Genomic DNA, 72,089 nt, shown 5'->3' on the forward strand with positions numbered 1-72,089 from the left:
CATTCCGGAACCCGAACGCTGAAAACCCAGAAGTAAATGCTTCCATTTTCAAACGCACCTTGGAAGTTGAATGGCTTCCGCTGCATCTTTTTCAATTTTCTCAATTGCATTTGCAGCCAGCCCTTTGTGTTTCAATTTTCGAACATTTTGGAACTCCAATGGTTTTCTGGAACGGATTACGTTTGAGAACCAAGGTACCACTATATTTCACTTTTAGTTCAAAGGTCTTGGGAGTAATGTCTAGCCTTGCCATGAAACTATAGCTTCTGCCAAATGACCTGCTATCCTGTTGCTGTCTGACTGCTGACTGATGAGTATCATCTGTGAATAGCCGGACTTTTACAGTAGAGTTCAGAATTCCTGCCCAGATTGTAACTCAACTTATACCGACAACACTTTTATGTTGGCACCTAAAACAAACAAACAAACAAAAAACTTAGAGAATCTTTGCAGGGCAAAAATGATTTCTTCTCCATTTTCAATTAGAGAAAACTACTGTTTAACAGCAAACATGAAGGACTTAGCTCTACAGTAGCAAATAAAACGTTAAAATGTGTTTTAAGTGAAATAGAAAATGTGACACTAGATGGCCAGGGTAAGCCTTATGGAAAATTCAATGAATTTTTTTAAATGCATTTTAAAAAAAGCATTTTCAAAACAGTTTTTATATCTGTGTAGATTCCACCTAAACATGATATGACACATTGGAATCTAAACCCAAACATGTTACACATAACTAACTTGCCTAATGCAAACTTCTCTTTGCAAAATGCAAACCTTTCAGTTATTTTTTTAACTAACTTCAATACATACAAACATTACATTTTATGCATATTTAATATATATTTAACAGAGTAGAGCCAGTTGCTCCAGGACTTAAGATGGAGGGGGTCAGAGGTTAGGGAGGAGTCAAAAAAGGAAGACATGGAGAGGCTTAGGAAAGAGGTTGAAATACCAAAAGAAAGAGATGGGCCTTGTAATGTGGACTAGACTACTGGAAAAAGATTATGGAGGCCAATGCAAGTTGAGTACAGGCCAAAAGCAGTGTGTGGAGACGGAATTGTAACTTTGCTGGGAGTTGCAGGTGAAACAAGACACCATAGAGTTATGAGAGATCTGGGTTTATATGGCATAGGACATAAGAAACCAACTTAGCTTCAAAGCATTTGAAATATTCCAGTCCCAAATAAATATTTGTTGGAATTTCTGTAATATCTGGGTCTGCTTGTCTGGATAGGAGGTTAGGATGAAACCCTGCAGTGTAGCAGTTTCTCCAGCTAGCTCTAGGACAAGAGATGTCAGGCTGTCAGGATAGCCCTGCTGACCGTTGCCTGGTCCTATAAATCAGAAGCTGGCATGAGACTTGACAGCAATTAACTTTTGTTGCTTAACACCCAGGACACAAACATGATTCAGATGATTGAGTTGCAGAAGCTGGGTCTCCGGCCCTTCCTTCCCTCATTTAAGATTCCCTGACAGCCATCTTCCACCATGACCCAGCCCTCCTTAATTGCTTTGCTCTTTTTTCTGCCCTCCGTTCTTGAGCTGAGAAAGGGGGAGGGGGAGGACCCAGAACAGGATTGTCTTGCAGAGCAGGAGACACAGCCCCTACTCTTTCCCTATCATAGTCTGTGCCCACATTGAGCCTCTCCCCTTCACCCCCACCCTCTGGCTTCAATGCTTCCCTGATTGTTCCCTTTATTGATGGTGCCTTCCTGCCCCACCAGTCCGAATCAGGTTCAAAATCTTCTTCCCCAGTGTCACCCTCTGGTACCTCCTGGGCAACTGGCTGCCACCATTCCTCCTTGCCCAGCCAGTCCCTGTCAAGAGTACAAAATCTCTTAAGTGGACCTGTACTTGGGAATATTTGTTTTCCAGCTAAAGCTTCAAATCAGTCCACCTGCCTTGGGTAAAAAAATCTAGCCAAATTATCCATGGGCAGGGCTGTGTTAAAATTTTAGAAAGAATAATGTTAAAATGCTAGAGTATTCCTAATTTATTGGTTCAGCTTCAAAAGAAATGCTGGATAATTTGGGACTCCAAAATCCGTGGAGATATTTAGATGAAGAGATGTTTGGAAACATCAGGAAAGGTCACACATTGCTAGGTCAAAAAGATATACAGTCATGATGTAAAGGGTCTTGCACTTTGCAGAAGACATGAACAGAATTTAATTGTGCTACATTGGACTTCTTGTCTCTACACCTCCAAATGGAGTCATAGTTGGAAAAGTCAGTCAACTCTATAATGAGACAGCAGCAGAATAACAAGTCACTTGGATAAACTGCTGGCTCCAGCGAAGTCTGTGGCAAACCTCCCATTGGCTCAAGAGGCTTCAGTGTGCTTGACAGCTCTGTTTCCTGATTATTGTATGGATGAGGAGCTCTCATAGTACTGCTGCCATTTATCTTTGGCTGGCCTTTTCATACACTGCCTCCACTATTTATCATCTGGTTTAGCTTACAAAGACAGCTATCAGAAAGGTGATGTTTGGGTCTGCCTCTTAGACTACTTAGATCTATCACTTCCCTGATAAAAGCTTTCCATTTGTTCCATTAGAAGTGATCTGATTTTTATTTTACAGAAAGTTGCGCAGTGAATACAGTCGTACTGAAAAAGCCTAGTATATCTGGCTGGCTGTGAGCTCTGGGTTTGCACAAACCCTAAAATGCTTAGGTTTCTCCGGAGCTGGTGCCCCTGCTTCTGTTCCCCTTAATACAAACTCAATTGCTCCATCCCACTGATTTGCTGAGGGAAATATTTTTAATGGACTTGTTCCTGGTCCACAGGATGTAGCCCTTCTATTAGGTTCAGTAATAGATCTTGGAGATCTCGTAGAGGAATATTGCCACATGACCCTTGTGACATCCATTTGGCAGCAAAAGGGAATGCAGCATTTAACACAGCACCACTTAGATTGTGGGATTCATTGCCTTTATATCTTTGGCAGGCATCTTCTGTGTTTAGTTTTCTATGCTGGCTTAAAGTGTTTCTATTTACACAAGCTTACCCTTTGGATCTTTGCCTCTTTTTTAACATTTGATTTTATATACACCCCTTTGAAAATATTCTTCTTCTTCTAGGTTTAGCAGTATATTTTCCTTCTAGGTTTAGCAGCCATGATTGAGCTTCAAGTATTTATGCTAACACTTTGCAATCATAAGGATATCATTCTCTTGCTTTCAGCAGCAGTTGTCTTCCGAGGCCCTTCTTTGTGTGGCCTTCTCAGTGGTAAATCCCTCTTCTTAGAGCACTTTCCCCATGGAGATATATCACTTCTTTTGTTTTTATTCACCCAGGTCTCCGGAGCTTAGTTTACTGCATACTTGTTTTAAGTGGAGGTGGGTCTAAGCTGGATTTTCTCTTTTATGCATATTGCTGCATTTTAGGTGTTTTTACTTTAAAAAAAACTATTTTAAATGTTTATAAGTTGCTTTGTTCATTTTTTGAAGAAAAAATAACTATAAATAAATTTAGTAATAATAACCACGAGGTCTTTGCCTGAACACACAATATGCAGAGCTGGAAGCAGGACCCGTCCAATGTCCCCAAGTACAGCAGCTGCTCTTGAGATGTTTTTCTGAATAGGGTTTTCAGGGTTCCATTGAACATACTGACAAATTTTCCCACATGATCAGAAATCCTGTTAAATCCAGATAACTGCCCTTGGGGACCTTCTTACCATGTGCTCAATCAAATATGCTTAAAAACCATATTCAGAGCTTTGCTCTAATTGTGCAAAATTCTAAAGAGCTGCCCATGGACCCATGGGTGTGTGTGCATACTCCTTCCCCATGTGATTAGGGAACCACCTAGGGCAGCTGTAGTCTTATAATTGGGTCAGAAGTTATTTCGAAAGGCATTGCATTTGTGTGGCATTTCTGCATCATGCTGCCTCAAAGAAACCTGATTGGTGATCCTATTTGCAATAATATTTCAGCGCTTGGTTACTAAAGTATGCAGTGATGAATGGGCTGTCAAAGATTTAGCACCACCTCAGATGTGGTGTTTTTCAATGCAGTCCTGGCACACGTTCAGCTGTAAAAGACAAAGTATATAATAATCAATTGTGGAGAAATTAAGCGAAGTAAATAATATGGGAACTGTCCTAAGAAAAAGAGAGAACTGCATCAAATACAAAATTACCAGATTAAAGTATTTGGGGGAAATGAATGAGTAACTTTAAGATTTTGTTTGAGATATGGTGTAAAGGTCTTTAGAACTTAAAGAGAGTGACATGAGGTGGGTTTGATATCTGGGGTTTTCAGGCAGAATGGCAGCTGAATCATAGGAGTTATTTTAAGCATTTTCTAGTGAGAAACTCCTCTTTCTTTGGTGATTGTAAGAAGCAGGATTTTTTCCCCCAGCTAGAACTCACTGGAACTCAGTTCTGGCACCTCTCTGATGGGCACCATTGCCATTATAAGAGAACAAGAGAAGACTTCGTGGTGATTTCTGGCACCCTTTTTTCCTAGAAAAATAGCATTGATAAGAGAGGAGTCTCCTGGAACATCATCCCTTGTGATCAGTAGAGGCTTTCACATTAGAGAGAATGGGGCACTGCCCCACAAAGCTCAGTGTGCACTTAACCAGCCCCCTACCTTCCCGTGTTCTTATTTAAAACCAGCCCAGGATGTGGTCACAGTTGTTGATTTTCTCCTCCTTTTCTCAGTTGTGTCTTCATAGAAGTAAGATCAGTTGGTTCTGCTGTCATTGGCTGTGGCTCCACATGTATTCCACCCTATCAGTCCCAATGGGTACCAACCACCACTGCTTGGGATGCCAGTTCAGGCATGCAGATGGAGATCTGAAAACTCCTGCCTTACCATCTCCATGTTGAGGTCTGTGTGTAACAATTGTGGTTATTTCGACCCAGCAGCATAGATTACTATTTCATTTCAGATTTAGCAAGGACAACACTTTCCTTGGTGGAAATTATTATTTCCTACTGGCGGAGAGCACCTTGCCCGTGAAGAAACATAGTTTAATAGAGGTTTACTGGATTAATTTTTGTGGAGGGGAGTGTTCTTTGTGGCATGCAGGTACTAAAATGGACACATAAATCATGCTTTGAGCTAGCAAGAGCAAGGGCCAATAACCAATAGATTGTGAAAGCTGTGTAGAATTGAATTTGTTGTACAGCTAGCCTGGCTGCAGGCAAGGAGCCTGGCTGCAGGATTGGCCAGGTAGCAATTCCCCCTATCAATCAATTTTTCAACCATGTCAGAGAAAAGCAGTCATTACCAGGGTACACTTGAAAAAACATCTCCTTCACAAAACAGCCTAACACTGATATGATTCTTTGGGAGGTTCTGGTTTATACTCCTTTTGTGTGAAACATTTACCCGGTGATTTCAAAAGAAAACAGTCCTTTCTGATATTATTTCTGGCGGGAATACAGCAACACCATGCAGAGTTATTGTGAAAAGCCAAAGAGAAGGAAAATATGTTACAATGACAAGCCTATGCATTTTTTTAAATTAACAAAAAACCTTGCTACTATAAGCTACAGAATCACTACATTCTTGTCACTCTGTCATTTTGAATAGTAATACATTGTCATCACTTTAGCATATGAAATGAAAGGGTTTTTTCTGCTGAAGAAATGCACTCTTAAAACTGCAGACTTTACCAACTTGCTTATTCACTGACTACTTAACAGTTAGTCAGTTATACTGACTAACTGCATTGTATAACTGCATTGCTATATAGGAAAAGTGGATGGATTTTTAAAAAAATTCTTATCATATCTCAAGTTGGGGTGATTAACAGTCCAACTCACAAGTCAATTAAGCTAAAGCTTCTGGATCCAAGATGATGCATCTGTAAGTGCATGGTCTAGCAGTACTGCTGTTCATCTCACTGGCGAGTACTTCCAACTAATATATATATAAAGTATCAGGGGAATAAAGTCCCCTACAAGGCAAACTCATCAGATTCCACTGGAATGTAAGTTAAGGATGATGGCCTCATGGAGGTGATCTTTCAAGTCCTAATAATGTAATCCTATACATGTCTATTCAGAAATATGTTCCAATGAGTCCAATAGGTCTTATTCATAGGAAAGTATTACATAATAAAAGGTTTGATTACAATCAGTGAGCATTACTTACAGGTATAGGCAAAGATAGTTAGGATGACATCAATATCCATGATCTCATGGTATCATCTGTAAACTCCACTCTGTTATATTTCTGGGTTTTCCCTTGACTCTGGCTATGCACACGTTATAGCTTCAAGGAACATTCAGAGCACCTTTCCCTCCTTAGAAAATTCTGGGCACTAGTTTGTTAAGGGCTATATAAACTACGGTGCCCATAATTTTGTGGGGGGGAGGGATGTGCATAGCTCTCACATGGCAGCTTGCAGAACAAAACATAAAATGCACTAAATTCACCAAACAGATTTTAAAGCAAATACAAAAACAGTGGTGTAAGAACATATTGAAACACATTCTAACATGTAAGCATAATCCATGTTGTGAAATCGCCTTCCCATAATGTAGCTCCAAACTTTTTGAGTCCCAATACTTCAGAATGACTGAACTTTGAATCACTTTTAAAAAGAATGTAATGCTAGCCCAAGTACTTAAAAGGAGTTTTCTTAAGAAAACAAATATTCAAAGATTATCATTTCTTAAGATGAAGAGGAAATATTTCTTAATTTGGGAGATGTGATCAAGGCAACTTGCTGTCTTCAAAAGGGCCATGTACTTGCATGTGTATCTACCTTAAACCAACAGTGTTTTCTTAGGAAATCAGTTCCCCAGCCATTGTGCTATGTTGTAAGATGATGCGGGGTCTGTGCTGATCCAAATGTTATAGCCTAACTGTTTTAGCCACACATATGAGCACTTGTCCTCACAAATGTTATTTTTAAAATGCTGTCCTATCAAAATGTAGCTGTCACATTGCTTCACACCTACCACATATGGCATAAAGTCCAACTTTAGAATAGGTTTCCTGTTAAGCATTTCTCCCCGAGCAAATATTGGCAAAGCTCTTACACATATGAAGCCATAAGCCTCCAACGGTGTACATATTTTACTGGAGAAGAGATGCAGAGAGAGACAACCCATGGATAACCAATGATAATTCATATACATTTTGTGTGTGCCAGATCTGCCCTTTCTACAGCTGCTGACTAAAGGCCCTTGAGTCATTGCCAGCCATCTGCAAAATACTGTGTGTACCTAGTTTTACAGTTTTTCTTTTTCCCCTCCTCTCTTTACACAATTTGCTAGTGCTCTTGCAATTAAACTGTATGTTAAAATCTATATTGCCATAGCTTTACATCTGCTCCTTTTGAATGCATCACACACTTATATGCACAGATATACTGCATTTTGTTTTCCTTTTTTCAGGCTCTATAAAATCACAGAACCTATTAAATTGTTTTGTACCAGTGTTTATCTATAATTCATGCTGTGGCACAATGTGCAACTGATTAGGCAGCTACATTTGCTTTTTTAAATATGCAATTTATTTCCAACGGGAAAGACAGAGCTACAAACAGCAGAAGGTTGGTTTGTAACTCAACACTCTGGCTGGAGTAAATGGTAGGCAACAGTGACAGCAAAGAATCATAGAGCCATGGGCTGGAGGGACTAGAATTCTTCAGTTCAGCTCCATATTGCAACACAGTGCCATCCATAGATCAAGCCATAGATTACCCTTTTGAAAATTAACCTGCTATATGCTGCAATTGGTATTCACAAGCATTACACAAATATTCCTACTGTGTACGCATAGGTAAAGGAACATAGTTGCATGTCAGAACAGATGACAACCCACTTCTACAACCACAAAATCACCAGCTAGTTTTGTCCTGTCGAGGTTGCCATATTTTGAAGAGCAAAAAAAGAGGACACATTTGCTGACTTCTACTTTAAACTATGGATCGCTGTGATGCCTCTACCCATGAAAAAGAGAACATGCAATGTGCACTCAGAAGTGGTAATAGTAAACAAACATGATGTTTTTTTTTTTAAAAAAGCAGTGGTTTCTTTTAGAGGTATTGTGTAAATCCAGGGAGTGGTTAGACACAGAGTAATGGTGGAAGCAACCAGCTGGGAAACCCCCAAGGAAAGAAGGCTCAGAGCCTGGGAGAAGAGGGGGCAGACTAGGAAGAGGAGGTGATGGAATCTGAAGAGGAAGGAAGGTTTATTTTGAAGGATCTGTCTGTGGCAGAGAGAAGTCCAGAATCTAAACCTGATTCTCCTATATTGAACATTTCCACTTCAGATACATTTCCCCCCCTCCTCTGAGATGTGGCAGTCATTGTGTGTTATGCAGCACATCCACAGCAGCCATTTTGTGACTGCTGCCCATAGCACTTTTTAAAAAATTCAAATGTGGCACTGGTCCAAAAAAGTTGGTGATCCTGCTGAACTTAAACATAATAAGGATATTATAGTGCATCAGGGATACCCTTAAATAAAGGGAAAAAATATTTAAATATGGTCACTCCTTAACAACAATGTTAATACCACACCAATGCTTGCATTTGGTATGGTTCCTTTTCTGAATTGAGAGTTCCCTTTACATATCTATTTTAGTCAATCATGATACATCAGAGCACCATTTTTTAATAGCAAAGATAATCCCTCTTTAGTTTCAGCATAGGTCACTTTGTCCAGGTTTAACTAGCTAAAATATGCAAGGGTGATGTTCCAGTTGACAAGACAGCCGTTATTATTTTTTCTTATTTATTGTACAAGGCTTAAAGTTTCAGTTTAGTTGGATAGCTTTCTGCATAATTGGGATGCAAATTAAACACAAATGCATAATTAGCCCAAGAACACTTACCACTGAAAGGTCACTGCATTATTCAGAGCATAATACATAAGGGGGGGGGACCATTAGTTCTATGGGGTAGCTCAAACCAACACCCTAATCTCATCCTTGACCTATCAGAAAATAGGAGTTAATAAGCAGAGCATTAAGCTCGTTTGCATATTTATTTGGTATGGGATGCCAGGCTGCTTGCTGTCACCATAGTTTTAAGCTTTATTGCACATCTATTCAAATACTAGGACTCATATTTATTACATACCAAAGTTGCATTCTGAAATTAAGATATATGCATTTGTGAAAATCAGGATAACTTTTGGAGTCCCCTCCTCAGGTGAGGAGCTCTGTGAACATCAGTATGGAAGGCATAGAATAATCCATGCAGCCCACAGCTCCTCTTATGGGTTCTTTTGACACATTTGGGAGGTAGTCTGAACAAGGAATGGATGAATCTGCCAATTTCAGCTTCCTTCAGTTTCCAATTTTTCTAATGTTAAGTTCAGTTCTCCACCATTCCACATCAGTTAGTGCTTTTTTGTTTTAATGTCCTCATGAACATTCATCAGCATTTTCATGTGAATTTTTCTTAACTATATATTTTTGTATGGCATTCTCACAAATATATGCATTTATTTACCCTATTATACTCTCTGTATTTTCCTGTAGATGATTTGGCTAGAGAACTGCATTACAAAATCAAAAAGTGTGCATTTTGAACGATAGCTGCACATTGGGCCACAGGTTGTTTCAGATATTATAAAATAGGTGAGTTGGTCTTTGAATGAAAAATAAATTAAATATATCCCCCATGCCTAGTCCGAACCCTCCTTTTATCATTGTCCAATGGAGTATATTAAGAAGCTGGCCATTACAAACATTATTTTAAACTAGGGCAAAGAAACTGATCTGGCCAAAGTCCAGACCCCAAGATGAATGACCTTCTGATGTATCAGGCTTCATCACTTCAGAGGAAAAGTTGCAGGAAAATAAGAACAGTCCCTGAAAAACATCACAAACTATACAGAATGTGGCATTCAGGAATATTTATTTTCAGTTAGCCATAAAGCTGAGTAGAAAATGCATTTCTTTTGCAATTCTAAAGAGAAAGATAGATGTTGAAATGGAACACATTCACAAACGATAGATATATTCAGGTAGATTTAAATCCGAATTCATATTTGCCAGAGTTGTTGTTATTTTCAGATGGTTCTTTGGATCCTGGTCACTATCTTCCATGAGGAAAACCATTGTGAAATAAATGAATTTCAAAGGGATTACTTCATTATTTGAGTGACACATTAAGGAACATAAAAGAAGCTTGTTGCTGGGGAACAGCAGATTAGAGAGTCAAATATGGTGGGGGTTGTCCAGCCCAGCAAATGAAAATGACCATTTACTACTTCAAAGCTCCTTTAAGGTGTTACGTTCATATTTCCCACTCTTTTAAAACTGAGAAATTGTGTTCTTATTCTACTAATGTTTACATATCAAAAAGAATTTTTGTCATTGTATTTTCTTTCCTATTCATTTTCATCCTTGTATTATTGGTGATATTTTGCTTTCACTGAAAAAAATATTATTCCTTAATACAGTGCACATTTCTCCCCCTCAGAATCATCTGCCTAAAAAAAATATCTCTGCCATCTTCCCCACTCCCCAAGCATTGATTTATCCTCTTGTATATTTAATGAACTGAAAATGCAACCACAATTTATTGGTTTGATAGTCACTGAAAATAATTTCACCAGAAAGAGCAACTTGATAATGAAACAAGCAATACTTTTGTTATTTGTATGTAGTTGTGTAAACTAATTTTCTTTAATACATAGTTTTTAATTAAGATTCTGCTTTAATGCAAATAAGATTTGTTTGGAGTAGTAGTTAATCCAAAGCAATTGGGAAACAATCATCTTGATATGAATTGTGCAGGTATGAAATGTTCTATTTAAAACATTTCATTAAAAAATGTTCCATTTTTGAAGTTTTTAAAACTTCAAAAATTCCAAGCAGTTGAAAGAACAGTCTATTCCAGTGAACTTTTGAAGCATCATATATTTCATATTAGCTTTTTAAAAATGTTAGTTATGGGGGTTGAGGGTGGGTGCTGCAGCTAGCTGCGCTTCTGGGGGTGGGGTGGGGGGAGAGACTGTCTGTATCATGCAATTTTTAAATAAAGATCTTAATGTGAAAATGTCCCCTCCCCCATCAGTGATACTAGTGTAGAATAGGATGTCCCTATTTTCATCTGAGGGAAGTTGGAGGGTATGACATCAGCTATTGCTAGCTATAGCAGAAGGCAAGGAGGAAATAAGAGAAACTATTCATAAGTCAGGAGGTCCATTTAGCTTTTTGGGCCTAGGTACATTAACCCATTCATAATTCCTTATCTCTCTCATTACAGTGGGTATTAGTCCAACATAAGCATATTACCCTACTGAGCCAACTGTGAGATGGATGTCTGAGGCACTGTATTTCAGTATGTCCAATCTTGCTTGCAAGGGCAATTTTAGAGAAACGTATTGGGAGACTACTTGTTGGTCTCCTGGCACATGTGATATGGGGTATCACAAGAAACTATTTTGTTTCCAGTGGGAGAGAACATTAGGGGATTTGGATTTTGATGACAACCAGTCATTCTCTGTAACATCTAAATCAGGAGTGGCTGTGCAAGCCATGGATTTGTGTCTGGGTGCAGTGCTGCAGTTTCTCTCTCGGTTTTTCCTGTTTTAAGTTCATTTTGTGAACTTCCTTAAAATGTTCCTTGTGAAAATTCCCCAGATTTTTGGTGTGCATTTCATTTATAACAGTTTTGTATTCAATTTCCCTTAAATATACACATTTTCTGTATGCAATTTTCCTTATTATGGTGCGTTCTTGAAGCCCCGTTCCGTGCCTAATAAGCACAGGATGCCTTTGCCCGGTGGCACTGTGGCCCATAGATTGCAACAAAATACTGGGCAAGGTTTTGCCCACTGTCTTCTCTGTGTGATGCGCTCATGGAGAAAAGCTGTCCCATGAGCCCTTGCTGAAGAGGGGAGAGGAAAGCCTATATAGGGCAGCTTTCCTTGGAACTCACAGGCATTTTGCTTTGAAAGCAAAAATTTCACTATCTTCACTGAAATATGCATTTTATGCACATTACTTGGCTGGACAAAAGCATTGCAAAGTTCAGAAAAGTGCAACTTTTGAAGGATGACAGTTCCTGTCTTGGTTAGGGAAATGCAGTTTTGGTAGGTTCACTATTAAATGTGAACTGAATTGAAATTTTCTCCTATCCCAACTTGAATATTCTAAATGTGGTAGGGCACAGAAGGGCTTATTCAGATTTATGGAATCTACGTTATGTTTTACTAAAGAGCCATAGGGCCCAGCACAAATACATATACTTAGAATTAAAGACTGTGGTGCTTCTGAGAAGCTACTGAACATAGGGATTTGTTCTGAGTACCAGAACTGAGCCGAATTAGCAATCCTTCCAAACAGAAATCCATTCTTGGTTACCTAAGCTTTCTTTCTTAAACTCAGCTGCTTAATAGATGTGTGTGATTTTTTGAGGGGAGGGACATTATTTTGCTCCTTCTATTTTTAAACAAATGGGAAGACAAATTGTGAATTGAAAACTGAGAACTTTTAGCTCCTTCATCTAGAGTATCCCTTTAAAGCCAATTGCTGGATCCATATTTAGAAACCATGCTATTGTTGAATGGCCACTTTAAAATGTGAAGGTTAATTATTATTTCACAAGCTGTGTATGTCTTTAAGAGCCAGGGCCAAGGCAGATAACAAGGCAGTGCAACACAGTCTTGCAGCTGTGAAACATAGCAGGTGCTGCTGAGTTGCATTGATTAAGCTGTGTCAGCAATTGGGTGTAGTATATAAGGAGCAGCACCTAGCTCTCCCATTACCCTGGGGGATGGGTTGGTGGTTGGGTCTGGTTTGTTGTTGATGTATTTAGTGTATAAGGAGTTTTTGTTTTTGTTATTAAAACCTTGTTTAAGTTATTTTTGAGTCCCTTTTTAATTCATGGTCTCCCCAGCAAGCTCTCTGCAGTTCTACTAAACTGCAAATAGCCAACATCTTTGCCATAAACTCAAATGACATGAGAGAACTTATACCATTGCTGTTGTCAGAAAGCTTAGAATCCAAAATGTGTCAGGCATCCTGCTTGCGATAACATAATCTGCAGATGCTCCAGTTATTCATCCTAACACAATTGGCTTCCTTGTCTCTTTGTAGGAGCTAAATGTGCTGAGGCTTGAGTTGGCTCTCTCTTTTTAATCTAATACTTCTATTCATACTATTCAAACAGTAGAGGATTATGTATTTTGGTCTAGATAGTAGCAGCCTGTTCCCTGCAGACTCCTGCAAGGAAGTTTGTCATTGTCAGCTTCTGTGCTTTTAGAGTTAATACCCATGACCAGAAAACAGGTAAAATAAGCTTTCTGTGGTACATCATGACAACCTCATAGTTACCTCATACTGAAAGTCAAAACTGTCTATAAGGACTTTGAAAACAAGTTGAATATATTTAATTTTTAAGAACAGTTGAATCATCAATTTCAAAAGTAGTGCATTCTCTGAGTGGTTGCTTGAACATGTTTTCTGTGCCCCATGACTGCTATGGTGCCTCTGCATTGTCCCAGGAAACTGACAGAATTCTACCAGGGCACATGTAAGATATCTTCATCTATCTATCATCTATCTATCTATCTATCTATCTATCTATCTATCTATCTATCTATCTAATCGATCACCTTTCTGTCTATCTACAATATACGATATACGATATCTTTATTGCCATTGTCCCATGCAGAACAATGAAATTGAAAAACTACATAAAACTACTACAAAACTACATAAAACATTCAAAAACCCCTAAAAACTCTGAAACCCCATTTTAAAATACACTATACTATAGAGACCCCCTTATGCTGCATTTAGAACCAGAATTGCATTTGCGTAGAAACTGTTTCTCAGGCAGCTAGTCCTGGCCTATCTAATCTATCACGCATTTATCTATCATCTATCTATTATCTATCTATCTATCTAATCTATCACCTATCATCTATCTATCTATCTATCTATCTCTATCATCTATCAGCTTTCTCATCTAAGAAAGCCCTTCTGCTGTATGAACAGGGTGATGCACATCACTTCTTTTTTGCCTCTTCACATGTTGTTTTAAACTCCCTTTGTGGAGCTAAACAACTGCACACTACCAGTGCCCACTTGGCTGGTGGGCAAGAAATAGCTGAGCAAATGGGGTGATTTCCATCCCTCTGTCCCCTCCCACACACATTTTGCAGAGAAAGCTCCTCCTCAGAGTTAGCAATTGCTTGCTGCCAGCTCCACATTTCTGTTGGGCGAGAAATGGCTGAGCAAAAAGGGTGGTCTTACTTCTTCCTCCACCTTCCCCATCAAAAATTGTTGCACCATGGGACAAAGCAAGAAGAAGCAACTTGATTGGCAGGTGCAGCTGGTTGTCTGAGGGATGCTAAGAAGCACAGGTTTTATGTGGGTCCACTGTAGATGGACCTTCTGCATGAGACCTGTGTGACTTTGTTGTTGGCAGGCGGGCCTAAACAAGGCAGGTACAGCATGAGTTGAAATGGGGATGGGGATGTTACTTAGATGAGTGCCTTGAGACATCCTCAAGCTCAATGGTGGCATCGCTGGTGGAGGAAATAGGGACATTCCCAGATCAAATCAGAAGCCAGTGTGGCTTTTGTAATTCTGTGACTACCCCTGGAAAATCAGGACACTTTAAGGGTATAGTGTATATAATTATATATCTGGGTAAATTTGCTCGGAAGGGGCGGTTTTATCAGGTGTCTAAAACAGTATACTTAAGTATGACACATACTTATGCATGTGCCGTATATATTAGACATAACAGTTATTTAAGTTGTAGCCTGTAGTTAAATCTGTTTGATATGACTCATGCCTTAATTTTGGGGTGGTAGGGGCAAAATTTGCCACAGAAGGAGGCTCACCTCTCCTGTCTCAGTATAGATACTGTTAATTGTAATGCTAAATACAAGAACGACCAAGAATACTATTATGTAAGGAAAGCATTTTTACTCTGTCTTTACCTTATCACTGGGGTCCACTTTTGCCCCAAACAATTTACAGTTTAATTGCAAAGTATTTGTTAAATATAAATCAGAATATATATGACTTGTATTTGCAATTAAGTAGAAAGCTCTATTCTTGATCTCTGCAAATGTCTTATACACATAGACATAATTAGGATTCAGAAAGAATCCAGATGTATTTTCTGTTCACATTAAGTAGGCACCTTGTGTAGGTTTATTTATATCAATTAAATATATGCTGAAAGAATCTGTAGAATTATAGCAATAAAACCTTCTGTTTGACAGCAAAGAAACCTTTGGGTACTGTGCATGTTTATTTAGAGTGACCTTTTAATGGCTAAGCAAATTAAATAAAATGACTCATTTAAAATGATTTAGAAGCTAAAGTGGTTTAAAACAGCCAAAAGGGCATTTATGTCTCATTTCTGGGAAATTACCAAATACCATGAGAGCAAATAGTATGATAAGGCAACAAGCATACATCAACCTGATTGTTTAAGGGAAGTAAGGAAAAAATGCCAGTATTTTTATATCCAAGATGTGTTTCAATGCCTATTGTTATAAAACAAAATTAGAACTGCAATATTATGCACGCTTACTTGGGCATAATATTGTCCTACTGAGCACAGTGAGATATACACAGATAGTCTGAAATGCTGTTTTGTTGGATAAATATTTTATCTGTTGGGCAGGATGCTGTGTTTCTATACAGCAGCCTGCTCCATCCTGGTGCCCTTCAGGATGTGGCTGATGGGAGTCAAGAAAACACCAGACTGGGAGAAGCTACCATGTGTTATGCCTTGAATAATATCATTCACATCAACGATAACATTATTGCATTGTAAATGTGTTCATGGGAGGGGATTACTGCTGGTTGTTGTTACAATATGTATTTTGTGTTTTCATTTTTCATTTTGATGTTGTAAAGTGTCCTGTGATCTTTGGCTAAAGGGTAGTTTACTATTACTACTACTACTACTACTACTACTACTACTACTACTATTAAAGTTTCCCAGCTCTGAATATGGAGAAAGTTGCAATTCTTTTTCAAGTTATTGTTATGTATTGAAACATATTAAATCTCACATTTCAGTTCACTTTAGGGCCTCCAAGGCAGCCCATAGTCTAGATAATACCATAAAAGCCAAGGTAATGGGCAATAAACATAAAGAGGCCATATGCTATGGCCCACAACTTAGTGGCAGAGCACATTTTTTGTATGGAGAATGTCCCAAGTTCCATTCCTGAAATTTCCAGTTACAAGGAAATCTCTTGGCCTGAGACTCTGTAGGCTTACTACCATTTGAAGCAGACAAGGCCGCTCCACTTCTGGGTGGCGTGGTCCTGTGGTCAGGCCACGTAGCCTCCACACACAGCGGGGCTGGGCGGAGCCCAACATCATCAGGGAGTCCCTGGCCATGTCACAGCCCCTGTCCGGCCAATCCAGTTGGCACGGCTTACCCCTTTTTAAACAGCCGCGTGGCCAGAGGATCTCCCTTCTTGTTTGTTCTTATTCAACATAAGGGGGAGGCCTCGGGGTCTTGACACGCAACAGTGACCCAGATTTCATTTTCCAACACTGTATGCACTCCAGATTTGTGTTCCAAATTTGGCTGAAATTTGAAATTCCTAAAGAAACCTCATTCCTTTTACGCAAGAGCACTTTTGATGGACACCACCCACTCCTTTCCTCTCTTCTGCCCTCTCCTATATTTCATTCTGGTGCTGAAGCTCATCCATATTGAACTCCAGCCTCACAAAAAGGACAAAATAAAAAAATTCCTTCCAGTAGCACCTTAGAGACCAACTAAGTTAATTATTGGTATGAGCTTTTGTGTGCATGCACACTTCTTCAGATACACATGCACACGGAATCTCATACCAATAACAAATTTAGTTGGTCTCTAAAGTGCTACTGGAAGGAATTTTATTACTTTGTTTCAACTATGGCAGACCAACACGGCTACCTACCTGTAACTAGAAAAAAGGACAGGTATTATACAACCCTTCCCTCATTTCTGGAAAGCCCATTTGCTTGCCAGTTCCATTTCCTGCTTTGCCCCACCCTGCAATACTTCCTCCAAAGATGTCCTGCTCCCTTCCTTATAGGTCTTTCCACCTGGTCTGGAATTAGGGTTGCTATATTTTGAATACACACACACACACACACACAATCACAGTCTCTCTGAAACTCTGCCAGTCATTTCCACCTTCCCCAATCAAACTTTGAGATGGATGAATCTGTCAATTTTAGTTTCTCTTAGTTTCTCATTTCCCGCCCCCAATCTTAAGTTCAGTTCTACACCTTTCCTTATCAGTTGTCATGATTTAAAAAAAAAATCTTGTGTTTAATGCACCAGCATTTGAGTGCAAATGTGTCCTCATATATATTTATGTATGTGATTTTGCCTCTTTTGCAAAAAAATAATAATTGTCCTATATAATGCATTTTTGGATGCTATTTTCACTACTAAAGTACATGCACATTTTACCCCAATACATTTCTGTACACATTACTTGTCTGGAGAGCTGCACTACAAATTCAGGAAAGTGACCTTTTTGAAGGGTGGGTGTGTTTTGGTTTGCATATTGTTCTGGAAAGTGTGAATTATGTGAGTTAACCTTTAAATGAGAACTGAATTGAATTTTTCATCCATTCTTATTCAATCTCTGTCACGTCCTTCTGTCTTGGGATGATCTGCTCTTTCTATTCCATTGTTCTGCCCTGTCCCTTCCCATACTGCCTATAATCCCCTACTGCAGAAACTAAACTCTTACTCTCAGTCCCTATTCCCCAACTTTCAGTTTTCTCCTGAGAACAAAATCACTATCCAAACTACCATCTTCCTCGGACCACCTCTCCTTTTTATAAAGCAAATGACTCTAGTCATGATCCAAATTTCTTCTGTTAGCACCTCCACACTTCAGCCAAATCAGCATTTTCTCCTCATTTCAGTCACCATCCTCTTTCTTACCCTAAGCAATGTCACTGCATCCTAGTTTTAATTCCTATATTAGTTTTAAATTCTTTCAAACTTAGCATATAATTAGTGTGTTTTTATGAAAGTCTCTGTCAATTGATTCTGTTTAACATACTTAATAAATATGCTAATTTCCTTTTGATGCAATAAAATGACTTTGTTGTGTTTGTTAACCCCTGGGGTGCCAAATTCTGGAGGGTATTCAGGTTTCAGTGTTGAACTATCCGAGAAGGAGATGTCATGCAAACTGTACGCTTCATACCAGTTGAGTGGGGATTTGTACCCTGATGGTCATGGGGCTGGTCTAACACTCTAACCCCCACATCACACTGGCAAGAGAGTGTATGTATATGCGCTGTTGAGAGAAGACATGCTCCTTTTGTGAAGCAGAGTTCTTTAAAATTTCCTTTTCGCTATGTTCAATAAAAAGGGCATAAATGTCTTTTCCAGAAGGTTGGACACATCATGCAATGATTGTTGAACCTGCTACCAGCTGTGCTTCAGTCATCCATTAAAAACAAACCCTGTTGTGGGGTAACTGGTGCATTCAACTATATGGAAGAAATATCTCTATGGACAGACCAGCCAATTTCAATACCCAGGTAAAGTCAGACAGGTCAGCCATTTTTCTTATTGTTCAAAGAGAATAAAATCTGTAATGCCTAAGCAGTAAAATAATTGTCCACGTTTCTATAAATGAGACATTTCCATGCATATTGGACATTTTTGTCATTATACCTTTTGACCTTTCAAAAATAAGGCTGTCATCTGATTATGGGGAAAATGTGGAGAAGTGAAATCTTACAATTCTAAAAAGGCAGGGAGGCAGCATCAAAGGCAGATGAAGGCAACAGATGCTGGATCTCTCTAAGGGCAGACCTCTGTTCACCTACATAAAGGGAGAACTGATGTGTTCTATGGCCTCTGTGATGCCTTCTTAGGGACCATAGGATTACAGTTAGCTGGATTTGATAACCCATCTAATTAAATTCACACAAAATGCATATGGGTTAAAACAATATGGTGGGATTCAATGTGATACTATTATGAATATTTGCCCAGGCAGGCAGATTATGTGACCCATGAGAGCAGCAAAATAACCAGACTGAACAACAGTAATGGGATAAAATCAGGCCAAATCTGTATTGACAGCAGCAGGCAGGACAAGGGTTGGCATGGCATTGGGTCCCAGGATCAGTTCATAATTCCACAAACCCCATGTTGATGGAATGAATCTGCTGGGTTTGGATCGTTCCAAACCTGTACAATGGGAGTTGGCCAGTGTTGAACCTTGCTGTGGTGGAAGCCAAGCAAGCAGGGTCTCACTGGTGGACCAAACTGCAGATTCCAACCAGGCAGATACCGAACCCACACTTGGATTTGCCATGGTCAATCCTCCCCTCGGGACCCTTATGGAGGCCCCCCATACTATGTTAATCCTGACAAATGCCATTTCCACCTACATATAAACAATGTTTTTCTGCCTAGCAAAGGAAAGACATAATTTCACTGATGGAAAGGGGGGGGGACCCCCACCAAAGTGCCAATCCGGCTGAGAAAGAAATATTCATTTCCAGCCATGTTAACCAGTGACCCAAAATTGATCAGTTAAGGGTCTAACACAAGGGACGTTGACCGGGAAGCTCTCAAAGCAAAATGGCTGTGAGATCCATGGAAAGCAGCCTTATATAGGCTTTTCCCTCCCCTCTTCAGCATGGGCTCATGGGACAGCTTTTTCCCATGAGCCCACCACACAGAGAAGATACTGGGTAAAACCTTGCCCAGTATTTTGCCACCATCTATGGGCCACAGCGCTGTGAGCAAAGTCATCCTGTGCTTATTGGGCATGGAACGGGCTTCATTTGCACAAGCATTTCAACTTGCCAGGATGAATGCTCCCTCTCCCCCCACCACGTGTGCTGACTTGGGGGTTCTTGCACCCATACCCTAAGACAGTTTCAGGGGTGTGGGAGGAGAAGGAGAGGGAGGAAAGTCCCATTGTGCACAGGGCTTTTGCTGATGGGTTTGTTGCACATCATTCTTGACAAGGAGTGTACTTCCTTTGCTTTTCTATTATAAGGATAGCAGAGATCTTGGAAGAGACATACAGTATGTGTTTCAAATACAGTGGTACCTCGGGATGCGAATGGGATCTGTTCCGTATCCCCGTTCGCATCCCAAATGGAATGTAAGACTCAATGGCGTGTCTGAGTGCGCGCGGGTTGCGTTTTGTCGCTTCCGCGCATGCGCGTGACGTCATTTTGAGCGTCTGGGCATGCGTGAGCAGCGAAACTCGGAAGTAAAGCGCTCTGTTACATCTGGGTTGCCGCGGAGAGCAACTTGAACGCGCTCAACCCGAAGCACATTCAACTCAAGGTATGACTGTAACATGTTTCCGAAGGAAGGAAGGAAGGAAGGAAGGAAGGAAGGAAGGAAGGGAAAGCTGCTTCATGATTCAGGTGAACCTTTTCCATTTTCAATAGTTTTTTAATTGATTAATTGATTAAAACTGATTAAAGTTGGCAAACACATTTGTAAATCTATAGGTTGTGTTCATAGAGGATAAAACCGTTTGCTTTTATTGCAGTTCCTGTAAGGTCAACAGGGATCATTATGCATAGGAGATCACAATTTCAGCTATTATGTAAGTACAACAGAAACGATTACATTTGCAGTCTGATCTCATCAATCAGCTCTCTGACCCCGAAGCACCTAAACCAGGGCAAAATGTTCCATCTGCCAGTGAAGAAAGCCAACTTGTGCCACTATGTGCACGCCAGTAGGATAACCCTGCAGTAGCTGCAAGCAGGCAACTGTCAACTTGTTACACAACACACCAGCAACTTTTCAGCCTCACTGAAGTCAAGGGAACTAGTACAATTCATCTATACATGGAAAAGAGGTTCTGCAGTATCTGGATTATTACTGGAAGAATCCAAAGCTATGTTGTTCTTCACGCACTTTCTGAGTTCATGATATCACTTGTTATGGCGATGTTGCAAGCTACTGATTCCCTAAGCAATATATAGGATTGGGATGCTCTTCACAATGTGCTTAGGAGATGTTTCAGTTATGGAACGTTAAAATGTTATTCCACATAGCAGATTGGTTTGACCTAAAATGTTCTACTTTCCAGTGGGATGAAAAAAGAATGAAAGCACAATTAATGAAACATATCCTCTGGAGAGAAGCTGCAAAATAATCCTATGGATCTTAATGAGATATTAATGCAGTCTGAGTGTTTGGAATGAGAGTGGCTGCTTAGACGGTGAACCCCTTGCTACACACACAGACACGGGTAAGGGGATGAAACTGATGGAAGGTCTCCCTGTGAGAGGTATTGATGAAATCAGTTCTCAGACAGAGATAAGCCCTCTTTAGGTGTATGTTAGCAACTAAACTGAATGTGCAAGTAGAGAAGGTTATGTAAAGCCATGCTAGGACGCTCTCACCCCATGCTGCAACCACAGAATACAGAGAAGTTTTCATGGGCTCAAGAGGTTTTCCCATTGCAGTCATCATGGACAATGTAGAGGATGAGGAGCGGAGGGCAGAACTGAACATTCTGGCCTCTCCTTGAGCGTTCATTTATGTCCTATGATAAATGCTTGAATAGGGCTTGTACTCAGAAATGCAGAGAGAGAGAGCGGAAGGTTTGAAGCATTTTGGCTACGAACCTCTGGGGATTTGATTTGAGGTAGTAAATCAGGCAGCAGCCTGCTTGGTGTTTTATGCTGCTTAATTCCATGTATGCTCTACTTGTATATTTGTACATAAGACAAGTGTATATTTATTTTAAAACAGAGTAAGTGAGTCACCCTCCAGTGGAAATCAAATCCCCAAACAACACTACCCCTGGAACAGCCCACCATTCAAGGAAGTGTTGGGGTATGAGGACTGTAACAACACAGGTAAAGGTAAAGGAAGTATGCTTTTCCCACCCAACCCACAAAAATGCAAAATATAACATTTAACGAGCCGTGAAGCATAACCTATTAAAACAAACATAAATGGCATAAAGTGAACACACACACACACACACACACACACACACAAAGTATGCTTGTTCTACAAATTTAAAAATATATTTGAAAGGCACTCATTTGTATATGAATATAACTGAGCAACAGGACAATGACTCATAGTGAAGAATATGTTGAGGTACAGTGGTGCCTCGCAAGACGAAAAACTCGCAAGACGAAAAACTCGCAAGACGAAAGAGTTTTTCGTTTTTTGAGTTGCTTCGCAAGACGAATTTCCCTATGGGCTTGCTTCGCAAGACGAAAACGTCTTGCAAGTTTGTTTCCTTTTTCTTAAAACCGTTAATACCCAGGGTGCATTGCTTGAAGAGGTGCAGTTGCGACTTGACTTCGAGGAGCAACTCATAGCACGCGGTGTGGTAGCCTTTTTTGAGGTTTTTGAAGACTTTGGTGATTTTTGAAGCTTTTCCAAAACTTCTTTTGCAGCCATTTGGTAAGTTAAACTTTTAAAACTTTTTTTTGGGGGGGGGTTGGATTTTGGGTTGGGGTGTTTGGAATTCAAGGACTTGGTGTTGGGGAGGGGTTTGCAAGAATCTGGAAGCTTGTGTGTTTTTTTCTGCATTTTTATGATTTTTTTGTGACCATTGGGGCACTCTGCTGTTGTTAAAACAAAAAAAGATTTCTGGGTTTGGATTTCTGTGTGGTGGGTGGCTGGGGGGGGGGTCAGGGAATTGTTGAGAAGGGGTTTGCAAGAATCTGGAAGCTTGTGTGTTTTCTGGCCCTGCTGTCAAACATTACCTGCTGGACAACGACCTGCCGCTGAAGGCTTTGCTTCTGATGGACAATGCTCCTGCTCATCCTAAAGGCCTCGAGGAGGACTTCTTGGAGGAGTTCAGCTTCATCAACATCATGTTCCTGCCGCCTAACACCACGCCACTGCTCCAGCCGATGGATCAGCAGCTCATCGCCAATTTCAAAAAACTCTACACCAAGGAGCTTTTCAGGCGATGCTTCGAGGTGACTGATTGCACCAACATCACCCTGCGGGAATTTTAGAAAAATGCAGCAGCAACACCCTCAATATCTCAATATTTTCAAGCAGGGTTTGCTTCTTTCACCTCACATTTTTCAGGAATTATTAGTCTTATTGCTTTCCTGTTCTCTTGGCTTTCAACCTTTAAAAAAATAAAAATAATGATGAATGATAGATTTTATGCATTCGTCTTTTTCTGGCCTGATAGAAGCTAGGTGTTTTCTTTTTATTAAAAAAAATCAAATCCAATTATTTGATTATCATCTAATTATGCAGAAGCCAACATACAAACATGGTCTTGACAGTTTTGCAAAATACTATTTCTATAATTGGACATTTTCTCATCATTATTAATGATACCTCTTTTTTTGGCCACACAGAATAATGAATATAAAACAATAATATTTACAACAGGAGACACTGGAAAACATTTACAGCAGGAAACACTGGAAAACATTGCAGCACATGTACGGAGCAGTCCTAAGCATGTCTACTCAGAAGAAAGTCCCACAGAGTTCAATGTATAAGCACCCCAGTCCAAATCTATGTGCATTCAGCAACTGTGTAGACATTACCATAAGCACTTCAAATCAAAATTCAGAAAGGAACCTTGCACTATGCATTACCACAGGTTGTTACAGGCCACCTTCCCTCAATGAATATCTAGAGAGTGATTACCTGGGTTGGCAAATTCACTTCTTTAACCAGCAGTGTTATAATATTCAAGCACCAGCACTACTTGGGATGCAAAGTAATCAGCAATCTTTTTCATTGTCTTTTTACAAAAATACATCTTCCCACCAGATGGAAACCAAAGTACTCTAAATTAATGGTTAGGAGACACAAGAAAGAAAAAGAGTTTTGAATTGCTTATTTGCAACCTGAGCTTTGACAAAAAGAAAGTGTAAGGAACAGGTAGAGAGAAATGTAAGCCATAAAGAAAATGTGTGTGGGTTTTTTTTTAAAAAATGAACTGCTCCATAAAATAAAATAAAATATATTCTAATGTATCCACTAAGTATTCAGATATGAATAGCACCACATTAAAATTCAAGTTGTTTGTCAATATCCCCCAAACTTCAAAAGGATAGTATAATTTAAATTATGTACAGTTTGTGGCTGTGTTAATATTTAATGAAACATAGACAATTTGTGCACGACCTATTCTGCTATTGCTCTCTACAGATTTCTCACTGAGCAAGGCAGTGATCATTTTATGCATGAGGGATTGAGAACAAACAATGCAAGGAACAATAAATAACCAAAATGCAGTGCGGATGCTCCACAACAGAAATTAAATAGGGTGGAGGAAACAAACTGTTCAGCCCCTTGCCTGTAAAATGAGGAACCATAAAGCATCTATAGTGCACGAAACTCTGTTGCATGGCATCTTGAAGTGTGTAATGTAATGGTCAACATCCATAGCCAAAATTCTTTTATCCTGTTTTGTAATTTGCTTGCTCCAAAGAGAAAGCATCACAGATTCATAATATGCAATAAATATGTAGTCAAATAAATATGGAGGTAATGCTCAAGTGTGAATCTTACCAAAATGCCCTCTAACACGGCTGAGGGATTGTGAATATTTATGTATCTACATACACCATACATGTTTCCATAAGCTTTTAAAGAAAGGTCAATTTAAATGGGAGAGGGGTTCCCTACTAATCTTGGAGCTCCTGGAAAAGGTGCTCTGCTTTCTTCTGTGGCAAAGTCACTTTTAAAGCTCTGCCTTATTGTATGGGTCCATAGTGTGTCCCTGTGTCAGACGGGCACATTGTGTGGCATAATGTTATGGTTTCTAGTGAGAATTTCTGATCTTATCCCACTAGATAAAGGAGCTAGTGGGAAAGAGGGAAGAACCAAGAAGCCCAAGAAAACTGTGACATGGTCACAAGCTGCCGCAATTAAATAAAGCAGAAAGCAAAAGTTAAATTAAATGGCAGGGTCTGTTAATGAAATGGCAGCAATACCTCAAACATGGGCCAAAATGCAGTAACGGGGGCAGGGGAATGGATCAGATGGCAGCACTGAGGTGAAGAGTGGCAAAGTTAATTAATGGCAGCCAAACATGCAGAGAGAGAGAGAGGAGAGAAAATGGCCAAAATGAATTAAACATTGGCAATGTTTGTCATTAGATTAGCTGCAGAGAAGAAGTGTGGGCAGGATCCAGAATCTGTATATGCTCTGTGAACCACTTTTTTAGAAGCCAAAAAACCACTTTCTCCCTTGGCAAGTACAGCTGAGAGTTGTGTGTATTCAGTGGTGAGTCACACAGTGATGTTATAAGTACTCAGATATTGCTCAATGGATTATGCTATTTGGAAATAAAGCTTTGTTCAAGAAGGAATGGGTGAGATTCAGGTGTTTTTCACTTGTGAAAGATCCAAGGCAAGTGAGAAAAAATCCAGCAAATCAGCATCCCAAAGGTGGAATCCATTCCCAATGTGAATGTCAGAAGAGACCTTTAAACCTGAAAGCAGATGCTAAATTGAAAAAGAACCCTGGGATCAACACACGTGAATATAAATAAGCCAGTAGCTTCCTATACTTGGGATTGCTCTGCTAGTGAGTAATAAAACATTTGTGATTTCACACCATTATTGTAGCTTGTACTCTGTTAACCCTATTCAATATTTCCATAGTGCCAGCTGGGCCCTAAGCTGCTCACTTACCAGGCTTGTTGTAGGCAATGCATCATTACAAAGAGAAGAAGAAAAGCAACAATAGCATCTGAAATCCGGGCAATAAAAGTGCTAGCCTGAACTCCAGCAAGGATTATTATATTCTTTTTTCACAGAAAAATAATAATCAGGCCAGTTGATTTTTTTGTTTTTGTAAGTAAAAATGAGATTTTATGTAAATGATATTCTTAACTTGGAGTGCTAATGTATTAACATCATTCAGTATAAAATAAGGTTAGCTATGAAAATGTGACAAAATGTACAATATGACCTTCTAATTGTAGATGGCTGCTTTTAGTGTTCATTGTGGAAATGATTTCTCCCTTACCAAAATCTTCGTTACAAGGGCATCTTTCCCCTATAACGTAGCCACCATAGCAAGAATGGGCTGGGAGGGCAAAGTGCTGCTGTACTATGACATTGTCCAACTATTGTGGGGCTTCAGAACAAGAAGTGGGTGTCCCAATGACAGCTGGGAAAACTGAGGGGCCCCCCACAAAGCTATCCTATTTGGGCATAGAACTCAACACAGTGGCACACACCTCCATTCTCCTGGAGTCTGTGGCACTGAGAGCCCTGATATCTCAGATACTTCTGCTGAATAAGGGCACTTTGTGCCAGGTGAAGTCCCTTTTGAGCCATCTTTAACAACAAGCAACAAGGTGTCCAATGAAAATGCCAGAATTTAGTTTAATGTGCACATTAGAGTTGGTGAGAGTAATTGTAGTGGTGTGCTCAATGAAATTTGGGTCATGATGATTTTGTTGTTGTTGTTTAGTCGTTTAGTCATGTCCGACTCTTCGTGACCCCATGGACCAGAGCACGCCAGGCACTCCTGTCTTCCACTGCCTCCATTCCTTCAGAATGGATCGGTTTGATCTTCTTGCAGTCCACGGGACTCTCAAGAGTCTCCTCCAGCACCATAATTCAAAAGCATCAATTCTTCGGCGATCAGCCTTCTTTATGGTCCAGCTCTCACTTCCATACATCACTACTGGGAAAACCATGTCATGATGATTTAATGTTTTAAAAACCCTACAATCCCTTCATTTAGTTCTGGGGGGGGGGGTATTAGCATTGATCTAGGATCTAATCCCTTCTTTTTAAGTATCTGCCTGTTTCCGAACATATTTGCTTTAGTTATTGATACCTTTTTGCTCCTTACCTAACATATCCTTACCACAGTAGCTCTTGTGGGTGGTGGTACTTAGATATGTAATATCCTTTATTTGTTTTCAAAACTTGTTCTGTGTTTTTAATATTAAAATGTACAGTTTGGGACTTATAGAATGAAGAATGATTATTTTTCACACCACCTAAATTCCAAATAATTTTTTGCCTCAAATTATGAGCATTAACTCTCAAGCTGTATATTTCAGGAATTATTTGGATTTTAGGTGAAATGATAAATAATCATTCATGGTTCAATAAATTTCTCATAAACCAAAGTATGAGGAGTAGAAATGTGTTTCATAGCTTATTTTCTCAGGAGCAGTGAGTGGTTACGTAATGTGAAAGGGCTGTCACAGAGAATACATCATGATCTGGTTTAATCATGTGAAGTGCCAAAATGCCAAATCTTTCATAAGCCCAGTAAGTAAAAAGTGGCAAAATCAGGACATGAAGATCTATTTAATACACAAGGGGCTTAGCATAAGTAACTCATATCACTGCACCAAGCAAGATATCCTGGTATTTCCTTCATGTAGGATGGAAGATATTTGCACAACAGTTGCAGTAATTGTCAGTATTTACAGTCTTATTTCTGATAGTATGAAATATAACATTTTAACTCGCATCAAATGCAGTAGTTTAATGTTATTTCATACACCTATTTCCATACAATTTGTGAGTGGCAAATGGGATAATCTAACACACACACACACACACACACACACACACACACACACACACTTTTAAGGAGAGATTTGCACATTATGAATATGGGACTGTCAAGGAAAATAGCAGATCTTTGTTTAGGCTTATTTAGGTATGGTTCAACATATTCTATGCCTGATCTCATTATGATGTGCATTTTCCTCTCCCACACTTCTTTCTTGGCTTAGAATAATCTGAATGATGCCAGTACATTGGTGGAGATGGAATTGCTAGCTATAGAGTTAGAATGTAGAACTTGACCTAAGGCTGCCTCCTTTGTTGTCAGCCCTAGTCCTATACATTCAGTATGCATGTAAAACCAGTGCATAAGGGACAAGTGGGGACCAATGAATAGCCCAGCCACCACATTGTGTGAACTAAGTCGTCCCTAGCATTGTATTTGGCAGGCCAAGTCATCCTCTTATATACCTGCTGGGATGGACAAGGCATCTAACCCTCACCTGAATCTCATAGCTCTCCTATAGCTGCCTGTGATTAGTTATCATTAACTCTTGGGGAAAATAATTATCATCACACGTCATGTGCATGGAAGTTGCTGAAACAATTAACCAACTAGAAGGATTACTGTTAATAGCACCAGTTTTCCTATAACTTGATATTGCTGGAAAGTTTTGATGAAATGCAAAAGCATTTTTAGTTTGCTTTCTATTGCCACCCTGGAACTTTTCTTTATTAGTGCCACTTTGTTTTGTACGATTCCTTGGAATCAACTTTTCTGCTTGTATATATTGATAATATAATTGTATATGCCCATTGTATGCCTCGCTCTTCCCAGACCTGCTCTCTTTTGGCCTGTTTTTGGAGCTTTATAATTTAGGAAGACTTTGGAAGAACTGGTTGACAAGTCTTAGCAATCGCTGATGTGTGAGTGGATTTTATTTGCTGCTATTCTGTTCTTCTGGTGCACCAGGGTTTACACCAGCATAATAGAGTTGGCCAGGATGCCAGAAGGGATACAATTTATGAGCTTTCTCCATTATCTGCACAGCAGGGGGTGTTCAGTCAACAGTGCAAAGGCTGAGCTCAAACATTCTTTTCTGGTTACCTGCTTTCAGAAATAGGGGGTCGCTGTTTGGTAGTGCCCAATTGGTTAGCTGTCAGATTCTAGAGCTCCCTATTGGTAACTCTTAGGTAATTCACAAAATAGAGTCCATTCATAAAACACAGTATTCATTCATAAAGCTGTAACATAAATCTCCATTGCTACATATTGGGTGTATACAGTATTTCAGTGGTGGAACATACAAGTTTATGGCCATGCTGTAGCGTAGTGCTTATGCGACTGTGAATAAAAGGTGGCTGGGCTCATTGTCTGGGGGTTTGGGGGGGCGGGAGAGGTGACAAAACTGATTTGATTAGTGCCACTTTGTTTTGTACGATTCCTTGCAAATGAAGGTGTTAAATGTTCGGAAAAAGTCAGAAGCCAAAGGCAGTATAAGTTCCTCAACTAAGTTTATTCAACATTTGTCAGTGATAACCGCTCACTCATAGGAACACGAGAACCAAACTGACTAGACAACACAATAATGAACCCGAGCATGAACTGATCATTGACAGTTGACAGTTGAAAGTGCATGTACTTACTTGCAATTACAACATTCGTCTACCAACGCTTATACGATTGGTTAGAATGTGCCTTGTAACATAAAAAGTGTTAAACCCAATACATAATACTCCTCCCCCCAACTTCCTAACAAAAGGAACAAACATAGTCATCAAGGTGTGCCGGCCTTTTCCGCTCCCACTGGGACCGTCACGGTTCCTGTGCCCGAGTGGGTGACCCAGGAGGTTCCTCCGGTACCTGGGGTCTGAGTGGGGCAGTCAGCGAGGCCGGCTCTGAAGAGGTCACTGGCGATGGAGCCACTGAGAATTCCAGTCTGAAGTTGCCTTGCTGGGGTAACTCAATCACCGGCAACCCCTCTGTTTCCCACCCTGGCCTGGGCACAGAATCTCCCGAAGTACCCATTTCTCTGTCCTCTGGTTCTGCTTGAAGTTCTGTGTTCGGACGTGCCCTAGCTCTGATCTGGTTGAGGTGTCTCTTGTAAACCAGTCCCCCCTCCAACCCTACCTCATAGGAAACTGGATCTGTATAGCGGGCAATGATACCAGGGACCGAACCCTGTCCGGGCCTATAGTTTCCGATGTACACAGTGTCCCAGCCAGCACCACCGGGAGCTTTTCATCAAAGTGTGCCAACACTGAGTTGGACACAAGCAAGTTTTACGGTAATTTTTAAACCTTCCTTTGTAAACATGAGAGATTTTAAATGCTCAGTCTTTTTATAAAGCAAACATCAATAGATTATCCCTGCTCCTGCTTTGTTATTGATCTGATGACAATTTCCTCTTCCAGTTCTCTTCTCAATTGTTACTTGGTTGTTGTTTCTTTTTACCCCTGACAACTATTTGGTTTAACATAGCTTTGCACTCTCAATACTTAATTTAATCAAAACATCCCCTTTGTTGCTTTTGTTTAGAAATTGAATTATTATTCTTACCTTGGAAAGCCTCATAAAGCATGTTGTAAATATAGCATTGGAAAGAATCACTGCAAAGCTTAATTGAAGCTCAAATTCGGGATGCTCGGATAGTTCAAGACTGAGAAGACTGGAAACTCTAAAGTTCATATGCAACTGCAGCAATTTTGGTAAAGCATATACAAAAACAAAACTTGTGTTACTGATCGCAGTAGTAGATAAATCTTATAGTTTGGACTTATCCACAAGGAAATGTAACTTCTAGAAAAAAAGGGAGTTGAGATTTAAAACAATTATGAAAAACTATTACAAAAATGAAATTTTATTCCAACCATAAGATACAAAGGTAAAAATATTTAAAATGCACTTTTATAACCTTATAAACCGTATAACCTTTATAATCTTATACAGGCTAAATCCCAATTGAAACATGTGAATATGAATGTTCCTTAATAATGAATAGGCCAAACACTTTTCTACACTGAGTCCTCTTTAGTGATTGGGCCTTTCCTTAGTCTTTTATGTCATAAAACTGGGTACAAGTTGTGTACAAGTGCAGGATAATGAGCTCCTCTCAGTTTCTTGTTCCTATATTTTCATCAAAAGGAATAATAATATAAATTTAAAAAAAACTTCAAAGAACTATAATAGAACATAGCTGTATTTATTGTTCTTTCCTTATGTGTTTTATTCCCACAGAATAAAATCAGTTTGGGGAATGTCCAGTTTATGATGTAACTATGGTTCTTTGCTTGATGCTTGTATCGCTCCCATTCTGTTTTTGTAGGGACCAGTAGTAAGTTAGCATTACAAGAACTTAAGTATTTCAGTATTGATATTATTGCTAAACCTACTTTAAACATAATGGCATGCCAGCATTGCAACACAGTTAATACTGCAGTTATAAAAAGAGTGCGCCTCCTTGGTCCTGGTGAGTACTATCAAGTACTTCCCACTTGTTTCTCTCTAGCTTTTCCAATCATCAAGGCAAATATGAGCTGGGAAGAGAAAACCTGTTAAAATCTCACTATATCAGAATAATTGTATAGAACTAAATTTAGCTTAACATGGATGTTGGTTAATAATATCCAGAGTCTTCCACATTACTGAATGATCCACTGGCAGTAAGTTGAGTATCTCATAATGCATAGGCAGTGTTGGAGGGTGCGGGAAAATCATTTTTCCTGGTCTAAAGTTAGAAGCAATATTATAGAACCATAAGACATGCTCATTTTGCTTAATTACATGTCTGATTAATTACTCATTTCTTGCTTAAGTGCCCACATTCTCTTTTTTTGACATTAGGAGCCTAATTGCTAAATTGCCTTCGTTCTCATATTTTGCTCATCTACTCTCATTTTGATTTGATTAAAATATTTTTTCCCCTGAATCTTCTACCTTTTCCATATCCTTCTTGCTCCTTTCTTAGTTCCTTAAGTTGCCATTGTTGTAATCAGTTTTGCTGGTTCTCCCCTGGATGCCTGTGCATATTATTCCACCTCAAAGCAGGCAAGAGAGAACAGATGATCATCAGAAAAGTCCTGCTGGATCAGACCAAAGTCCATCTAGTCTTGCATCATGTCATGTCAATGACCAACCAGATGCCTACAGGTAGCCTGGAAACACAACATGGAAGAGTGCCTAAGGTGGTGACCATTGTGGTCTGTTGTGACCAGAGGAACAGAGAAGGGAAGGAATTTTGCCCTGAGTGGTTGGCTGATAAGGGCCATGTTCCACTTCTTAAGCTCCACTAATCACTGAGATTTTCTGATTGATCACTTTTGGTGGTCCCCTATGCCCCTGAGGTTCTGTCATCCATTACTAGGCTAATCCATAAGGAAAAAAGATTGGGGGCTCCTGCTTTCAAGGATTATAAATATATCATGGCTGAGAAGTATGTTTGACAAGTATGAGTGTTGGTGTTGCTGTTTTTTCGAACGTTTGTTTCCAAAAGATATACTTTTCTTATTACTAAATGAGATGAATCCATAGTTTCTGCAATGACAACTTTGCTTACTGGGCACTCCTTCTGGATGAAGGAAGAAGCAATTTTCATTCATTCTCTTTCCCTTTCCCCTGGAAACCTTCTCTAGAGGGTTAGTGGACATTCCAAAACAGTGTGGTATTCCACCAAATGTACATTGACATTGAGGGATTTGCCCTCCCTTAAGGGTCCTGGGTATCTGCAGGTGGAGGGCAAGTTTCATTCCAAGCAGGACTGGGGAGAGTATAGATAAATGTCCCTTCCCAATGAGCTGCACTCCCACTAGCAACTGCCCATGCACCTAGAATTAAAAAAGGGGGGTGAACCCTATGACACAGAACTACTTCTGCCTGTCTTACTCCTCTCCTCTGTCAGAAGATCAGGGATCACCATGGAAACAGCACTAACAGTTTTTCATGGTGATCTGGGAGAAGAAAGACATACAGAGCCATAAAGATTAGGAAGAGAGTCAGAGATACTGAGCATTCCCTTTACTTGTTTTTATTGAGCAATGTAAAAACAACAATGTAGGAAGCACAGTTATTATGTATTCTTCTGATGGCAGGAATACTATATGCTTAATAGTCCAGGTACAGCAGAATTGATTGGTGAATTATGAGAACAATTTGGGAACAGAAAATGAACAGCTCCAAATATTTGGGCAAAGTATTTATTAGGCCAACCAAAATGTTCCTTTTCTCTCATTTTAAGCTATTTAATCAGGTTATAATGCACACTGCTAATGTGAAAGTCTTCTGGGATATATTTTTTTAAAAGGAATGAAGTCAATCGGCATCCTTTCCTAGTACCCCTATTCAAACTGAAAGCTTTAAAATTATAGCCATTAACTGCTAGAGATGCACCAAAACGCTTTAATACTCTGGGTTGGATCCAATGTTAGTCATGCACAGGTCTGTTGAAATCAATAAACACAACTGTCTTTGAGCCATTAATTTTAATAGGTCTACTTTGAGTACGAATGACATTGGATACAATATTTGGTTTAATCCTGGGCATGATCAGGAACATGCTTCAGGTGCAATACAAATGAAGCTGCTGTTTCCCTATTAATGTTATTCTTTTCAGGGTTAAACTGCTGTGGTTAAGTTGAGGGAAGGGGAAAAACATTGGTTACTGCCGGCAGCCCAGATGTCTCTGCCTGTGGCCTCATCTCCTGCATCTCACATCTCTTTCCGCATCTTTATTCATTTTACCTCAGCTGCAGTAGAGCTCTCAGTCTCTCGCTACCCAATCCACAACCAAATAATTTGGATGCAAGAGTTCTTTGAAGAATCAGGTTACTGATGATCAGCCAACCAGAAAAAAGAAAATTGTGTTTATTCATGCTATCTTATGAATACTCACAAATCTAATAGTTATACACATTTGCAGGGGTCAGGAGTAGCTCATAAAATAATAACTGACATAGAAGATAGTGGTGAGAAATGACTTTCAATATATAATATAACCAGGTTCAACAATGAGAACCTTATTGGTTTGCAAATCACTAGATGCCTGCTGAGTAGTGATGAGTAAATCCACTTGCTTCCAGTGAGGTGACATAGGAAGAGCCCTGAATGAATATTTCCTCCCCCCATCATTACCAATCCCAAGTTACTTGTAGAATAGCTCCCTCTACTTAAGCACTTGAAATAGGTTTCTGCCCTGCATGGATCTTGGTTCTAATGATTTTATGCTAACTTCTAAAATGTATTTGCAGTAACTAGGAATTTCATATCATCATCATCATCATCATCATCATCATCATCATCATCATCATTTTATTTCACAACTCTACCAATGTTTTAAATATTTCTATTTTTTATTTAAAAACCGTAAGACCAGAACCGCTCCTAACATTTCTGGACTAGGATAGTCAGACCAATGTCATCCATGAGCTGGTAAACTCCAGGTTGAATTACTGCAGTGCACTCTATATGGGACTCCCATTTAGGTTGGCCCCAAACCTGAAGCTAGGCTGTTCATTAGGACACCTTTATGTTACACTGCTGAAAAATAAATTGTGCTGGCTGCCAAAGCCTCTCCTCCTCCAAGAGGGGAGGTGTTGTGGGCGGGACACGATTTCTGTGTCACGCAGGGGGTGTTAGACCCTCTGCCCCACTCACCTGGCTGGTATACCACACCCACAGGTAAGCACCCAACCGGGCGGCTTGGAGGGGGCGTGGTTTGCAGTTTAACTTACTGCTGTGCCAGCCATTCTGCCTCATTTTCCGCCTTCTCTGTGTCTGTGTGTCTTCATTCCACAAAGTGGGGTTCAGGTCCTCGAACCACAATTAACAGCTGTGTTAAGTTCAAGGTACTGGTTTTGGTGTACAAAACCCTATTCAGCTTCCAAAGGATTTCCAAAGGATTGTTTCAGCATTTATATACCTAACTGAGCATTGTGTTCTGCAGTGAGAGCTGTTCTGCACAATATAGGAATTAGGTATTAAGTGAGACGACAGCTGCCCTTTCAAACTCCCATTACATGGCAGTCAGGCCTCGTCATCTCTATTGTCTTTTTAGCACCTACTGAAGACCTTCCTTTTTCTGCAAGACTTCTAAGTGGAAATATGTGTCCCAGTCTGTATCTATGCTGGATGTCAAATTGTTTTTATATATGGAGTTGCTTATAATTGTTCATGCTTTTTACTGAAAAACCAGTTAGGCATATTTTAAAGGAAGTGGAATCAAGAAAGGAAATAAAACAAACAGATAAATAATGGAGGAGGGGCAGATTGTGTAAATAAATTACAAACCCCCAACACTTCAGCCCTGTTTGGTATCCTTCACTCTAGTGTTGAGGGACTAAGAGTAAGGCAGAGCCAAGTATTCCTGCCCCTGGAATGTTGTGCACCTTCTAGACATATGTGCACACAAAATAAATCCCAGTATGGGGGGGGGGGTATGCACCCTGATCATTCATGATTACATCATGTACACAGGAAGGTCTCCATACTAAATATGTTTGCACTGCATGTGCAGACATTGAAGGAAGGATGTGGGACTACTGAGAATGGCCCCATTCCTTCCTCATGTGTTCTTCAACACTGGAGTGAAGAACACCCGAAAAGGGTTCACACCTATCCAGAAAGGGTTGCCCAGAAGGGACCCTGTGACATCAAATAAAAATAATCTTAAATTTCCCACAATTGGAGAGAGAAATTAAAGGCATGGGACGTTTGGCCCATTTGTGCCCTCAAAAAGAAGATAAACTTTCTAGTCTACCTACCTTATAAGCTATGGCCCTGGGTCTCATAGTGTTGATGATGTGTCAAGGGAAGGCATTGGGAAGGAAGTATCCCTGTTTTACAGTCTGTTTAATGCAGCCTTTCTCAACCTGTGGGTCCCCAGATGTTGTTGAACTACAACTCCCATCACCCCTAGCTAGCAAGGCCAGAACTCAGGGATGATGGGAGTTGTAGTCCAACAACATCTGGGGATCCACAGGTTGAGAACTGCTGGTTTAATGGCTTCTCCACTCAGTGACTGTCCCCTACTAATGCCCACCCAGCCCAATTTTATTTAACATCCCCTGACATAATATTCATCTGGGAGAATATGGCAGGGGAGTAACAGAAGACACAAGATGGGTGGGGAAATCCTTTAATGAACCACAGTGAAATTTTAAGCATCTTTCATCAGAAGTAGCTCCAACAGAGTTCACTTTTTGGCTGGCATGTGTGTTAATGACATGTGTCCAAAAATGGTGTGCAAATCTGTGGCTGAAATAGAAACTGGAATTTCTAGGTGGATTCCCAAATGAAATCTTGGCACACATTTCTATTCTGCTCATAGAGATGCGCCTTCATATTTGCTCAGGGAGCTTCTTGAAATATACTTGTAAAACAGCAGTACAGTGTGCTACATTTTGCCTCTTGTTTACCTTGTGAATTATGCAAATTAAATTTCTTTACTCTGGTGTTCACTTGACTATGTACCTAAACAATTTAACATATGAAGCCTGTGCTTGTTTGCACAATCAAGACTGATTTGTAGTTTAAGTATAAAATGGTTGCTTTGGCAGATAAGGCAAGTTATAGTGTGAAATCACTCCACAATGCCTAGAGTTGTTAGGATTGCAATTAGTTGTTTTTACCATCTGGATTTTCTTTTCTAAACTCTTCCTTGAATGCAGAAACTTTGTGGAGTGCAGAAATAAATAGTCTGGTAAGACTACTACTTGATAAATAAAACTTAAGGTCTATTACTTGTGGCAAAAGATAAAAGTCATTTGAAATATAGGTTTTACATGTGGCCACTATGGAGCCAAGAAGTTAACATTAGCATATATTAACTCAGGCAGCTTATGTTGGGCACCATGAAAAGGCACAGAATTGTTAGTTATTTCATATTTTATTAGTCCATGTTTACTCACAGAGATAAATGCTTGTGGGGTGTTCTGACACATGTGCCAAACCAAACCAAAAGAGCTTGTCCACTCTTCCTTGCTTTGTGCCATAATGTGAGAAGAACATAATTTGCTTTTTGTCTAAGGTAGCAAAACGTCTTATGCCAACCCTGGTATCTTCACTGAATGATCCAGTGCTATTGCTGGCAGCAATAAGTCTCTTAAAATAATGCAGTTTGCCTGGTGTAGACCGCACCCCTGCAAAGAGGAGTCACTTTCTTCTGTACACGCTAACTGCTGATGCTGTCTTGGATGGAGACTTCAGTTCTGCCAGTGTAGTATGACTTATGGCAACATGGCAATCAAGGGATTTTGCAAATGTTGCATCCCACATAATGTGGACAGAAGTTTTGCTGCCACTGCTGTTGTTTCTAGTTAATGACAATAGCAGCAGTGGCTTGCTCAGTGAGACAAAATCACAACACTAGTTTCCTAGTAGGTGTGCGGCTGCCATTGACTGGGACAGGGAGAGGAGAGACAAGGTGGTGGGGAGGCTGATGAAGTGTGAATGCACTGTTGCACCCACACCATCTTGGCCGCTCCATTGCCTTGCAACTCTCCATGACACTCCTTCTCTGGTCTATCTCAGTATAGGGTTTGTTGTTGTTTTAGAACAGGCTTAGATCAGGCTGTCCCTTTTCAAGACCCTACTAGCTCCCTTCTTCTTTCTGGAAACTGTCAATCAGGCAAATGTCTATCTGGAATTAGCTTTTGGTCTGAATTTCAGCCCTGTTGGCTCAGAAATCTTAACAATAATATTATTAATAATGTCTGGGGTTTTTTTAAGGGAATGGGTTGCCAAATAAATCAGGACATTCAGCAACAAACAATTTAGCAACTAGTAAACAGGACTGCTTATATAATACCTGGATTTTCTTCAGCTATGGTTCATCTTATCAGCTTCCATGCTTCCCATTAAAAATGTGCTACAGTCTAAAAGGATTTGACATACATTGAACACTGTAACCAACAAGATTGCAATTCCCTCACTAAAGAGAGAGGGACAAGACTGCAATTACAATATAGTTACATATGTAAATCACTAGTGTAAAAAACAGATAATTCCAGAATGTTTCATCAAAGAAATGTTTCATTTCAAATGTTTTGTCAACTTCTGTTGATCTTTAGCCACACACATGCATAGAGAAGCCCCTAGCCTCAATGCCATTTAAATGCTCACAGCAAATGTATGCTGTATCTCCTTTTCTAGTCTTATGCTATTTAAAGACGGCTCATTACTATAGCAACACAAATTATTTTATTTTTCTATTTGTCTCTTAGAATATATATTCAGGTTTACTGAACCAGGCTAGCAACTGTTAATTTGGTTTACTCAAAAATATTTAAATCGTAGGTATTCCTCATAATTTCTAGTGGTGTGTCTCATCTGTTTCTATACTTTCCAACAGCACAATCCTATGCATATCTACTCAGAAGTAGAAGTAGAAACCCCACTGTGTTCAATGGGACTCACTCTCAAGTAAGAAACTCCATTTTGAGAATGTGAAGTCTGAAATGAGAAATCTTGGTGAGAATCTCAGCATTATTAAACACAATACTATTTATTTAGCATTAAGATTTATGGCCTTACTTTTGAGGCAAAATGACCACTTTAAGTTTAGAATACCTTAACCTTCAAGCTAGACACTGAAGAAGTAATAATTGTCCATGTTACAGTATAATTATATATCCCTTTAAAAATATTCTTACCTTTGACAGAGAAGCCAACACTCCCTGCCCCCATCCTACACATACAATCACCCTTTGAAGATAACTGAACACATCTGAATGAAGTTTTAATGAATGGTAGTGAGTAGTTCTGTGGTCTAAACCACTGAGCCTCTTGGGCTTGTCGATCAGAAGGTCAGTGGTTCGAATCCCCATGACGGGGTGAGCTCCCGTTGCTCTTTCCCAGCTCCTGCCTACCTAGCAGTTTAAAAGCATGCCAGTGCAAGTAGATAAATAGGTACCGTTGTGGCAGAAAGGTAAACCACATTTCCATGCGCTCTGGTTTCCATCATGGTGTTCCGTTGTGCCAGTAGCGGTTTAGTCATGCTGGCCACATGACCTGGAAAGCTGTCTGCAGACAAACACCGTCTCCCTCGGCCTGAAAGCGAGATGAGCGCCGCAACCCCATAGTCACCTTTGACTGGACTTAACTGTCTCGGGGTCCTTTACCTTTACCTTTTAGTGAGTAGTTCATTCACTAGGAAGATAGATGGCTGGGTCTGTGATGAGAACACAGAATACTAGATGAATTATCTGCCTGGTACAAGGGCTGAGGATATGCCCATCTCCTAGATAGTGCTGGATAGGCATCAGTGGTCACAGTGCATGCTGACACCAATGGCATGTAGAAATGTAGTTGTGAGCTTAGTGACATTTATGTTCTTTTGCTCTGACCCTAAAGTTTCATCAGCTCATCCTTTCCAAACATGCCCAGACAAGTGCTGTAAACAGTAATTATATTGTGACATTTTACCCCAATCATTAACATGTCCTGAGTGTGTTGATATACCCCATATGAAAAGAGGCATTCATTCCTGGGGCAATATATGGAAAATTTTCTTTCAGATTTTTAGATAAAAGAAGATGTCTGAAACTACTCATGAATAATGTTTCATGTATGAAAGAGGGAGGGTATTACAGAGTGCAGGGGGCTGGCACAAAGTGCCCATGTTGAAAGGCACATCGCTATGAAGAGAATGGTAATAAAAGATGTTAAGGGTAATAAAAGATAGTAGTTTAAAAGTAATTAAACTACAATAGAATCAAAACAATATAAAAACCAAATATATTAAAATACAGACAGTAAAAACAACACAGCACTATTGAAAGCCCTTTTCTTAAAAATAGTCAGTTCCCAGAACCTGTTGGAATAAAATGATATTCATTTGCAGGCAAAGGACAAGGAGAGAGGCAAAATAGCCTCTCTAGGAAGGGAGGTCCAACGTCTGGGAGCACCCACCAAGAAGGCCCTCTCATGCATCCTCATCAAACATTAGTAAAGAAGGACATCCATGCAAATATTAATAACAAGACAAATGTGTCTAGTCTTGTCCATGGTACTGCTTTGACCCCAAGTAGCCCTACAGAACTTATTTCAGTATATAGCAACTGTGAGCACAAACTATCTAATCTCCCAAGACATCACAGTATGTAGATACCAATGATAGTGGAGGCAGGTGGAGGAGATATCTGCAAAATATGTACAACATGACATTTTCCCATCTTTGTCACCCTTCTGCTAAAGTGCCTTGGGTGTAATTGCCTGCAGCACTTGAAACAATCTTAAAAAGTGTAATAACAGGGAAAGAAAAGAACAAAACACTTCACGTGGGATTAAAGGACCCTACAAAGGCACACACAGGTAGGGAAAGCATTTTCTAAGCATTATGTAGCAGTGATTGAAAAAAAAGAAAAAAAAACCCATTCATTAAAAAAGAAAAAGAAAATCAACAGAAGCCTTATCAAACACACACATACTGTGTGTTATAATTTTCACATGGTGCCAACTATAGTTCTGTTGACTTAAATGATGTGCTTTAATTTTCAAAACGACCACCACCGCCTCATATGGCCTGTAGCCTAGTTCAGAAACAGGAAAATAATTTGTCAGCAGATAATTAATAATGCAGTCAAGCCATTTTTCTCTGTAACTTGCTCATTATAACGAGGCAGCCTAATTATTGCACTAAGCAAACAGACATATAGCACGACATACAACTGATTCTGATCATTTAGTTTTCTAATAGATTACATCTCAATTTTGTTTGGAGAAAACAGGAGTACTTCACAAGATTCCAGAAAGGTTTCAATCATTTTGGACCTTCTTAATTTTGCTTCTAGAATTCAAAATACTTGCACAATTAAAAAAAAAAGATATATCCAATTCTGAAAAAACCCCAATCTGATGAAATTGTTTTAATTAAACAGGCAAATTGAAAAAGGTTAAGAATGTGAGAAAATGGCTGCACTCCAAAGCTTCCTAGGATCTGATGTGTACAGAGCCCTTTCGCTGCATTGAGCTTACAGCTTTATTTTCTCCCAGAATGTTTAGTTCACCACACTGTTAGCTAGCACATCTACCTAGATCACCACAATAATGTACCGGTATGTATCTGTTGTGTTGTGTTCTGTTTTTCTGTACTTAACAGCCCGGAATGACTAAGAGCATATATAAATATATAACAAGATGAAAATAGACGAACATATACATAGTGTTGCACACAAGCCCACTCTCCGAATGGTGTAAGATTCCTGGGATCTTGATGCTCACTGAGGGTTCATGTTTACTTTGGCAATTAGGCACAGTTGAGACTGTAGTGTCTTTATGATATAGGGTTTGTTTACACATACAGTATAAACAACCTGAATGTACATTGGAGAGAAGGCTCAGAGCATTTATATCTCAAGATGATTCTTTGCTCCTCTCTTAGGAGCAGCAGGCTTAGGTCTACAAACAGAGGACCTAGCCATGCTGCTTTCCCCTTTGTTCCAGCCTGCTCCAGCCCACCTACCAAGAGTTCTGCCAGCCCCCTTTCCCCACGCTTTTCACACCCCTCAATTTTCCTCCAGCCTACATTTTTACACAACATCTGTCAGCTCATCTTAATTCTCAAAGCACTGATCAAACCCTAGCACCCAGAAAGCTAGAAGTGGAATCTTTGATGCGACATGAGGAAATACAATGAAAAAGAAGGTTGTGAGGATCTAGCAGCAAGTGCCATTCTACTCCACTCTGCCTCAGCCAGAAGCAAACACAACTGGGTCAGAAGTGGAAATGCATGGTGATGGGTGGCAGCAACACACTTACCAGAACTGAACGTATTGAGTGGCTTAACAATCAGTTCTTCCCAGTGAATCCTGGGAATTGTAGCTCTGTGAGGAAAATAGGGATTTCCTAACAACTCACAACCCTTAACAAACTAAACTTCCTGGGATTCTTTGGGGAAAGCCATGACTGTTACAGCCAGTGTACTGCTATCACAAGGGTAGCATGAATAGATAGCAATAAAGGTTCTTTACAAATTCTGAAATATCTCCCACTGATGAAACATTAGATATGAAGACCTCTCGATCTCCATTAAAACCTTTCTTCTATTGAGAATTATGTTTGGAAAAACAAGTATTTAAAATCTTTTTTGCACTGAAAGTTAGGTTTAAATTGCTCTTAGATTGCAAGGCTTTAATTTTGTGAGTGCTCATATTTTAATCTTCAGTGGTTGCAACTGAGTACTCTCCTGTTAATATTTGAAAGAGCGAGATTTGCAAACCAGTTCTCAAAAAGAAAGTTAACGTTTACTTGTAATTCAGATACATTATAGTCTGAACCCTGGAGCCTTTAATTATCCATTTCATTTTGCTAGCTATCTATGCTCTCTTTTCATTTATATCTGTATTGTGTTTGGGGGAAAAAGGGCACCATCATATACAAGTACCTCATGAATATGCAGTGTGCTAATTTTATTAGAAATTTCCCCTCTGGTTAAAGGATACTGTTGCATGTCACCACAATGTCCAAGTGGTGTGAGATTCCAGGAGTCCCAGGCGTTTACACAGGGTCTGTGTTTCCTTTTGGGAATGAGGCACAGCAGAGACTGTGGTACCTTTATGATATAAGGAGTATTTATGCATATATAAAACCTGTGTCTATGATGGAGGGAGCAATAACACCCAAAGATGGTCTTGTTTCTCCCATAGGTGCAGCCCTGGATTCAAACAGTCATCAAACATCATGGTCTGCCTCTCTGGCTTTCCAGTTTTCTGCTTTACTCCTTCCTCATACTCTAAACTCTGCCTTTATCTGTGAAGGGAGTGGTCCCCACCCATTTGCCATCTCACACCAAGCCCCCTTGATCCCATCACCAGGATGCTAGCCTGATATAATTAGTTTTTAACACTTGCCAGTTTATAGAGGTCTGGCAAGTTTTTATACACTTGCCAGTTTATAGAGGTCTGGCATCCATTTTAACACCCCAATATTTGATTAAATTCTAACACTTGCTGGATCCAGGGATTAAAGATGACTAGCACCCACAAACTGAAAACAAGGTTATGGGGGTAAGGCTTTTAAGCAGGTGGTTCCAGTCCAGATCCAGGCGCTCTTGGAGGAAACTGGTTTTCTAGATCCATTTCAATCAGGATTTAGGCCTGACTTAAGCACAGAAACTGATTTGGTCACCCTGTATGTTCACCTCTGTCTCTGTCTGAAGTCCTACTAACAATCCAGTTAATCAATTAGGGATTTAATGAAAATACGGGAGAGGTTGATTATTTTTATTATTATTTAAGAGTTACACTTCTCTACCATCCAGTAACCAAAGTTGCCCGGTGGCTTACAAATCATAGTTAAAACCACAAAACAGAGCAATACGTAAAATCTAAAGCAGAAGAAATACATCCTAATACAAAACAGAATACAAGCAGCATCAGGGGATAACCTTAGTTTAAAAGGTTCAAGAAATACTTTTTTTAAATCCTGGAAGAATATAAAGGTACATCTGACACTAAAGAGAGCCAGTGTGGTGTAGTGGTTAAGAGCGGTAGACTCATAATCTGGGGAACCGGGTTCGTGTCTGCTCTTCCACATGCAGCTGCTGGGTGACCTTGGGCTAGTCATACTTCTCTGAAGTCTCTCAGCCTCACTCATCTCACAGAGTGTTTGTTGTGGGGGAGGAAGGGAAAAGAGAATGTTAGCCGCTTTGAGACTCCTTCAGGTAGTGATAAAGCGGAATATCAAATCCAAACTCTTCTTCTTCTAAAAAGACCACAGTGAGGGTACCAAGAGACTTGTGAGAGGGTTCAAATTTTTTGTGCCCTATTTTGATAGCTTCTCATCTCAGTTGGTGCAGGTCCTTGGAGAAGCGCCTCAGAAGATGACCTTAGAGACTAGGCAGATGTGAAAGTGGGAAGATTTTCTTTCAGGCAACCGGGTTCCATGTTGCTTAGGGATTTAAAGTAATAATCTTAAATATTGGTTAATACAAGTATTTCAATTTTCTTAAATTTTCCCCGTTTTACTTTTCTGACATTCACACTTGCCTCCAAAGTAGAGGGAACAGAAAACCACTGAGGTGGTTGAGACAGGCTGATTAATAGTTTGATTATTTACAGAATAAGGAGATTGTGATAAGAGTGCAATAATGTATCACAACCTAAGTGATTTCTCAATCTCCGATTACTCCGTTGTCAGACTGGGTATTCTGTCACCAAATCTGTATTGTAGCAGTTTAAATATGTTCTTTTTTAAAAAAAACAAAACCCTCACCAAGTGAGGTTGCCAAAAAGCTTTTATCATAATGCATTAAAGTCAAACATCCATTAGTTCAGACAACCTAGGCTGATTGAAAGGGAGTACTTTATCTATAACAATAAAGCCTTGTTCAAATAACAGTGTCTGTTCTGATATGAGATATTCTAGTAGCATAAAAATAGTTTTCTTTGATTGAGGATTTAGCTGTATTTCATCTTTTTCAGAGATATGGAATTTTTTAACAAAACCAATTGTTCTTAGCATAGGGAAGATTTCTGAATGCCTGAATTTACTGTTTTATTAAGTTTCTGGAATGGTGGCTTTTTCTTGCTAACAAAATTCAAGAAAGTGGCAAATTTATTTTATCGATAACTAGGGACTCAGCTCTACAGCTGCAAATAAAAGTTTTTAATGTGTTGTAAAGCACAATATAAAATTGTGACACTAGATGGTGAAAGTGAGCTATGCCAAATTCAATGTATTTTTCAAAACTTTTTTTAAAAAGCATTTTCACAGTGTGTTTTTTTATATGTGTGTACATTCCACCTAGCTTTCTTTGGCTATTGAGTATACCTTGTGCACGTGATTCTGGTAAAAGCCAGCTGAAAGCATTGATTCTTCAGAGACCAATTTCCACAGATATGCACCACTGCATCAGTTCACTTAAAATTACATGCAAGATTTTATCTTACTTTGGGTGACATTTATTTTTCAAAACAAGTGCAACTTGGCTTGCGATACTCACCAAAGTTCACAGATTGCAATCCCACTTTCCTTTCTGTTGCTAACAAAGTATTCAGGAATCAACTGTAATTTTATGAGGCAGGCATTGATTTCTTTGTGGAATGGCTCTGCTTGTTGACAGGAAGTGACTCTTTGAATTGGCATGAAATCCCGATGAGTTCATTTCAACAACAACAAAAAGTGATCAGAGACTACTGTTCCTTTTTAACTCTTTCCATGTGTTACAAACATACCGTAACTTCAGCCACAGGGATCCCTTCAATGATTTTGACTAAATGATAATTTTATGATGGTTGAATTTTATAAACCTCAGACACAATAGCAATGGAATGGACTTCTACAGTTGCAGAACTGTAGAAAGAACTGTCGCAAGCTGTCTTTCTCTCTTATCTTGAAGCGTTTTTATTCACAAGACCTGTTTTGAGGCTCCTAGATAAGACTATTTGGGTGTTGCCTTTTCTGTCCAATAGGTCTACCTATATGCGTGGATTTGTGGAAAAGGATAGTATGAGTGCAGAAAAGTTTGTGTTCTAATCTTTCCTTTAAATTCACCATTTAAATTTTTGTCTTCTCTTTGCTATAATCCCTGAAATTTTGAACAAGTTATAACTGGCTACCATTCCACACTTTTTAACTATTTCCTCACCTGATATCAGCTTACATTGTGTCACATTTTTGGATTTGTCCTGATGAGTGAAAGAAAGGCAGTAACATTAATCCCATTCTAATTCCACTTTTATTGGATTTCAACTGTTTCTTTTTTTCTTGCAGACTTGGGCCTTTGACAATACTGTGTGGGGAAGGGGAATGAAGAATGCACCATTGTTCCCCATCCATTTCTTATAACCTTTTATTTCTGATCATGAGAACTGGAAACATTATGATATGAAATGTAAAAATTGCATTTGAATAGTTTTCCAGGATAAATAGCAGGAGCTTTAGATGTCCTGCAGATACATTCATTTCTGCTTAATGGAGATATTTTCCCCAAGCTAAATACCCAGCTTTAGCAACCTCCCCAAAAATAGTGCCCTCCAGATGTTTAGGAATTGAACTTCCATAAACATTATCTGGGTCAAAGTTCAGGGAAGATGAGAAATATAATCCGAAACAACAGGAGGGCACCAGGTTGGTGAGGCAAAAAAATGACACAGCATCATGCCATGTATTCAGAATGTAGGGTTTTATTTATTTATTTAGAAAGAGAATAAGCATATGCCACCTTCCATAATTTTGTTTCAAATACTGTCTACAAGTGTAAATTTCCCCTTATTCTCCTAGAGTCAGATATTGCTGATTTTTTTTTAATGAGCTGACCATTTCTGTGCCAGTATTCATTCTCCTACTTGTACATCAAACCTTAAGAGAGCTTAAGACATCGTGAATTATGATCATGATCATTAAGTTCATTTGAGCTTACTCCCAGGTAAGTGTGTAGGATTACATCCTCAATAAATATTTCAATTTAAATATTTCAGCTTGACTTAAATATCAGCTTGACTTCCACACCCATTTTTCAGGGGGATTAGATGAGTTGTAAAACACAATTCAGTGTGATATATCCTGTAAAGAAGACTGAGAGATCAGGATGAAAGTAGTTGTGTTTCTTGGAGCTCTTGGAAATCCATATCTAAACGCCTGTTTAACAATTGATTTTTGCCCCCGCCCCAACACACTTAGAGAATAGATTTTCCTTCCTCCCTTGCGCTGACCTCTGCATCTCATCCACACCTTTGTTCAGCATTTGAGGCCTTGCTAGGACTGCAGTTATTTTTTTTTTGATAATAGTATAGTGATTATTTATTGTAATTGTTAAGAGTGAATTTCTGTTTAATTATTATTTGCTATGTTTTGAGAGTTAATTTTATTGTATACTGTTATACAGTGGTTCCTCGGGTTACATACACTTCAGGTTACAGACTCCACTAACCCAGAAATAGTGCTTCAGGTTAAGAACTTTGCTTCAGGGTGAGAACAGAAATTGTGCTCTGGCGGCGCAGCGGCAGCAGGAGGCCCCCATTAGCTAAAGTGGTGCTTCAGGTTAAGAACAGACCTCCTGAACGAATTAAGTACTTAACCCGAGGTACCATTGTGTTCTAATAGATTATTGAATAGTACATTATTTGATATAAATTGTTCCAATTTAAAGTTAGGTTTTATTATGACTATATGTATTGAATCAGATTATTATAAGGTGTGTGTTCTTTGTTGTACATTTTGTTGCTGTAAGATGCCTTGTGTATAGTAATATAGAAAGGTGGTATGCAAATTAAAAGTGAAATGAATGTTTTAATGTTGTAACCCGCTATGGGAATAGGGTGAAGGACAGAAGTGTCATCATCACCATCTCTTATCCTATACTGTTCTATTGAAACCAATTGTGTGTGTGTGTGTGTTCAAATTAATGTTATAAGAGACATTCAACAGATACCATGCTAAGCCTTTCTAACAATTTGCCCATATCAGCCTCCATTCTTGCATAGGAGGTTGACCCAGTCCTAATTCCATACTACAGAAAGAAACAGTAAGGATTCATCAGGGTACCCAAGTACTCTTTATCACCACAAGCAGCTCCATGAACAGACATAACATAGAGATCCCACAGACCATCTCCCATGAACTGAGAAACGCAAGAAACTGCCCTTTAGTGACTCACACCATTGACTCATTTGGTTCAGTTTTGTCTACATTAACTAGGAGGGGCTTTTCTGGGTTTTAGGCAAGAGTCTTTTCCAGACCTACTTAGAGATGCCAGAACTTGAATCTGAGACCCTCTGCATACAAAACATATATTCTACCAGTGAACCACTGCTTGTCACCAATAGCACAATGATTTTCACAGTGTCTGTCATGTCCCTCAATCACCAGTCACATTGTCCATGCAGAAACTTACACAGTATTACACACCATTCCTTTTTCTGCATCCCCTTCTATACAAAAGTCAAGTGTAGTAATATGATAAAGAAGGCTATACAACACCAACAAATTTTTGCATGTATTCTTAGTCATCTGTGGCCATACTGTCCACTTCATGTGGCAGCTCAGCCTGAGCACAGCTCCTAATTTCCAAGATCTGCAGAAGCTACACATAAAAATGGTGCTGAAAGGGAAGCTGTCAAGTTGGATTTAGAATTCAGAAATTATGTGTATTTTCAAATCCCTATTCCATATAGCAGCCAGTACAGATTTTAATTTTCTTTTGAAAAGCATGAGACATCATGGCAGATAAACATTCCAATATGTGTGTAAATATCAGTCTGCTCATAATCATAACTATGGCATATGGGGCCACTCTTTCTGATCAAATATTTAGTGATTTGCCAAAACAGAAGTTAAGGAAATAAAGCTTTCTGAGCTAAAGCAAACTCCCAGTGTCCGTGCACAATGTGCCTGAAGTATGACCTACAGAGTCAGGCCAGCAGTTGCCAAAGGTGAGCACAAGAATGTCATTCTGGAACTTCCAGGTTTGATGAGAAGAGAAACCAAGGCTGCAATACGAACTCCACTCAACCAAGAGTAAGTCTCAATGAATTAAATGGGATTTACTTCTGAGTAGACATGCTTAGGGCTGAAGTCTAAGTCTCTGAGCCACAATATATGTTGATTGTCCCAGCCCTTTAAGCCTTTTCAGTGGCATTTGTGCTTAAACATTGTTCTGAATATTTTAGCCCAAATCTCCACCAACTTTCTGTGACTATGGCCTTTCAGTACTTTATGACAGCTTCACTTTTTAATGTATTAATTGTAGAATTCATACATAGACCCTTGAAGTGGGACAGGTGTAATTTTTGTAAATTATATATTGTAATTTTTGCTTTATTTGTAATATGATTTTGTATATTTGTTTGTTGTGTTGCGACCTGCAGGGGAAACATTTTTATGATGAAGGGTGGGGTATACATTCACTAAATAAATAGGCAGGGTTTAATCAAGCCCAATACCATTTCTTTAGAGTCTGGTGATTTGGGAGGGCTTAATCAGAACTGCAATGGAAACTATTTTCAGGTATTAATTTCCCTACAACTCAGATAGCACAATTTCATATTTGGAGGCAGTAAATCAGCACATTTTAAATCTGCCACAAAATGTCATTCATAAATAACCAACAATATTAGACAAGTCACATAGATAGATGGAACAGAAGTTTCAGTCTTAGGTACAAATTCTGTACCTATTGGTACACCAAACATATAATGATAGGTAGCTTATGTATTAAATATTTATGTATTAAATAGTGGGTGGCGCTGTGGTCTAAACCACAGAGCCTAGGAGGGCTTGCTGGTTAGAAGGTCGGCGGTTTGAATCCCTGTGGTGGGGTGAGCTCCCATTGCTCGGTCCCTGCTCCTGCCAACCTAGCAGTTCGAAAGCACATCAAAGTGCAAGTAGATAAATAGGTAAGGTAAACGGCGGGAAGGTAAACGGCATTTCTGTGCACTGCTCTGGTTCGCCAGAACCAGTTTAGTCATGCTGGCCACATGCCCTGGAAGCTGTACGCCGGCTTCCTCGGCCAATAAAGTGAGATGAGCGCCGCAACCCCAGAGTCGGTCACGACTGGACCTAATGGTCAGGGGTCCCTTTACCCTTTACCTTTATAGTCACTTTGGGTTGCCTTGGGCAAGATAAAGCAACTAACACATTTAATAAATAGTTGTAGTCATATTAATAATAATAACAACAATTGAAGTGTGTCAATATTAGAGTCTTTGAATGCCATTGATTCTTGTCCACTGCCCTGCATTCTGAAGAAAATCCCCAACCCTGAACATATTTTTGGTATGACGCTTCCCCTGCATCAAGTCCCTAAAAGAGATGTAATAAAGTGTTTATAAATAATTGCACAGCAAAATAGAATATAAGCTATTCAATTTCCAACCGCAAACACTGCTAATCAAAGTAGGGGGAAATTATGAGCATGGCAAAGCAATGTAGCTATTAAACCACGTACAGACCTCAGTGATTGAGATGGTGGATGAATAGACTTTGTGCATGTGGCAAAACACAAGCATTGACCTCTGTATACATCCTGGAACTCTGTGGCTTTTGAAAGCCACCATTAAAGTTTGCCACCCAGACCTTCTTTCAAAGGTGTGAAAGACTAATGATATAATAAGCAATTCATTCACATTTTAGAGAGGTTGCAGAGCAATTAAGCCTCTATGCTGTAGCCCAAATTTGCATAAATAAATGCATGGCTACATAAAAAGGGGGAAATCTCACATTGTGAACTCCTGTATCGTGAAGTCATTATGTCCAAATTTTCCTTCAGAGAAAAGGAAATTGGGAATCTGGAAAGGGGACTAGCAACATTTCACTCAAAATCTCTTAATTTCTTTATGAGAAAAAGCAGAAGACAGACAAATTTGATTTGAACAGCCATGCTGTGCTGTGGTTTTTACAGAACTATTAGCAATGTAAGTAAACATTCCAATTGAATTAGATTGCTGTGAGAACTGTGGTAGACCCAAATTTGGGGTCTATTTTTCCCTATTTCTGTAACACACCAAGCCTGTGTTATCTGGACATACAGTTGCATATGTATGCATTTGCTGTAAAGGTGTAACTCCATTGGGTAGATCAGAATCCTCCCACAGCATAGCCATGCTAGCAATTTAACTGTGCCCTGTGCAGTCATCTGAATGGTAGATTCCTCCTCCTTACACAGCCAGTCAGACTGATTACAGCTGAATCGGGAACATGGTAAGCATTAACAGAAGTTTCCCCTAAATGATCTCCTCTTCATTTGTCTCACTCTCCTAAGGCACACGGAGCTAATCATGTAGAAAGTGTACTTTCTTGTTTCTTATGTGATCTTTGGCCATGGCTTGGCGTAATTCTCTTCTCTAATAGGCAATGAAAAGGAGTTATAGTGCTGTTGGCAAAGAAACTAATGTTAGAATGTCACAAGCTAAATGGATCTGTCGTGGAACTTAAAAGGGATGGTGAACATCATTTTAACTAGAGAGGAGTTATTGCTAATCAGAATAGCTAGAAATAGCCCTGTATTGCAAATTACCGGTTCTGAAAAAGAATCCATTGAGAGAATCCAAGCTCACATCAGGTCTTTGAGAGGACAAACTGTTATTACAGAAACAACTCTAAATTTTAGAGCCTACAATACTATCGGTGAAATCCAACACAGAGTTAGGCACTGGAAATTTTAGATCCCAGATTACTATCAGCAAAGTTACATACACTTAAGACAATTGATTTCAGTGGCCTTAACCATACCTAACAGTGTTGGGCCTATATAATGTATTTTGCCAGGTCTCTTCCCCTTCAATCTAGTCATTCAGAGCCTACAAATTAAACATACATTATGTATACATTGATTACCTGGCTTCCTCTTTAGCTGCACGCAGCCTCTCCGGCCGGGAGAGGCTGTGCGCGGCTATGGCAGAAGCCAAGACAGCCAGCGGGATGGATCCCGCTGGCTGTCTTGGCTTCTTTGCTCTTTGGGGCTGCGGGGGGGGGGCGGACCCAGGCTTCCCCCGGCAGCCCCGAGAAGCTCTGGGAGAAGTGGATAGGCTGTGTGTAGCCTGTCCACTGCTCTTTGGGGCTGGGGGGGGGGATAATATTTTTTTCTTGATTTCCCCCTCTAAAAAATAGTTGCGCCTTATGGTCAGGTGCGCCTTATGGAGCGAAAAATATGGTAAGTACCATGATAATTCCTTCTTTTGTAACATATCTATAAGTATCAGTGATCATAGCATAGCATAGCACAGCATAGCATTATGTTGTCAGACATACAGTATAGGAGTCCACATTTGTAATGTAGATGATATTCAGTTTATGAGAAAGAAAAATATTACAGGAGCAATTATTAAGGAAGGTACAGAAGGAAAGAACACAAAAGTAGCTGCTAAATGTATCAAGATGGAACAATGTTCAGTCTAGTGCAATGTATGCTGATTGACAACAGTGGTATTAGTAATCAATTTCCAGCCAAGCTGCTTAAGATCCCTTTACAGTACTTGAAAAAACAAGTAACCTAGAACCATTCTTGGTAAGAAGTATCACTGGTGGATATGTCTTTGACCGGGGTGTAGGTTAAACACGGAATGACCAATATAACCTGCACTGGTTCAGCAAAACAGTGCTTTGAGTTCCATTGGGATATGAATCCAGTTTTTTCTCAAACTGAGCTTTAGCTAGGGCCTTTGTACCAGAGTCCACTCTGCCACCCAGAAGCTGATGCTAAACATTTGGTGACCCTCTGGAATGGCATTTTATGTGGCACAATCTGTCAGGAAACCAGCAACATTACACCTTGAACTTTCCTGGAAACACTTTGGATCCTGGGCATAATGCGATGTGACCAGAGTTTGTGTTGGTAATTTCCCAGATATTTTGGCCATGTGTCACTCAATTAGTCTACTCCTTAGTACAATTTCAGGATGGTAAACAACCTAGCAAATGTTATTCCAATTTTTAAAAATCACCAGGCAGAACTAGAAATATTTCTTTTAAAGAGTCACCACAGTGACAACTGTACTAAACAAAACCCTTTTTGTGCTAGAAGGTAGTTATTAGAAAAAAATAGATCTAAGAATAAGCTTTATTTTATTTAATAAAAATTAACACATCTAGACAGCATGAAATATTTGCTGATTTGGGGCAGGTGGCAAAAATTATAGATTATGTGGAGAAAGTCACACATGCACAGAAAAACAACTGTTTTGATTGAAAAGAATCTGAGTTCCATGTTTATGTTAGATAATTCCTTGTCATTAAATTATAGGTTGCATTATATTCATTACGGGCAGTGAGAGGGCATTGAAGCATAGCTAATCAATGTGTTTCCAGAAATCAATGTGAACTAGACACCCTATAATTTAATTATAATTATTCTCTGAATCAAAGCATTGTTATTAACTATAGAAAATTGTCATATGCTTATAAATATTGATATTTACATTATTATTACTGTTGTACAATTATAATTATTGTAAGACAAAATCAGAGTAGAACTGTGTAAAATGGAAAAAAGAACCCTTTTAGTCCACAATAAATATAAAAAAGCAATAGAAATAAAAACGATGGAATCAGAAATAAAAAGATCTGGGTTTGAAGAAGGAAATTAACTGAACATATGAATGAAGGGGATGGATAGGGATGGCAATAGACATAGGTGGCCTTCAGCTTCAGTTGAGATTGGGAGTGGCATTGACAACCACACGTGGAACATGTTCAGAAAAGTTCTTTTCCAGGAATTCCCAATGTGCTTGTAATTGCAACTTTTTTTACTCCCGCTAAGATTAACATCAGAGCTATAGAAGAAATGTAGAAGACCACAAAGCTTGTATTGTTTTGAAAATGAGCAAATCTTTTCCTATACCTGACTCATTAAAAGTAAGTATAGCAGACACATTAATTGAGCAATAATTCTGAAGCAGACACATATGATCTAACCTTCAGGGATCAGTCCACAGATGCACTCCAGAATCAGCATACTGCTCGATCTCCACAGCCTTATGGATTTTGTCTGTGTCATTTTACATCATCAAGACTTCTCACTCCCAGGATGTCTTGCTGCATTGATCTCATTACATGGGATGCAAAGGTTCACACTAGTTAGCCACTGTTATGATGCTGAAATTATTTTTTTAAAAAAGAAAAACAAGAAAAGGAGGCAGGCAAACCTGAGACCACCTCATATGCACTCACAACCCAGACCATCTAGTGTTTTTAAATGCACATTTAAAATGGGATGCACAGAAATGGAATGGTATGGACTTCAGTTCCATTCCCATGACAAACAAGCCTGGCACATATATTTTCATTCGGACCATTCCTATGTACTTCTCTGTGCAACTGAGATGGTGCTGGCCATCTATCTGGTGTCCCCAGTATGCAAGCATCATGTTTAGATAGGGGTCTATACATGTAGAGCTGGATGTGCATGGACACATAGTCCACACTACTGTTTACAGCACCCAGCTCAACCTGATCTGGAGCCCTAGCACAGCCTTACATTTTATTATTATTTAAAACCTTAAGGAAGCATGTGGTCTTTCCAACCACATGTTTAACCGGAGTTTAAAACCTTAGTTCATTGTGAGGTTAACAGCATGGTTTGTGTGTGTGTATGTATGTGTGAGTGAGAGAGAGAGAGGGAATAAAATAACAGCTCACACAGGTAAATTGTACACTAAATCTGGATCTGGGCTACTGTTATTTCACCCCTAAAAATAAATTCCTGTGGGGCCTTTTTGTATCATCTGGAAATGCCATGAAAACATCCCTTTACCCATTCAGAGGATTCATGCCTCAGTGCTAAGGTACTGTGGGGAAAAAATAATAATTGGAAACTGTTCCATCCGTTAGGAAGCAATAAGGGTCCAAATGTGTAATTTTGATGGAGCATCCTGCTGTGTGTTACATCTGCTTAAAGTTGCAGGCTTAACTGCCCTGATTTTGTGAAATTTGACAATATTGAGGTCAGATCAATGATATCGTAACATATGGCCTTGAGGAATCTGTCTGAAAGAAAGGAAAAATTGCTGCACTTGTTTATACAAAAGCAGCTTCAGCCATTGTCAGCTCTTTAGCAGTTAATGATGCCAGAGATGCTTACACAGCACCATAGGCCAAAGAAACAGGGATGGAGGCTTTAAAAATGTAACTAGAACTACGCTAAAAATAACAGTATGACAACAATAACACTGTGTAAAATACAGCTGCGCTGGTCAAATACTAGCCATTTACTCACCCAAGGGAAGAAGGGGCGGGGGATGGGGAAGGAAGCATTTTCTTCTCTGCCTTGGCAACATGTTGGTCTGTAAGGAAAATTCAATACAGTGAGGGCTTGTTCCAAGCCAGTAAAGAAGAACAGGAATCAGAGCAGGAGGTAGGGAAGGAAAATAATCAAATGACAGCTCACACTGAAACTGCCTGCCTCTGCCAATTGCTGAAGGAAAGAAAGTCCAGCTGATAGGAAAACAGGCTGCTACTCCTGAGATTTTAACAGACATGGTGGGGCGGGAAAGGGGGGGGAGAGAAAAATAGCTCAAGGTTGTGTCATACACCTACAAAATATTGGCTAAAGAGGATAATAGTTACACCCATAGAAATGGCAAGGAAATGGTTAAAAACAAGGCACAAGTCGTCTTCACCTTGTGAATTTATTTCCCTACCTATTTGTATTATGCCCTAATATTTCTCTGAAGAGCTTGCAATGGAAAATATGACTTCAGAAGATGCTTTCTGGGTGGGGCAGAGGTGGGATACTAGCTGCCTGGCAGTCAGTTGCCTACTAGGAAGAGAGAGGATGTTCCAGGGAGACTGGCATTGTCACTTGGGGGCGTGGCATGTGTCCTGGGGGTGTGGTGCCCGGCATGGTGGGGGAGTGCATGGCGTGTGTCCAGGGGGGGCGGCCATGATGACACCCCACTCCCCAATGGTGCTGGGGGTGGTCACTCCCCCCCCCATTTCTCCACCAGTGTCCCCACCTCCTGCATTCCCCCAAAAACTATGTGGGTCAGGAGAACAGTGGGGGGGCAGGAGAGGGGAGATAACTCCGTCCAGCAAGCAGAAATGATTGCACTGGTGGAAACATTGCCTTAGTGTGATGTTACATTCCACCCACAGTATTCTCCAGAATTGTTATGCAAAGAAGGGGATTAGGGGGAGCTAAATAGTTGCTGTTTTTGCTTTTTCTTCTTCTTCCAAAGACTGGAAGAAATCTACAAAATCTTGAAGGATTGAAGCATTGTTGAGTTTCCCACTATTTTCCATTGATAAATGGAAAGGGATGATCCCATTTCCATTACAAACCTTTGTCTTGTATTAAATAAAAATATATCAAAATTTAGTATTAGGTGCTTTATGGCTTCAACCTTTTCAGTATTCCATACTTTGATTGCCCTGCCCTTCCACTCTACTTGCAGTTTACAACCTCACAGAAGAGCAGATACAGCACAATTGTCCAGCCAAAAACCTCCAAAATATAAAAGATCAAGCAGAAAAGGTCAAAAGTTTGCATGTCTATTTTCTTGCTAGGTATAATTAAACAGGCATCAAAATTTATCGACCTCATTTACTTTGATGAAGCATGTAAGGTGAGAAAGGGATAACCTAATTCCAATGGTCTTTATGAGTATGAGGAATTATACTAGAAGCCTACAAAATGGCCAATGGCCAGGGATGATGTGACTTGTAGCCCCACCCCTGTGAAGGAATGAGTTAATTCTCCATAAGTCAGTTGGAATGATTTATTTCTAAGGTACAGCTGCAGAGTGCACATGATGTCCTGATCTCTGTTGTAGTGCAGCCTTGGTAAGAAGCTCATGTTACAGCTTTCTGTGTAGGACAGATTGTGGAGACAGAACTGGAAACAAATTGAAAAAACTGAAGACCATAGACTCAGAGAAATGTGGACTTTGTAGGACTCTGGCAACTTTGTACTACACACTTGCTGAGAACTTTGTTGACTAAAGGACTCTGAAAGCTCTCTCTGGGCTCAGAAAGACTTTCTGAAGCAACTGTGTATAGTTTGTATATAGTTTGTGTTTACTAAGTAAAACAAACTCTGCTACACTCACATTTGCATTGGTAAGCTTATTTGCCTTGACTGAACTTCTAGCTGCACACAAACACACCATCCCCACCATGAAAACTTACAAAGTCAACTGTATCTTAACGTTTTACTTCAAAACATAAGAATACCTAGAATGCAAATCATGTGAGGACCATCATTTGATCTTTTCTCATTCTGCCTTGAAGACATAATGCTGCCTGATCTCAAAACATTGACTAGAAAATCAGGAATACACTGTGAACTCTCATTCTTTCCTCTCATGTGCTCCTTTCCACCTTTTTTCATTTGTTTGATGCTAATTATGGCAAATGTTATTTCTGCACTATATGTCAATGTCTGTTCTTTTCATTTTATCCTTTTACTCATCTTAAATTCATATTACTAAATTTCCATATTTGTATTTTTTATAAAAAAAAAACCTCTTAATGACTATAAACTGATCTGTAGCAATGTTCTCAGTAGAATAAGAATTTTGGCATTCTCATTTTTGACCATTTGGGGGGGGGGAGGGGGAATAAAAGTTCAGAAAATTGGGGTTTTAAAACACACTGGGTTCCTCCATGGCTTCCAGAGGCTCAAAACTTCAGTTCCTTGATCTCCAACAAATGGAGCATCGTGAAAATGATAGTAATGGGAAGGTCAGAGCCTACACACTTGTCTCCACAGCCTACTCTTGAGTGTTTAGTTAGCACATCTACAGACTGTCTGAAGAAGACTAGAAATATTTTTATCATTTTGCTGGTTTGGGACATTTACCAACTTCAATATGGGATGTGTCCTTTATTGTTAAATTGTGGAAATTATTATTGGTTATGTAACAAATGGTCATGAAATTTATGAGTAGATAGATCTTTCTGATATATTGACCTATGGACTTTTATAATATGGATGACAAATCTGTGGCCCTCCAGGTGTTTTAGGACTTTCATTGTCCCTGATCAATACCAATTCAGGCTGGAGTTGATGGGAGTTGGAGCTCAATGACATCTAGCGGACCACTGGTTCCTCATCCCTGTCTTATAATTGCCGATAACAGTCTACACTTAGGCCAGAACTACATGTGATGTGTACTAGGGGAGTGGTGCTAAAAGCAACATTCTTAGTGTTACTTTCCCTGCCCCACTTCACCTCACTGGTTGCTTCTGGCAAGGAAGAGATACGTCAGCATGGGGAGTGCCATTTAGGAAGCAGTTTACAGCAGTCCAGTCTTACTGAATGTCTGCCATTAACATAGAACAACTGGCAAAGAATATTAATTGGATTCACTATAATATCTCCTTTATGCTGAAATCTGGCAATTTTCTTTGAGATGTTTTGCAGTCTGAATGGAGTCACGAATACAGATATGATGGTCTGGCAGAATAGCAAATGCATAACAGCAGGATCTTCTGGAGCAGCTGCAGGTCTGCTGCAAATATTCATCTGCCGCCCCACCCCCGCTGGCCGCCCTGCAAAATACTTGACCATAAGAAAATGAGAGAAATGATTAGTTCATCCTCGGTTAGAAGCAGTGCTTGACAAAACAAGGAGTATCTTAATGAAGCAATGCTTAATTTGAAGTGACATTTATGCACTTCGGTGTTTACCAAGTTCTCAGCTACTTTCTCATGTAATTACCTGTCTTAGCAGTGCAGCTTGACAAACTCTGTTATAAAGGAAGAAGCAAATGAGACTATAACAAGTGATTTGCCTTTTTTTGGGGGGGGGGTTAATTGGTTCCATCTTTAAAATCAGGCTAGATTCACATCCAGAAGAAGTGTTGTGCCAAACTCTTATCCCTCCCCCCCCCCAATCTATTCACTCTCTGGGAAAGACATTCACTCTGGATAATGTGCGTGAATTTTAAAGGGGTTGGGGTGTGCTTACCTAATGAATGCAATGATGTGGCCAAGGGATTCCTTTCCACCACCACACCCACCCACAAAACAGGCTTTTAACACCCTGTTAGCACTTGTGCTTCGAGCCCCAAAACCCATCCCGAATGGAAATAAAGGCACAGTGGAGACAGAATTTAGTTTAAATGTTAATGGGCAAATTTTGGCCACAACTTTATTAAAATACACAAATGTGACTGGTATTGGCTTAGGCATTGGTATCAAACTATATCTGGCTCCTGCCCCACCTTGTAGGAAGCCGGTAAGGGTAAACAACCAGCAGGGGGATCTCCGTCAGTGTATATTGACTGGTGCTCACCCCTGGAGTTCCCAGGGGTCCTGGCATGGCCCCAGCCCCTCTTCGGGCTTCTGACGAGATCCAGACCCCCAGATTCCTTTAACAGAATACCCTATTCATTGGAGGGGCTGGTGATGGCCGCACCTCCCCTCCCCACATTTCCCTAAACAAATGCCTGACCACCAAACCTTACAAAGTTGTGACGATTGCTAAGAGGTAGGCAAAAACCAAGTGGCCACAGCCAATCTGCCACATTGGGAAAAATTCCTACCTGGCCCCCATTCCAAAAGAGGCGACCAACCGAAGTCCAAAGGAAGGCCAAACACGATCTAATTAACAGGTGGGTGGGCGGGTGTTTGGCAGCGCGAAGCAAAAGGAGGTCCCTATGTCGCGCTGCCAAATAGATACCCCCAACCCCCAACCTTGCCACGCTGCTGATTGGCTAAAGTCCATTGACATAACTGTGCACCACCGGCTTGGAGCGGGGCAAGCCCCACCCACAAGCTGGTTAGGGAAGAGTTTCAGGGCCGAGCACAACATGGACCCTCTGTTAGGAGGATCCAACTTGTAGCAGCAGAGGGCTCTTAAAGTATTTAGCTTAGCAGGCATTACATGGCATCATATCCAGAAGTGCTGCAAAGCTGGAAGCTTGTCTTCAAAGATAGGTATGCTGTTGTGAGCATGCGAATGGGAGTTTTAAAACCTGTTTTAAGGTGTCCGGGCGTAAAAATGTATACTTTTTAAAAAATGAGACTTTATACACCCCACAATCCTTTTGAAGCTTCTTCATTTCAACACAACCCTACTCCAATGTAACTTACTAGTGAAACACTTAAGTTGTAATTCTAGCTTTTAAGACCACCCTATTCCCCCTTTTAAAATGATAGCTTTTCATTTCAGTTTTTAGCCTCTATGGCTGCCTTTTGTAATGGATAATTTGTGGCGGGGTGATGGTGATAATATGTGACTGTGTGGAATGTGTAGTTTGGTTCTTCTAACTGTGGGGCTTTGATATTTGTTTTCCTGACATAAAACTATGGCTTCATCAGATAGACCTGGTGACTTAAGAAGTCGAGCTTCGCAGAATGCTGTACAAAATGAAATTCTAAATATGGTTCTAGCTGACCTCTCTTGTGCTCCATACCTTCTGGAAATATTTTGTTATACTTACATGGCAAGAAACAAAAATGTGTAACATTCTATCTTGCAACACATTTTTCAGAAATTACCCAAATAGTAAAAGAAACAAAAGGCTTCATAAATATTGTTGAGCTGTGGAAGCAATTGTAGAACAAATTATACAAGAATGATATCAGTGTGGATGATTGCACCTTAGAACAAAGGAGAATGCCCAGTTTTGTCCTGATAATTCTTACAAACTATTGTAAACATTCCATTTGTTATATAATGAAAGCAAGCACACACACTCATATTGACTTAATCTAAGAACAAGTAGGCATTAATTATTGGTCATTCAAGCACTGCAAAGCATGTATAGTGTTAAGTTGTGGGTGAACATATCAGACGACACAGCGATTCTTCAAACAGCTCTTGTTTATTCACAGGCCAGAACAGAACTGAACTGAAGGGTTCAGCCAGCCTGCTTATATAGAGCTCCAGTACAATGCAACTGTAACAACGTTCTGTAACTATCCGATCACTGAACGTCACTTTCAATCCCTTATTTGCATATCTGGACCTGAGTGAAAACTATCAACAGTATCCCCTCCTAGCCCAGGGTGAGAACTTCAGTGCATAACATATAGGTTCCTTGGTCAATTTTCTCTTGTATAGTTAAGGTACATGATTTTTTGACATCAGAGTTTAGTTGCTTGTGTGTAAAACTCTAAAACCCACCATAAAAGGGTGAATCACTAATACTGATAGCTATGCATGCCACTTTGCCATTTTGTAAGAACACATTTATGACTATATATAAAAATGGAAAGTGCTCCACTACATATCCATGTATAATATGCTTTAGGGTGTTAAAAATTCATCCAGATGTCATTTTTAAGAGTACTGAAAATGGCCTGAAAATAGCACAGAATCTAAATACACTTTAACTCTATATTGATTTTGTCACTCTCCTCTAGGATTTTCCCCATTGAGTTGCAGGAGAAAGGCCAAAAACAACCTCCCTGGTTTGCATTCTTTTTGTAAAATAGGTTGCTTTTTAAAAAGTGTATTCGTATGACATGTGAGAGACAGATATTGGGATAACCAACTCATAGAGAGGGAACAGGGTTGTACTCAGTAGCCCATATCCAACCTTCATATGCTGAGTGAGTCTTCTGTACAGAGCTGGTGTCAGCCTTCTCAAACCCGGTGGCATCTAGATGTTCTGGACTACCGTTCTAGACTATCATTCCTTACCTTACCATTACCCATCTAGCTGGAGCTTATTAGAGTTGTAGTCCAAAACACCTGCAGAGCTACCCTATGGACTAACAAAATTTTATTGTATATGTCCCTTTGCAAGTAATCTGTACTTTGCCAAAAATTTAAGTGCGGAAGCCTTGATCAACTCACAGAGACTGGTAAAACCCTCTTCATTTCCGTCATCTGCACAACACTGCCATGGTGCCAGGTTTTATATATAATTTCAGAAAACTCATCCAAAGACAGATTTGACAAATATTTATTAGCAAATTAATACATTAAGGAAGCTTTTTAATGACAGTTAACTACCCATTTCTATCAACCAGTCCTCACAATTATACTTATGCTACACATTGTAATTATAGTGCAAGAAAAAGGTCCCATACGCACAACTAACCACTTAGTAAATGATAGGCTGCGTTGATAATTGCAAACAAGGTCGAGCTAACAGAATGAAAATACCTTTCTAGGTTCTATAATAATCTTCCCTGTGGGCTGCTCTCCTATTGTATATGCCTCAATTGCTTTAGAATTCAAAAGACAGATTAAAGTAATATTTGCTTGAATTGTTCCTGCTGCCAGCCGCAAACCCTATTTTGCACATTTTGAACTAATTATAACCTGTTTATCCCACTTTCAAAGAGAATGTGCTTATTTATTCTATACTATACTATATACGCTGAGCATTTCCATTACCTGCAGTTATAAACACTTACTTGAGAGTATGCCCCATTGAAGAACTCAATCAGGTTTAGAAGTACACAAGTATAGGATTGTACTGTTGGTTGTTGTTTAATCAGTTTGTTAGTTATTTGCTGCCTAAGGTCTCTTGAAGGGACTTACAAAATTTTAAGAGCATAAAGATTGACATAAAATCAAAAGAAAGAAAATATGTTATATTAAAAGTGCTACAGTAACTCTTGGTACACTCTATGTTAACCTAAATAATATGTTCAGGTCCTAAATATGGAAATGGCTGAGCTGATATTGGGGGCAAAATGCTTCAGATTTCAGCAAATGTCTGTCACAACCACTTGCACCATACTTTGTCTTTTAAAAAATAACAACGTGTAAGTGAGCATAGAATTCCCACCCTTGAGGTGATAATTATGATAGATTTTGGGGGACTTTTTGAGGGTCTGGAGAACGAAATTTCATCTATAAAAGGAAATAAGTAAACAGCCCACCCATCTTATTTAGTCTGTTTGACCTGATTCACCATTCCATGGAGAATCTTAGGCACAATCCCCCCCCCCCCCCCGATGCTTTATTTCCCTGTTCCTTTGAAACCATTTTACATGAGTTAATTCAAAGAAAATGGATGCTACAAAATGGGCCCCACTTATTTCCAGGAATCCATTTTGGGTGCCAAGCAATGCCAGCTGTTCCGTCTTTCATTTTGGAGTGAGTGAGTCATACTTTTGCCAAATAAGCAAATACATAACCAGTCATTAGCATTTGGTGAAATGAGATTAAAATCCTCTTTAAAAAGTAATTCTTTTGCACTTAGTATATTTCATTTATTTTACAATACTTCTTCCGGTTTGCCTTACACTTTGTTCCCAGCCATGCTTTGCGTGTTCAGACCTTTAAACCTCCCCCTTAAAAAAATTTCAGACAAGACTCAAATTTTGGTTTGGTTTTTGGCAGAATTTAGGCCACAAGTTTATTGATTACAGCAAGTGAGTGGTTGCATAGGCTCTGGTTCGACTAGCTCCCTGCCATGCAGATAGCACTGACCCAGGGTTCCAGCATAGGTCAGCCAAGGGTGAACACCTGGATAAGTGGGGAGCTGGAACAGGCTATCTCCGCCACCCAAATGTCCCCCTGGACTCAGGCACGGGCACAACCCCCTCACAGTGGTTGACCAAACCATCGAATCCCTGGATTCCTTTAATGGAATACCCTTCACATAGGGATGGCGAGAGCGTTCTCCCATCCCTATCACCTGAACCAGAGCCTATCTGCAACCTTACAAGTTGTGATGATTTGCTACGTGGCAGGCGAAACCCAAATGGCAACAGCCAATCAGCCAAGTGGGAAAAATTCCTGCTGTGCCCCTGTCCCAATGACAGACGACACACAACGGCCTAGCAAGGTCAAGTGCACAGCCCTAAACATAGGGAGAGGTGGGCGGGTGTTCCAATGCATGCACCGAAAGAGGAAGCTCTGTGTCACGTGCATAGATACATATTGGTCCCTTAATCCATTTAGCCTGCGTCCCATTGGCCTGATTAAATCCAGCATCAAGGGACCTACCAATTGGGTGTTGTGGCTAATCAATCAACCCACCCACAACACAGGGTTTGGTTGCCAGGTCTCACCGCAACACATGCCCTCTTTAAGGGAGGACCCGATTTCTCAGAAGGAAGCTCCTGTGAGTTCTGTAGTATTCAACCTGAGGGACTCAGGTGGTGCTGTGGTCTAAACCACCAAGCCTCTTGGGTTTGCTGGTCGTAAGGTTGGCAGTTTTGAATCAATGTGATGGGGTGAGCTCCTGTTGCTTTGTTCCAGCTTCTGCCAACCTTACAGTTCATACCAGCATGAGTAGATGAATAGGTACCGCTGTGGCAGGGAGGTAATGGTGTTTCCATGCACCAGAAGTGGTTTAGTCATGCTGGCCACATGACCTGAAAAGCTGTCCGTGGACAAACTCCAGCTGTCTTGGCCTGAAAGCAGAGATGAACACCACCATAGTCAAATTTGACTGTCCTTTACCCTTTAGCTTACTGTATTTTTCACTCTATAAGACGCACCAGATCACAAGACGCACCTAGTTTTTGGAGGAGGAAAACAAGAAAAAAAATATTCTGAATCCCAGAAGCCAGAACAGCAAGAGGGATCGCTGCACAGTGAAAGCAGCAATCCCTCTTGCTGTTCTGGCTTCTGGGATAGCTGCGCAGCCTGCATTCGCTCCATAAGACGCACACACATTTCCCCTTACTTTTTAGGAGGGAAAAAGTGAGTCTTATAGAGCAAAAAATACGGTACATTGGTGCAGAGTTGCAGCAATCTTCCCTTAGAATATGAAAGGAATCCAAGGAAAAAAGCCCAGTGTACTGGCACTGTCTGAGCCAATGCTAAAGGATGAACAGATGCTGCTTATCACACTGCTTTTAAAATAATAATATTTTTTTACGAGTATTAAGATATATACGGAATGGTAACTTTAACATAATACAAGAATAATAAAAATCTACAAATCAGACTGGACACCTTACAAGGGATGCGTAGCATAGATGAAAACTAAGTGAAGTAATGCTAAGTTTCTAGATACCCTAAATGTCTAAGGCAGGCATAGGCAAACTCGGCCCTCCAGATGTTTTAGGACTACAACTCCCATCATCCCTAGCTAACAGGACCTGTGGTCAGGGATGATGGGAATTGTAGTCCCCAAACATCTGGAGGGCCGAGTTTGCCTATGCCTGGACTAGCCTATGAGGGAATGTAGTAACAGGGCTGAAAAATATCTGAGATGGGCTTCCATTGCACAGTAATAAAAGTTGAAAGAAACACAACCCCTCTTGATTTATTTTTTGGTCAAGATATATCTATGGTGTAAGAATCATTACTTCAAGTGCTGTACTCCATCCTCTGTTTAAAGTGTTCAAAAGGGCACTTTTCTGTGTTCAAAAGGGCACTTTTGCTTGGGAGTATGCATCAAAGAACTCAGTGAGGCTGACTTCCAAATAAACATACATATGATTGAACTGTAAATAAATGTATTAACTGTCTTTTGAACTCAATTGACCCAAATCAACTATTAATATTAGTATCCTTCTCGATGAATGATTTGTGATGACTTTCTTTTAAACAGAAAGGTACATGATACAGACAAGTGAAATATGAACACGTAATTTCTAATGAAGAAATTGATATCTATAATGCATTATTCATGCTGGAATAATGGACACTGTCATCAATGGCTATTCAACCAATACATTACAGCAAAATACTATTATTATCATTTTTTATAGGAAAAGAAGGTTTGACCTCAAAAATGGAACACTTTGTGAAATCACACACATCAAGTAACTTCTAATTTTGCTACACCATATACAAAAATATCCTCGTGTAGTACTAAATGTAGTAACCATATTTACCATGTAATCCTAAATCCTGTAATCTTCCTAGAACAAAACCCCATTGAGTTCAAGTAGATTGACTTCCAGGAAGCATGTCTGGGGGGATCCCGAACATGCCACTCATGGTCACCATTATTTTCTTTGGTGCCTGCCAAGTCCTGCTCCTGCCCCCCCCCCTTTTCTTTGTAAAAAATAAATCGAATGTTGGGAGAGTTGTTCAGCTGGTTGTGTTTTGTGGTTCCCTTCCCCATACAGGGGAAGAGGAGACCCAGAAGGAGTGATTCTGGAGCATGTCCAGTTTTCTTTTTCTTTTTGGGGTACTTTATGGTGCTCATTACAATTTGTAATGTCCCCCCCCCCCAGGCCCAGAATATTTTAGAGCAGTGATTACTAAAGTATGCATGATGGGTATGCATCAGCCATGGAAAGTGGAAAAAATATAGAATTTAAAGTTTGATAGTAATTATCATTTTCTACCCATACTCCATATGTTATGAATGGTAACATGGCTCAGGTTGAGCCTTCTAGCCTAGTACTTCTGAAGTAGCTACTATAGCAGAAAATGCAGGATACCATTTCATATGCTTCTGAGGCATCCTTTACCCTTTGTTGGACAAATGAAATGTGTTCTGCGTCTATCATGCTTTTGCTGCTGCAGCACAATCACAACTTATATTTTGGCCAGCACAGGAAATTCTGCTGGTCCCTTTCTTCTTAGCTTCCCCTGTTTTTTTGTTTACTTGTACTTTTTCAGTCAATGAAATGGAAGCATTAGTGCACATAAAAATGTTTTTCTTTCCTTTTTAAGAAATGTTCATTCCCTTAATTTCAACAGAAATAACATGTTGTTTTTAAAGTCCTTCTAATTTCATTAAATGGCACCACACAGTTCCTACAACATGAATTACTTGTGCGGAATAGCAATTTAAAAAGAGCATTTCAAAGAAATCTCTTTCCAAAAAAGCTCTTAATAGAATATTTGTTCAGCTACTGCTACATGTCAAAAGTGCGCACTCTTTAAAAATCGGAACACATTTGTAACGACTCCAGAACACTGAAGACATGTAGCACAGAACAAAACTCCAGAGAATTCATAATAGCTTTTCTGAGTGCAAAATGGGTCTATAGATAACAATTTAATGTCTTCCTTTCCATCCTATCTTGGATAAATTATTCATTTACCTCTTGTTAGTTAAATATGCATATCTGATGGTGCTTTAAAGAATTAGTAGTAATTTTTTGCAATCAGAAGTGTTTCATTCAGGATCTAAGGATTTCGTGAAATTATTATCTCACCCAACCCCAGAGTTCTGCACAGTATATGCAGACACATCTACTGTACATGAAGCTTTTGCTGTAGCTCAGATGTCTGATTTGGTAGCCTGGTTCAGAAGTAGCATTCAACTTATGGTTTAGTGTCATGTGAGCAAGTCTTGCTCTCATTAACCCGCCCCCCCTCCACTCTCTTCTTTGGGTGCAGTCACAAGGTGGAGACTGGAATGTTTTGCTTCCAATTTTAGCTAGCTACAGTTGCTACATTGGTTTTCATGTGGATAAACAGTGGTTAATTTTAACTATAGTTGGAGGAACAAGTCAATGCTGTGGCAAATTTGCAAGGCACTTTGAGAGCAAAAATGCTTATCTCCATAATGAGCACTCACACTTTACACTGTGGGTGCCCTTTGCCAAATCGTGCAGGGAACTTACTGGTTGTATGGTCTGGCCTGCCTCTCAGTGTTATTCTTTGGAGGTTCATGCCCAGCCTCAGTTAGTCAATTTACACTGCTGGGAGGTGAGGCCGGTTGCATAAATAGGGGGTGGAACTTGCAGCAGCCAGGCAGTCAGCTCAGGAGCTTCACCCACCCACCCAACCCTCCCTTTGTGTAATGTTTCTTGTTTGCAGGTTAACCCTTTCCTTCCTGTTTAGTGGGCACTGCTACGATCTTTTGACTGGTTGCTATTGAAAAACCAGGAAGATCCTGCATTGGCAGGTTTTGTCCTCCCCATAGCAACTTGTCACAACTTTGGCGGTTTAAGGCCTTGGGTGGAATCCTTTATTCTTTTCTTCCCTATAATGTGTGTGTGTGTGTGTGTGTGAAATGCTGACTCACCCCCCACTGCGGCAGCGATTCCAGGTTGCCTCTTAAAGGGGCTGTAACATGGGTATCACTGGCCATACACTGAAAGATTGTCAGTGAACTACCCTGTGTGTGGGAATATAGGGTGGACTGCCTGTGTCTTGCAGTGCACCCCCATATCCCATTAACCCTGAGGAGCCCCAGTTCCCCTGGCTGGGGGGCTGGGAGGGATACACGCCCAATGCCTAAGCCAAGGTCTTCCTACATTTGAAAGTTTAATAAAGTTGTGGCCAAATTTTAATTCCACAGCACATTATCACGAGTCATTATTCCTTTCTGCTGGCCCCTGGGGGCTGGGGCGGTTGCTGCCTGGTCACACAATGCATTGAGAAGCATTGTTATGACAGCGGCTGGAAAAGTGTCTGTCCTGATTCTCTGAAGGCTCTGTGCGTAAGGTGTCCCTGCAGGGGTTCAGGGGAGGAGATGTGGGCCCTCCTGCCTGAAGTTCCACATGTGATGGACCAAGGAGTGGATTCATCCCCTCAAGACAGTCATCAGTAGAAGACAATCTCTCCAAGGGTTCCTGGTTTGGACCCAGGGCACCCAAAGATCTAGAATGATTTTCCTTTTGCTGCAAAGGAAATGTTTATGGATACAAATCCAACTCCCAGATTGCACATGTAAAGATGAATGACATTTTCTTCTAAAATGCAAAGAAAAAGCACCAGAATATATTTAAGAAGTAGGGCACTAGAAGCTCCCATACTCCACCAATCAACATAAGAAATGCAGGAAAAATGGGTGGTTATAAACAATACCCCAAAGCTAAAAATTCCTCATTTTACACATGCACTTATAAATACCAGATCGAAGCCAGCTGCACGATGGTGAAAATCTCTTCCCTCCCACTTAATGATCCTAAAAGTAATTTTCAAAATATTTATTTTAGAAAATCATGCCCCACTTTTCTTGCTGCAGAAATTTGGTATCCTTACAAAGGTTTATGTGCTGAGACACATATACGTCTTCTGCAAAGAAAAAAAAAGCGGGTGGTTGAGGAATAGTATTGTAACATGCGCTGACACCATCCAAACTTCGGTGTTGTAAATGGCTATCCTTTAACATTCTAGTTTGCTCTTCATTTATTTAGAAAAATAGACTTGCTGCACTGGGTTTGGGGACTGTTGAAGCGTCTGGTTGCAGCTGGTCAGTGCACCCTCTCATCTCCATGTCATCACCTCCCAGTGCTCCAAGTCCTCTGCCATTTCTGACACACTCACACAGACATTGCACTCTGTTGCTTCCATCACTGTTGGGAAAGCTCAGTTGCTAGAGCACGAGACTTGGAATCTTAGGGTTGTGTGTTTGACCCAAAGATTCCTGCATTACAGGCAGTTGGACTAGATGACCCTTGTGGTCCTTCTATGATTTTATTCTCATACTTGTAGTGAGGAGGCTACTGCTGGATAGTGCAAGCTCTACACACCTGGCCGCAAGGAGAGTAAGGAATTCTGTTAGGATGCATTGCACAGCAGTAGCCATACATTGAGCCAGATTGACTGGGGGCATCTCTCAGAAACTTCCTATTAACAAACAGCAGCAATGTCATGATGGGCTCATGGGAAGCATCTGTCCATAGCCAAACTGATCATTCCTACCTGCTGGCCTGCTTGGGGAGTCTATACACCGACATTTCCCTTTCATATACTCTGTAGCCAACATATAGAAGATTAGGGGAAGGTCTGGGAGAAGACAGGAGTGTGCAGGAAGTTTGAGCAAGCACAACTTCTGACTTGTACTTGGTTGGTAGAAAGGTTGGCAGAGAGAGCTTAAGCACAGTCTCACTTTGCCCTAATGAAAAGCTTCTTCTGGGTGAGATTTTTAAAGCAAGGCTCACTCCTTAAGAATCCTTAGAAAGCTTTTTAAATGTACATTTTGCGTATTACAATTCCCACCGTGGTGCTTTTTGCTTTTTCCCCCTCCCCCCGCTATATATTCCATGCTTTCATACTGTATCTTGTCAAGCCGTAAATGCTGTTTGATTTCTTTTTTAAAGGAAACCAAGTTTTTATAAAGACCTTCTGCTCAAGCAGTTTGATTTAGATTTAATGTCCATGCAAGACCTGTCAGGACTCACAAAAAATTGCAGGCATATGTTCTTTATGGATAATCTCTCACAGTGTGGTTAGCACAAGCAACTCACAGTTTGTGTGAGAATTTATCTCTAAGAAGCATGCCTCAAACTTTTGTTTGTCAAGCAATAAATTGGAAAGTAGTTTTAAAAGTGTAAAGGATGGTCAGAATGTGGAGACTGTCTATATTTTATGGCTCCAGAGAGGCGGACAAAGATGACACACTGGCAGATTTCTTAAAGGCACTGCGTTGTATGCCCTCAAACAACCCCTTGGAACATCAAGAACATTTACTAGATGACCCAAGAGGCCTTCTGCAGACTTATTACCTGCAGGGTTTCTCCCCCGCCCCCCCAGCTTGACATGATTGCTGTTATTCGGACAGGAAAGGTACCTTTTCGTCCTGTAAACCTCATTTGTAATAGAACACTCTTACAGACACTTCAGTTCTAAAATGACATGGCAAGTGTGATAAGGAAAACAATGAGCAAATAAAACATTGGTGACTGAGAGCAAATATCTTTCAAACAAAAGGACAAATTGCTGCAGTAACCTGGCCTGACATTGAACAATACACTTTCTTTGTCTTAGCGTGGGATATAATAGTTCAAACCCCACCCACTGCATCCATAATTAATCTATAATGGGTTGGTGTGGGATTTTTTCCCCACAGGATTTGCTCCTTGTCCAGTTGAAATTTCTGGCCATTATTCTATTGGCGCATATAGCTGGAAGCAAATAGATGTAAAGCATTCTCAAATAACTTATATTAACATTCCATATCCCTGTCACTTTAGTCTTTAAAAGATTAGCGTTTGATCTCCCTACATTTAGTATTTGATGTAAAGAAGCAGCTAAGTGTTCTTACTGTCAACATGCGTGTTGTAGAGTTTAATCATATAACACCTAGATATGTAAGCAGAAGACATTTCTACAGACTTTGCTGCTGATGCTTGATTGCAAGGTTGTTTGGCATCTTATGGTCTTAATATTAGCCCCAAAAACTGTTAAAGGATGCCATTGACAGATATAAATTCCACTCTTATACCTGAGGAATGTGTGCATACATTCATAGGAGCACTTCTAGAATACTATTGGATCATGAAAACTACAATCCTGAATCTGCTTATTGGGAATTGGGAGGGAGATATGATTCTGTCAATTTCAGTTTCTCATTTTTACAATCATCAGTCCTATTTCCCCTCATTTCTACATCAGATTGCATTTTTTTAAAACAAAAAAACCTCATGAAAATTCACCATAAAAATCAACATATTTTAAATACAAATATAATGCCTTTCTCTGTGTTTTCTATAACATATGCACACTTATATATACACTCCCCTCTAACATTCATTCTTTTATTGGGGAACTGCACCACAAAATTCAGAGATGTGCAAATTTTGAAGGTAGTTGCATTTCACTGAACCTATTGTTTCAGGAGATGCAAATTAGGTAGATTCACATCAAAATGCAAACTCAGCTGAATTTACTCCAATCCCTACTTGTCAGTAGGGATTCAGTCAGTAGGCCCCACTGAACTCAGTGCAACTTACTTTTGAATAGATGTGTATATGATTGTGCTGTTAAGATGTCTTCCTCATCTAATGACCTGATTAATTTAGGCAGATTTTCACGTGGGTAGCTATCTGAGGACTCATTCTAAAAACAAGGGTATTAGAATGGTAAGCACAAAACCTGCTTACCATATGAAACTTACTGACCAAGTTAAAGATGCTTCTGAATCATTCTCCTTCAAAAAATAAACCAAAAACAACAACAACCCCGCTGCAAATCTAAAGCACGTGGTCCCAATACTGAATCTGCACTGATGTTTGAGTTTTGCACTATTCTTTTAGTTTGCATTGCCAGAATATTGAAGATCTCTGTCCACTCTTTCCCTTAGTATATAGCCATGTTGTTGCTGCATGTCCCTGTTCTCTGATTAGTAGCTGATCAGGAATGACACTTCGAAGTATTCTCAGATATGGTGCTATTCCTCCTGTCCTTGATGTTTCATCCTTCTATGTTTGAATATCTTGATGTTTTGATTTATTTTATCATCATTTTATGGTTTGCTTTCAGCTACCTTGGAAAGATTTGTATTATTAAAGGTAGAAAAAACAATCCATCAATAAATATCATATAAGTTTTCAGTTCAACACTTCCATGATTTCTCAGTTCTGTGTAATACTGTCTACAGAAGTGCAGCTTCTCATATGGCCTTTATTTTTTAAAGACCAGACCGATTTAAACAGGTGTGAATTCTAACTTGAACCTACATAGTCCTTTATTATTTGTGCAAGTTTTAGATCTTTCTTCATCGTAGAAAGTCTGAACGGCTAAAAAACCACAGCAGACTTATCATTCCTCAGTAGCTTCACAAAAGGGCTTGGAAATGTTCCACATTTCCTTTATTCTCTCCAAGCCAAAATCTTTTGTAGAAATCATAAGAAAAAGAAATTATTCATCTATCGAGAGGCTTGATTAATAAAATGACTCTGTGGGATTAAGCAAGGAGAATGCAGCTTGCAAGAGAGTGTTTATCTAATGGAAAACATCCCTTTAGAAGGAATGGAGCAAAATTTGAAAGCAGTTCATGCAGGTATGCCTGGAGGGAAAAAAATACTTTACAACCACTTATTTGATCAGTTAAATAACATGTTGGCTGATATTATTCTATTTTCTGTAACAGGATTAGTCAGGTGTTTGCATTCTCTAAGTAATGATAGAGAATGTGGTTACCACCCTATGTTCAGTTCATACAGTTGAATATATATAATGTGTCATGCTGCTCAAATTTCCTTATTCCTGTTGACATCTCCCCCTTTTATCCCATTTCTCAAGTTTAGTAAAAAAAAAAACACCCCACAATGGATGTGAGTTACTATTATTCAATTGATTTCTATCTGCCCACATCTATTGGAAATCTTCAGGAGTTCACAGTTGCTGCGTTTCCAATAGCAATGCTCCCAAATGCACTGCTGCTTTTGAAATGGCATTGAAATTGTTTCTAATATCTTTTAACCAGATTGTTTGCAGAGATCTCTAATTATATATCTGTTTCATGCTTCTTTACCCTCTCAGAACCATTTGCACGGTAAATTTCATTTCTTCTATCTCTATGTTGTTCTTCTATTCTGCATTCATACTGGATAGAGAATGTTCACAGCAGAAATTTTTGTCCTCTGAATACAGGCAACAGAGGTTTCCATATCATGTTCATGCCAAATCTTTGAATCAGGACTATTGAGCAAATTCACAGCTGTCAGAGAAAGAACTGAACATCGTCATCATCATTATTATTAACATCACTATCATTATCAAATAATATATGTACCTATTTGCATAATAGTGTTTGTCTTTCAGG

This window comes from Podarcis liolepis, assembly GCF_965112155.1.
Source record: "Podarcis liolepis genome assembly, chromosome: 4".
NCBI lineage: Eukaryota > Metazoa > Chordata > Lepidosauria > Squamata > Lacertidae > Podarcis > Podarcis liolepis.